This window comes from Oreochromis niloticus, linkage group LG12 (genome assembly GCF_001858045.2).
Source record: "Oreochromis niloticus isolate F11D_XX linkage group LG12, O_niloticus_UMD_NMBU, whole genome shotgun sequence".
In the NCBI taxonomy this organism is placed as follows: Eukaryota; Metazoa; Chordata; class Actinopteri; order Cichliformes; family Cichlidae; genus Oreochromis; species Oreochromis niloticus.
In genome coordinates, this window is record NC_031977.2 from 508,514 (window position 1) to 580,602 (window position 72,089).

Below are 72,089 nucleotides of genomic sequence, written 5' to 3' on the forward strand. Positions count from 1 at the left end.
AGTATGTAATAGCCACTGTCACTGTATGTAATAGACTCCAGTTTGTGCATGTAAATGGAGAGTCCTCTTCACACACTAAGGTCAATTATGGTGTTCCACAGGGTTCAGTGCTAGGACCAATTATATTTACATTATACATGCTTCCCTTAGGCAGCATCATTAGAAGACATAGCATAAATTTTCACTGCTATGCAGATGGCACCCAGCTCTATCTGTCCATGAAGCCAGGTAACACACACCAATTAGTTAAACTGCAGGAATGTCTTAAAGACATAAAGACCTGGATGGCTGCTAACTTTCTGCTTCTTAATTCAGATCAAACTGAGGTTATTGTACTCGGCCCTGAAAATCTTAGAAATATGGTATCTAACCAGATTCTTACTCTGGATGGCATTACCTTGGCCTCCAGTAACGCTGTGATGAACCTTGGAGTCATTTTTGACCAGGACATGTCCTTCAACGCACATATTAAACAAATATGTAAGACTGCTTTCTTCCATTTGCGCAACATCTCTAAAGTTAGAAATATCCTGTCTCAGAGTGATGCTGAAAAACTAGTTCATGCATTTATTACTTCCAGGCTGGACTACTGTAATTCATTATTATCAGGATGTCCTAAAAACTTGCTGAAAAGTCTTCAGCTGATCCAAAATGCTGCAGCAAGAGTCCTGACAGGGACTAGAAAGAGAGAGCAGATTTCTCCTGTATTGGCTTCAGTTCATTGGCTTCCTGTTAAATCCAGAACCAAATTTAAAATTCTTCCCATCACATACAAAGTGAATGATCAGGCCCAGTCGTACTTGAACAAAGTTATAGTACTGTTTCACCCCATTAGAACACTTCATTCTCAAATTGCGGATCTGCTTGTGGTTCCTATTCCTAGTATTTAAAAGTAGAATGGGAGGCAGAGCCTTCAGCTTTTCCTCTTCTATGGAACCAGCTTCCAGTTGGTATTAGGGAGACAGACACTATCTCTACTTTTAAGATTAGGCTTCAAACTTTCCTTTTTGGTAGCAATATAGATAAGGCTGTATTAGGTGACTTCCCTGAATCCTACCTTAGCTACGCAATATGTCTAGGCTGCCGGGGGATTCCCATGATGATGATGATGAGTGTTTCTTCTTCAGTCATCTTTTTTACTCACTGTTTATATACCACTCGGGATTTAGTTGTTATTAATCTCTGGCTCTTTTCCACAGCGTGTCTTTCTCCTGACGACCTCCCCTAACCCTAACTGGTCATGGTGACAGATGGGCCTCCCTGAGTCTGGTTATCCTGGAAGTTTCTTTCTGTTAAAAATGAGTTTTTCCTTCCCACTGTTGCCAAAGGGCTTGCTCATAGGGGGTCATATGATTGTTGGGTTTTTCCCATTTTTTCCCATCTCCACCTTTGGCCAGCTTATTACCCCAGTAGGGCATCTGATGACAGCAAGGATTAGGTGTTGACTGCCTGGATCTTGTTCGTCCCATTCAGTTGACTCCTGGGGACTTGCCTTACTCTCAGCAGGCATTTAGTAGTATTTTGGTTTTTTTTGGCTTTCATAGCATCCTCTTCATGATTTCTTTCTTTTTTCCCCCTGTCCTGTCTGGCACTGTAGCAATCAGAATTATTGTCTGTTTATACAATATTCATGATTTCACTATATCTGTGGGATTCCCCAGTGCTTGTAGCTGTCCTTAGTGTCTGAATTCTGCCTTCTGGTAGTTGCCTCAGTTCTGGCTACCTTCCCTCTCTTTGTTACCAGACTACACTCCTCCAATCCCAAACAAAACTACGGTAGTACTGTCTCTCCCCAAAAACAATTGTAGGAGGGTTACATATTTTTGTATTTTTTAAAATTATGTGCTTCAGTTTGGGTATGTTATGTATATAATTATTATATAATTTATTTCTATAACTGTTTATTATTTTAAATGGCCTGTATTTATATAGCGCTTTTATGGTCCCTAAGGACCCCAAAGCGCTTTACATATCCAGTCATCCACCCATTCACGCACACATTCACACACTGGTGATGGCAAGTGTTACGGGTTCGAAATTGAGGACGAGAGTAAAACAATCATGGTCCAGAAGAGGTCGATCGAACAATTGATTTTTAATGAATACACGCAGCGTGGGGAGACGTACACTGGAACCCATCAGTTGTAAATCCCCCACCAAAAATACACTTCAGATTGCTTTTATAACATCAGGGTATTATAACGCCCCCTCTTGCGTTTACAAGCACATAATTTGCATCTTAAGAACATTATTTGCCTCTTCTACAGACACTGATCTATTCTAAGAGATAAATGCAGACACAGAAGTTCCCCTTTCTGGCATCCATCCAAATATGGTGATGATCTCAGGCCTTTGAGGTCCCCATGGACTTGTCCTCCTCTTTGCGTCACCTGTTGCTAGGCAAACTCAAATGCAACAAGAAGCTGAATACATTCAGGCCTTCACTCAGCTACTATTTTACTGTAGCAACATACTCAGCATATAAGCTTTGAAGATTATAGATTTAACTCAACGATTTAAAGTGGTTATAACTGCACCTGTAATAAACATGTTAATATTTGATTATGATAACCTCTGTAATACAAATTATAACATAATGCCAGCAACTTCAATAAATGCTTGGATGAAATGATAATTAATGCAATGATAAAGATGATGGTTATGTAAAATAATCCCTGTAATTCCACAATTCCCTCTCTTGACGTCTTCCAGAGACGTCACTACACTATTCCCAGGTCCACTACCTTCGCTCTGACCCTCTCTAGCCGCCCCCTGACTCAGCAAATCAGACAACAACCTCATGTCCTCTAGGTGGTCCAGCAATAAAACACCAGCTCCCACTTGAAAACACTTCATGCTTATTGTAGTATCCAATTGGCACATTTCGGAAATAATTCAACAGGTAGTGCCTTACCTTTGAATAAGCCGGCTTATGTCCACTCACTTCGACCACTGACTCGTGTCTGCTCGTTCGAGCGCCTCGGACCCTCTCAATCTCAACCTCCAACTCTCTCTACTCAACCCTCGGCCAATGCACCAAATGTTACGGGTTCGTAATGATAATTAATGCAATGATAAAGATGATGGTTATGTAAAATAATCCCTGTAATTCCACACAAGCTACATTGTAGCCACAGCCACCCTGGGGCGCACTGACAGAGGCGAGGCTGCCGGACACTGGCGCCACCGGGCCCTCTGACCACCACCAGTAGGCAACGGGTGAAGTGTGTTGCCCAAGGACACAACGACCGAGACTGTCCAAGCCGGGGCTCGAACCGGCAACCTTCCGATTACAAGGCGAACTCCCAACTCTTGAGCCACGAAGGCCATTTATTATTTTATGATATTTTGTTATGTTATTAATTGGTATATGTATACAGAATGCACATAGTTTGTTAAAAATACTTACAGCATACCACCATGTGGTTTAAGACATTTTGACCAGTTTTAAATATCGAGGTTTAAATGAAACATTTTGGCAGTTTCCAAAAACCAGCTGACATCATGTTGACAAAGTCTTGTAATGTTTTGTAATATTTTATATTCAGTCTATAGAGTCAGGCCCTGTTCTTGAAACACATCTAACTTCAAGGCAGTCATTTCCATATTCATCTCAAGTCTCCCCCGGTCTCTGTGATTAAACTGTAATCATTAATAATACTTACATTTTTGTATGTTTGCCCCCCCCCAATGCTCCTGCACTGTGGCACTGTTCTACATTTATTTAGAGCAGGATTAATGACACTGAAACAAAACTGCAAGATTTAACGTTTGTGTTTGTCATAAACGACACATCTGTGTGAGAGAGAGAGATCAAATGTTCTGATATATAATGCAAATTACCACGTGAATAGATAATATAGCTGGTAGCTTTAAGTGCTTTATCCCTTTTAAGACCCTGCAGACCATAATCTATGAACAATGACTGTTTAAAAAGAAGAGTGGGAGAGTGTTTTTTTTAATTTACATCTCTTAATCCAGCGAGGCAGAGTGACTCGTATTCTAAGGCGTCTCTGTCACCAACTTTTTTGTAACAAGTTCCTTTTTCTTCCTCCAGATATGTGAGATAAATTCAGTCCACAGCACTCACAGCACAATCGACATGTTTGTGTCAGATCTGCTGGAGTACAGCTGAAGTTACATTTCTTCATCCTCTCAGATGCTCATTTACACCACACTGCTTCCTAGACGGTGCTCTCTGTTATTGTAAGTGATGCATTAGGGAAATTCTGAAATAATGATCATATAAATATTTGTAATATTTTTTTGAGTGAAGTGGAACTTGAAATAAACATTATTCTTGTTTTAAACCCTTTTAGTAGACGACTCGTGATGAGATCTCACTGCTTTGTATAGGAATGTAAACTGGACTGGAGCCAGAGCTTGTTTCAGTCTTGACCTGTGTGCTGAACTGCAGGACTCTTACCTGCTTTTTCACTGTGGAAAATAATGGCCCATAACCTGAAGCGTTCCATGACCAGAAACCAGAAAGAATCCATGGAGCCAAGTTAATCAGTGCCGCGTTGGATTTCAGCTGTAGTTTGTTTGTAAGTCAGTGAAAAGGCCATGTGCTTCACACATACATGATTAAAAATGTGTCAGTCAGACGTAGTGTTGATTATACTTGTGCTTCTGGTTAAAATGTCCTCATCAGTGTATAATCAGAAGTGAAGTATGGTTACTGCTATGATGCAGTGTTGTTGTTCACACTGGTTTGAAGAATTGCCACCTGAACAATCTTGAATGAAGCTCAGCAAGCAAACATTGAACTTTGCATTGTTTTACTATTCATTGCTGCTTTCATTGACTGAATGCTGCTGCAAATCATTCATCTGGTCATTTGGTGCACAGAGCAATAAATAAATAAAGGTTTTAATTCTAGTTCATTATTGTATCACAGAGTGCTGTCAGTGCTGCTGGTTTGCTAAGGCGACAGCTTCACATCAGAGCTCTGAAACCTGAAACTGGACACATTTAAACATTCACTGCTACTCTCCCAGAGAGCAGATGTGGACATCAACTCAGTTTGACTCAGATTAAAGTGAACAGGTACCCTTGGTGTGTATCCTGTGTTCTAGTAGCCGAGGGTACAGCTGTGCTAAAGAGACTTAGCAGGTTAGAATCAAATAATGTTTTATAGTTTTTTAAAATCGCCAAATTAATAGGATAACGAATAATGAATTACAGTATTAACTGAAGGCTTTTCAGGGAGTTTTTAGGACATCCTGATAATAGTGAATTACAGTAGTCCAGCCTGGAAGTAATAAATACATGAACTAGTTTTTCAGCATCACTCTGAGACAGGATATTTCTAATTTTAGAGATGTTGCACAAATGGAAGAAAGCAGTCTTACATATTTGTTTAATATGTGCGTTGAAGGACATGTCCTGGTCAAAAATGACTCCAAGGTTCCTCACAGTGTTACTGGAGGCCAAGGTAATGCCATCCAGAGTAAGAATCTGCTTAGATACCATATTTCTAAGATTTTCAGGGCCGAGTACAATAACCTCAGTTTGATCTGAATTAAGAAACAGAAAGTTAGCGGCCATCCAGGTCTTTGTGTCTTTGCTAAACTGAAACTAGGAACATAACTTGATCCCAACAATTTTTATTTTTATTTCCTGAGCTGCAGACTCCATGCTCTCTAAGGGTTTGAGAGTAAAGATTAAATATCAAAAGCAGAATTCAAACATAGTCTACAGACAAACTTGAAATGAGCTCAGCCTGTACAGTTAGGGTCCTGTTTTAGGATCATGTAGTAATGCTCACAGTAAGATAAAAAATAAAGACCACAGTCCAGACCAGCCCAGTCCTTGGTGTGGCACAGGCAGCAGCATACAACAACAAAAAGGAAAAACTACCCTATTCACACGAGGGTCATTCTTTCAGAAATCAGCCAACTTGCATCAACATCTATAGTACAAAGTTTAAACTTATGAGGGCTGTAAATTTTTTCTTTGTATAATACTTTAAAACATTTTTTTGAAAATATAGTCAGCTGACCTGCTTTCAAACCAGTTTTTGCACATTAAAATCTGCAGCAATGTTTGAACATGAATCAAAACTGTTGAAGAAAAAAGCCCTAGGTACTTAAAACATGAACCCAAAGTCCATCACTCCTGCAAAGTTTTATATTTGAGTACACACTGATAAAAACACTGTCAGTGACAATTTCTGAATAAGCAAATATGAAAAATATCAGTTGATAGTCTGATCAACACAGATAAAAGATTAGAGTTGTTTTGAGTTGATACTCTAAGTATAATGTTGAAAATAACTCTTAAATATTTTTTATTTTTTAATATCTGCTCTCTTTCTCTCAAATCATGACATATTTACATTTTGTGACCAGACATGTCCGACCTGCCTCTGACTTTATGACTCAAAGTTTGTACACATATAAAGATTTCTGTGAAATTGTAGCTTCACATTTCAAACACTTTTTTAGACATTTAAAACACACAAAGCCTGACTTTCACTTGTTTGTCACACCGAAATCAAAGGCAGTGTTCAAACATGAATATGTTAAAAGTATTACACACAAACCCCACCCCCACACACCCCCCTACACCCCCACACTCCAGCTTTAATCTGATAAACCTGCTCTCGCTCCAGTTTCTATCATGATGCCACTCATCAAAACTAAGCAGCTCTTTAAACAAGAAAACGACCAAAACACCATCAAACTATTGGAGATTATGTATCGGAATTTCAGCAGCAGGACCACGCCTCCAAACACGCTCCTTCCTGCTGTCATTTATATAGGTTCCCTCAGTTCTGCAAGCTGTTCATTCTCGTTTACGTGCCCCTCCCTCCCTCCTTGTTCTCCATTCTTTAACTTCTTCTCTTCTATTTAGTACACGGGGATCTGCCAGGCCCGGGAGCCGTCGCCAGTCCCCTTCGAGGCCTTCCCCAAACCGCATCTCAGTTCATGTCCAAGCATTCACCTTTACCTACTAAAACGCTGTCAAACCTAAAATGAGGACGTGGGCCCAGCGAGTGAAATTAAAATATTCAACAGAGTAAATGTAACCACACACTTTCACATTCACACTGACAGAGGAGTCCAGAGTGACCAGTACAATAGTGCTAACCATTACACCAGTGCAAAAATACCAGCCTTAAACTGGCTAATTTACTTTACACTAATTATGAACAGATTGATAGTTAATGAAACTATTAGTTCTATCGAACGCCAGCAAACTTTCTGTGTGGAGCCTTCCTGTTCCCTGTGCCTATGTGGTTTCTCTCTCTGTACTGACTCACGTGTTAGGTTAACTGGTGAGTCTGTGTTTGCCATTGATAATGAGTGTGAGAGGCTGTCTGTGTGTTCGCCCTGTGATGGGCGTCTTATCTGTCTATGCTATGAACGTTATGTTAGACCCCCGGTGACCCTGAATTAAATAAGTGATTAAGAAAAGAGATGGATGATTATTTTAAAGATATTTTTGTCAAACTTAATCACAACAGAAAGACTCAAACATAGACTTGGAAAACTAATACAAGTATACAAATGAATGAGTAAAAATAAACAGATTAATCGGTTAAACAGGTGTGTTGAATGAAAACCTAGCACCAGGTGACTGAGAGCCAGGCTTGCAGGCAGACTTGCTTGGAGCAAACACAGTATTTGTTCTGGTATTCTCACAGGAACACCAGAAGATGGAGGGAAGAGAGAGGAGGGTGAGAAAGAGGAAAGAAAGGCAGAGTGGCACCAAAGACGGAGCATGGAATATCTTTGATCAAAACATGAAATATTTAAATTAAAAGGTATTTATATGGCAATTGAAAACAAGCCCTGGTACATTACAATCAAAGAGTGGTACCTGATGCTTTTATGTGTCGGGGCCCACCTGTACCTAACTTAAGTCACTGAACATATTTCAGAATGGCTCAAAATGTCTATACACGGTCTCAGAGTGGATTGCAGGGCATTATATCTTGAGGAACTCAAAGTGCTCACGAGCATGGTTGCTTTCATTATTAAGACGCCCAGATGTCCTCTGATCACCCAGTAACTAAGTATCCCAGTATGCCGTGGTCAGGGTGGCTGTAGCTCAAGAGGTGGAGCAAGTCATCTACTAATCAGAAGACTATTGGTCAGTGTGGAGGGAGGGGCGACATTTTCTAAAAATACCTTTCATTGCTGTTAAATGTCATCTTTCTCCTCTCGTTTAATTCAAACAGCAACATTTGTTTCACTGTTGTTGTTTTACATTGTAGCATAAATATCCTACAATAGTCAAGAGAGTCACAACAACCAGAGAATCCACGACTCTCTTACAACAGGGAGAGACCCCTGACAGGACCTCACACAGGGAAGGTCAGCTATCATGATTGGTTAAAGGATGCGGGGACAGAAGACAGAGAAGAAAAGCAGGGAAAGGCAGTGAACGGGAAAAATCACAGCATACAGGACACTGACAACAAGGTAGCATTAAATGTAGTAGTGCCACAGAAACACTGGTGTGTGACAGAGACGCTATAGCAGAGTGACTGAGGGAGGATCACCTGTTTAAACCCTAACTATAGGTTTTATGAAAAAAGAAAGTGTAAAGTCTGAAAGTAAAAAGACCATCTCTCTTCTAAATCCAAACTGGAAGCTTGTTCCACAGGAAGGCTCTCCCAGTTTATTTATGGAATCTCCTGGAAACACAAGCATGCACTTTGAGAGCCCAGTTATTTATTGGCACAGTATCATTTTATGGGGTCTTTCAGTAGAAGACTTTGTCAGTACTGCAGTAGTGCATACATGCATGCAAGAATTATAAAGAAATGTCTATATACAGATACAGTAGTAGTAAAAAGAGCATCTTAGAAATGAACACACTGCTCAAAAAAAGTAACAGTTTTTAATCAGAGTATGATTCAATTACATTCAATTTTATTTATATAGTGCCAAAATCACGACAATAGTTGCCTGAAGGTGCTTTATATTGTAAAGACTCTACAATATTAAAACATGTTGATCTGGTTAGTTAAGTAGCAGAGGGGCTGTTACTCAGTTTCAGCTGCTTCAGTGTTAATAAAGCTAACAGGACAGTTAGGATGGGAACACTGAGACAACTTGTCATGCAGGTTGGGAATCCTGGATACAGAAGTTATAGGCTGTTTATTACAGGCAGAAAATCTTTTTCCTAGACAGGAGCTCCGGTGTGTTGTTGATGGAAGATCTGTCTGTTTTCAGTGATTTGGCTCCTTTGGCTCAGAGTTTGATTTACGGCTCTGAAATGGTTCTTCATTTGGCAATAATGAATTCTTTATGTGTTGGAAACTAGTTTTTATTCAGTGTTTTTGCACGATATTTATTTTCATGCGTCTAATAGGGAGAAAATACATGGCTTTGAGGCCTGGACAAAAACAGTCTTTTGTCCTCCACCATGGAAAATTACTGAAAATAAGGCAGTTCTTCATTGTACAAATTCTGCACTCAGCTTTGCTGTCACCAGGATCACTGAAATGCAGCGTGTTGCTGCTACTTTCCATTTTCTCTTATTTCTTCACTTTTTTCTTGCATTTAAATCTGGCTCCCTGTCTCTCTGTAGAGAGAGCCAGTGGCTTGTACCACTACACTTACTAGCTGTGTCCCAAAACGATGGCTGCATCCTCCGGAGGCCGCATTTGAAGGCCAATGAAGGCTGTCTCAATTCGTCGACTCCTTCAAATGCGGCCGACAAATGCGTCCTTCATTTCCCCGAATTTGAAGGATGGGTCGGGTGTGTCCTTCGTGGCCCACCATATCCCAGAATTCATAGCGCGGCCCAGCCAAATTTCAGTTTCCCACAATGGCGGCCGCTACTAAGTTTAAATATTACTCTTATTACTCTTTCTGGGTCACAAAATAAACTTTTAACATATTTTCAGGTGAGAATGTGGGTGTGTAAATTTCAAATATCTGCTTGGTTTATCAAGACATCACATATTTGCAAAAGTGCGCCGACATTTTCGGAGACGTCTGTTACCCACCCGCTCGATAGCAAGCCGGGGGGTTCAATGGTCGCTTGAGCCAGCGAGAGCAGCGGACTCCCGGCTTCATCTTTTTCAGACCCCCGCTCTTTCGCTACTCAGGTTAAACATGATATATAAGTCACTCCGATAACTTAAAAATGATATTGTTTGGCTTTTTTCGGTGTTTTATTTGTTCCTGAGTAAATCGGGTTGGCTGAGATCAAAGTTATTAGATCTTTTACTTTAAATAAAATTTTATTAATCCATCGAGTGGGTTCCTCCGGGATTTTCACACAGCTGAATAAACATCAAACAAAAAACTGATTAAACAGAAGTGTGAGACGGTCGAGAATTTACTCCAGTGTCCTGTTATATTTTAGATAGCAAGGAGCAGACGGCCGAGTTTATTAAACTTCACCGACACAGCGGTGACGCTAATCTGAAGGCTAGACCGTCCCATTTCACAGCCTTGCACTTGCGGCCTTCGAAGGACCCGGCCCACGTAGACCGCGAAGGCCGGGTCCTCCGAAGGATGCAGCCGACGTTTTGGGACACAGCTACTGTCTTCTGAATCTCTCGGTTTTCTCAAATAATAATATGATCCTAGTCTGTCTTTGGACGTGACTACCACACCTGACTACATGGAGTCTTTGCATGTGGCTCTCCCAATGGGGGTCAGCTTTTATTCACCGCAAAGAGCCAGCTCATTCGTGAACAACACATCAGTGCTATTGGGGCCGACAGGTAATCCACTCCACAAATCTGACTGCTGTGAATCCAGCTGTATTTCCTCATCAGTTTGTCTCCGTGTAGCCTCTGAACACAGCAGACGTAGGTAAGTAAACAATCTTTCTCAGGGGACTCACAAACACAGAGTGAGTATCTGCCAGCTTGTGACCAGAACTAGCTGGTGGATACTGGAGTCTAGAAAGACCGCTGTGACTCGGGGGAAACTGGCAGGTACCAGAAGGCTTGAGTGTGGTTATGGCAGGAGCTAAAGAAAGAACTCAGGTAGGGGAGGATTTCAGTGAAATTATGAAATAAGACTTTGTCATGTACACTGAACGGGACTCAAATGCAGGACTCGAGAATCACAGTCAGTGTGAATGGGGCTCCAAGGATCCAGGGACAGAGAAACAAACATCTGATATCCAACACTCTTTCTTCAAAAGCACTCACTCACAGTCAGGCAGGCTCACCAGAGTCGAGGAGGGAAATCCAGGGAAGATCTGTACATGGGAAGGAGAAACAATGTTAGAGTTCGGAGATGAGAAAGCGAGCTACAGACAAAAGCAAACAATGACAGATAGTAAGAGGGAGAGAGAGAAAACAAACCTTGGTGGAAGCCGGGGAGGACAGGAGGACCATGACAGAGTTTTTGCTAGGCCTTGATGAGATTCTGCCAAAATGTCAGGTGAATTAGGAGGAAGAAGCATTGCTCACATTGTGCAGAGTGGGGAGTGCTGCTGACTTCAAATGAGGATGTAGTCGGGCAATGGAAGGAATACTTAAGGGTTTAATTAATTTCACAGTTGCATTATCTTTAGAAGAAGACGAGTATGGGGATGAGGGGGATGGCTCACTCATTCATGAGGGTGAGATGGAAAGAAAAGCGTCTGGACCTCTTTGACTTTTGTGAAGATGTTTCATCTGAGAAGCTTCTTCAGTTGTAAGATCAATTAGTGGAGAATCTCAGATTTGTAGGCCCTACTGGGAGTGTCCCTAAGAGGGTCATGGACCTAGTATTGATCCTCTGCCTAATCACACGAGCCAAGGCGTAAGTCACAATCAGCCAAGGTTTCAGGTGGACCCACTGTAAGACCTAACCCCACCCTATGATGTGACTTACTGAGATCAGATGGCCCAGGATGTGAGTGGGCGTTAAGGCGTCTGGGAAGGATCTCAGAACTGGATTATCGATGGCAGACAGTTGGTGTCATAAGCCCCGCCCACTGCTCAAAGATGGTCGTTCACAGTGGACATAAATGGCATCTTTCACTCCTCTTTCAAACCATCTGTCTTCTCTGTCCAACATGTCAACATTGACATGCTCAAAGAGTGACCTTTGACCTTTAGATGCAGATGGACAGCCGAGTTATGTCCCATGGAGGTGGCTCTTCTATGTTCCTAATCCTTTATTTATTCAGGTAAAAATCTCATTGAGATTTAAAATCTCATTTCCAAGAGAGACCTGGCAGACCTGTTGTGCCATGTGTTTGTGAAGTGGCTGTTTGGTTTCTCCTATGTAGAGGTCTGAGCACTCCTTGAAGCACTGCACAGCTACACTACATTGTTAAGTTTGTGTTTGGGATGAACCAGTTTGTGTCTGAGTGTGTTGCTGGGTCTGAAGTAAACTAGGATGTCATACTTGGAGAAAACTCTCAAAGTTTCTCTGATAAACCTGCTACATAAGAGATGACAGTGTTGTTCTGTTTGTCCTTCTGATCCTCCCTCTTGGTGTCTGACCTTCTTTTCTCTGCATCACATGTGTGTGTTCCCTCTTTTTCCCTTCAGGCTTAGAGGGAACATGTTCTGCCCGGTGGTGTAGGGTCTGATTATTCCCAGTTTGTGTTCCAGAGGGTGATGGTAGTCAAAGAGGAGGTACTGGTCCGTGTGTGTAGGCTTCCGGTAAACTTCAATGTTGAGATTTCCATTCTCCTCAATATTCAGAGCACAGTCCAGGAAAGGCCAACAGTTATCTTTGTGTCTTTTCTGGTGAACTTTATGTTTCTGTCCACTGACTTAATGTGCGCAGTGAAGGATTCCACTTCTTGTGTTTTGATTTTGTCCCAGGTGTCGTCAACATATCTGTACCAGTGGCTGGGTACTCTCCCTTTGAAAGAGCCAAGAGCCTTTCTTTCCACTTCCTCCATGTAAAGGTTGGCTACAATAGGTGACACTGGGAGCCCATGGCACAGCCATGAGTACATCTGTAGAAACCCTGTGGTGGTAAAGCAGAGGTCTAACACTGTGCACAGCTGATCAGGGGTGAAGCTGCTTCTGTTTTCTAAGACATACTGCCTTGCACTACCAACCAGTGGTGGAAATTGCCTGCAACCCTGGAAGTGGATGTTTTCAAAAGAAAGGGAAATACATGTACATGGACCCCATAATATTCCCATTATATTCTCAGAAATATTATAGGGTTGTTACCTCAGTGCAAATGAACTAGCTTTGTAAAGTCTGCAACTTCACCCCCTTAAAGAGATTGGACTAATTGAAACATAAGCGATTATGGCATGGTTATGGTTAAAGTTAGTCCTGTCCTGTCTCCATCGTGATTGCTCTTGCTGATGTTGATGTATGCCCAGCCAAAATGTAAAAAAGCCAAATGTAAAGTATCTCCCTTCACATGCTCATGGGGAAAAAAAGGACAAGAAGGAAGTGAACACACAAAGAAAACTGCAGACAAACTGTTCAAAATGTTCTCAAGTTAAGGAATGGACTTGGAGACCTACAGCCTATTGGTCAGGGTTCTTCAAGAAAGATGGTCTGCACTATTCAGGGATGCTCAGGTAAGGTTTTTTCCTTACTATCAAGAACTCTGTCCACTGACATATATCTTGGAAAGTTCCTCCAGTTGTCCTTTTCCTTATTTACTAGACTAAAGAAGAGTTCAGTCATATCACAACAGTTTCCTTGGAGGAGACACCTAGATACGCCCCAAGGATTCATTCTTACTACATAAAAATATGCATGATGGAAATCAGCTATCACTGTCAGAGCCAGCTTGTTAAAATTATGCAGCAAGAAGGGACCAGCAGGCTGTGTTCAAGAAACAACAAAACAAAACTGTAAAATCTAGTATCATGGCCGATCGATATAGTGAGGCTCAGTATCTGGCTTTTCTGTGTCAATCAGCCACTGTCCTAGAGCTGGTGCTGATTTTTTAAAACTGAAGCTTCCTTAATTTGGTAGGAGCTCAGTAGCTGCTGCTAGCTTAAAGCTGTGTAAGGTTCACACTGGTGAGAACCCAGATGGTCCAGGTTGTCATCACACAGGCACTGAGAAGTAATAGTCAGCTGTATTTCCACCATTTTATTCAAGGGAAACAGAGTGAGGCAAAGCTCCCTGTGGGATGAAACAAAGCTAATGGTTAGTCAGGAGCTGGCTTGTGCTGACTGCTCATGTCTTTCTTTGTCTTTATTGATCATAAGGTGTATACCAGTACCAGTGTGACAAGTAAGTGCTACAATTCTTTTGTGCGTCTCATTCTAATACCCTTTTCCCTTTCAGATTTTGCCAGAGAAGTCGGGGTCATCTCTGTCTGTTTTAATACACAGCCACTGCAAATAAAGTCTGCATTCACTTCAAACTTGTGTTTGTGAGTCTGTGCCTCAAGTCCACCCTTTGGCTCGACCTGACTGAACAATCTGGCTAAATTATGGAGCCTGCAGACTCCCCCTTCACTCGTTAGGGAGCACGATGAACACGGGCAGGTGCTTTAGACTAACATGCTTCAGATTCCACGCAATGGGCAGGCCTCATAAATGCCACACTGCAGTTGGTCAAAGAAACTCTTGCTGATCTTTCCACTGCTCCTATTAGGCCCCGTGGCCACATTCCAGCTTTGGTTCCCAGTACCAGTTCAGTCCCAGCAATCTCGTGCGCACCCCCCTGCTCCCACTCTTGACTCATATTGGGGGGAACTGGGACAATGTGGTGATTTTCTTTTACGATTCTCTCTTCTACTTAGCTATGCACCCCAGGCTTGTTGCTTGTTGAGAGACTGAAGCACCCAAGCCGGCCATGCTAAAGTAACACCTGATGGGTGCAAGCTGCAAGAATATAAGATAAGATGCCCTCTCCTGATAGTATTCCTCGGGGTTGGAGTAAACCCGGGGCCAACCCTCCCTCCAGCCTGCTTCATAGGAGCCATCACGTGGGAGACAGAGAATGAGATCAACCAGGCAGTGCAAGATGAGCCAGACCCCTGAATTGGGCTGCCCAACTCACTGTTTGTTCCCTCATCTGTTTGCTCCCAGGTCCTGCAGTAGACCAATGCCTCATGTTTCGCCTGCCATCCCGTGGTAAGCTGCACCATCTCATTACTCAAGCGCACCTTTTGGTGGCCCTCTCTAGAAAAAGACACCGGAGAATATGTACTACCCTGTGACACCTGTGCGCACAACAAGAGCCATCATCAGCCACCTTCAGGACTGATTACCAATCCCTATTCAGCCGGGGTCACACATCACAGTGGACCTCATCACTGGCTTGGCATGGTTTACCCTTTTATATTGTTTTGTATCATTGCCTGCAGCTCGTGGCCTGCAGTACAAAAAGCTTTTTAAGGCTTTCCATGGTTATCTGATTATCATCCTCAATGTAATGGCCAAACTGAGCAGACAAATCAAGAGCTGGAGGCAGCGCCATCTCTTCTAACCCTGCTTCTTAGAGTAAATAGAATATGCACATAACAGTCTCACCTCCTCAAAAGGATTGCCCCCTTTCAAGGCCTCTTCAGGGTACCAGCCCCCACTTTCAATTCAATTCAATTCAATTCAGTTTTATTTATACAGCGCCAAATCACAACAACAGTCGCCTCAAGGCGCTTTATATTGTACAGTAGATCGTACAATAATAGATTCAGAGAAAAACCCAACAATCATATGACCCCCTATGAGCAAGCACTTTGGTAACAGTGGGAAGGAAAAACTCCTTTTTAACAGGAAGAAACCTCCGGCAGAACCAGGCTCAAGGAGGGGCGGGGCCATCTGCTGCGACCGGTTGGGGTCACAGGAGACAGGGAGCTAGTCTCCCTGCAGCAGACAGAGGTAGCTGTGCTGTTGGTGCAACATCACCTGCCAAAGAATCTGGAGACAAAGGCTGCCTTCCTGCGTACAGTGGAATAAACCACTGGGTTGCTGACCAGAGGAGGTCTCCAGCTCCACAGTATGCGTCACGTGAGAAGGTTTGGTTATCCTCTGCGGACATTCCTCTCTAGTGCATGTCAAAGAAACTGGCCCCGTGTTACTTGGGACCATTTCCCATTGAGGAAATCAGCGCTGGGTTGGTTGTTGTTGTTCTGTGTTTTCCTCTGTGAGCAGGTGTGTCCCTGGTAGAGCTGAGGCCCTCTCCCAGGATTGCCTTCATCAGGTTGGTGTTTCTAAAGCTGCAGCCATGGCCATTCTCTGCCAGATTGTACTCCTACCTCTGTGGTAACACCTGGTTTCCTCAATTAGTTACTGTCTTCATTCTGAGCCTCTTTTTAACCTGTCTGTGTGTGATCTCCAGCGCCTGTTCTTCACCGCTCACCACCTCAGCCATTCGGGTGATGTGCTTCACCAAAACTCTGCAGCCCCTCGGATCAACCCCTCGGATGTGTCCTGCAGCTGCCAGCCCCCGTCTCCTTGTATCAGTGTGACAGGTAAGTGCTACAGTTCTTTTGTACATCTCACTCATGCTAATACCCTTCTCCCTTCATTTTCAGATTTGTTTAGATGCACTTTTACTGTAAACAAAGTCACTTCAAACTCATGTTTCTGAGTTCACTCCTTGAATCCACCCTTCGGCTCGACCTGTACGTATGCTGTGTCTTGTATTTTGGTCTTCTTTTGTCATCCAGTTCCAGAGAAAGATATTCATTATTGTAGAGGTGCAACAATCTACCAAATAACTGATTCTCCATTGTCAACAATTCTTATATTCAATTCATCGGCATAAATATAAAAAAGTCTAAAAACTCTGTTTGTGGGTTTTAAAATAATTGGGGTTTTTTTCTCCTTCAGGAACTAAACTAAATATCTTGTATTTGTGGGGAAAATAATTTTTGTCATTAGTCTAGGAGAGTAATCATTGCACTTCTACTTCGCTGTTCAAAAAATTTGCACATCTGGACTTACTGTTGTTTTTTCATCTCTCAATGCAGCATTTGTTCTTCCTAACCCTAAAGGAGTTGAAACAGTTAAATGAATCATTATAAAACAGGTTCATCTCTACACAGAGAGAGAGTTCTCATCTCTCTCCTATCTCTCCTTCTATCTCCTCTCCTCTCCTTTCCTCCGTTCCCTTCATCTCCTTCTTGCCTTCTGTCCTTTCTGTTTTGTGATCCAGTTCTTCAAAGTAGCACACTGAATTCAATTTTATTTATATAGCACCAAATAACAACAAAAGTTCTCTGAAGGCGGTTTAACTGTAAGGTAGACCCTACAATAATACAAGAAAACAGAGAAAACCCCAACCATCATATGAGCCCTGTGAGTGAGCGCTTTGGCAACAGTTGGAAAAAAAATCTTTTAATGGGAAAAAATATCCAAGAGAACCGGGCTCAGGGAGGGGCGGCCATCTGCTGTGAGTGGCTGGGTGAGGGGAGGAAGTCATTAATGGTATTAAGACTGTTTGAGGGGGAAAGAAAGTCTTCAAATCCACCATGGAAGTGTTGCATACACCTTCACCCTTTACAGAGGAAATAAAATCATTTTATGTTTTTTGATCATTTTAAGGATTAAAAACATTGACATAGTCATCGTCTGCTGTGTAAAGCTACATTTCCTTGAATGTGAGGTCAATTAGCTGAACAGATCAGTAATAAATAATTTGTTAATTAGATTAACTATTGTCTACTTGCAAGGAAGAGTCAGAATTATCAGTTTCAATGAGTAATTATTATGTAATGTACTGAGAAGCTTTGGGTGGACCTTATTTCTTTTAGTATTTTAAACCCTGTATTTCCTATTACTATTTACTAGAAATATGTAGTAAAATGTATCCAAATTGTCTAAATGAGTGCAATTTTTTAAACAAATGGCATAACGATGTCTCTGGCCACCGTGCTGTCATGTCACAGCTGACTCACCTTGACAAAGAACAAAAAACTGGAAACAGGAACTTAAACTTGACCTGCCATTTGAACAAGAATCAGCCACATTCTTAGCCGAGTTTAAATGAAATGTATTTGTCTGTTTGGTGGTGATAGCTGATGAACTGAGATCGTACAAATTGTTCTCAGCAAAGCTTAACTCCAAAGTTGTCTGACCAACAGTAGTTCCTGTTTTTCTGTAAATACTAACTGCAACAGTGGAAACAGACACTATTCCTGGATGCAGCGCGGCAGCGTGGAGCTGCTCTGTCGTTTAGGCTCTGCTCCTTATATGTGATGAAATTTGCCTGCAGTCATGGCCCGCGGCTATGGCTGCCCTAGAGACAAAAGAAGACGGGCTGCCACCATCATGTTTAACCACCCCTGACACATCATCACCCTTATTGTGCCTCTCAATCTGAACACACACACAGCAGCAGCAGCAGTAGTCCAGGGCAGCAGTGCTGGAGCACCATCTGTCAGCCTGGTGTCAAGTGGCCCTTGTCTCCAGTGATTATAAGAGCTCCTGCTGCCTCAGGTGGTCCATGGACCAGCACACCCTTCTAGAGGGCCAGGCCAAGCCATATGGTCTGTGGGGCACAAGCGGGCACCCAGGGGAGGTAGATCTCCTCCTCTTGCCACTGGACAGTACAGACAGCATCCACAGCCCACACTTGTGACTGTCTGCTGAAATGTTCTCGTCAGGGTTGAGATGAGGGTGAAGGACTTGACAGATATGATTCAGAGTTTCTGAAAGAAGCTGAAGAAAACTGTCAGATAGGAGGACAAATCACTCAGGCCAAAGCCAGCCTCTTATTGCCTTAATATTATCATCAAAGACAAACTTGTGGATGTTTCATATAAGGGTTCATCCAGATAAAGGGACAAAAACCAAGTTTTTATTTAGAAAGTTTGGTGAAGCTGGATTTTTCACACACAGATTTTAATTTAATTCAATTTTATTTGCAAATCACAACAACCATCACCTCAGTGTAAGGTGTACAGTAATACAGAGGAAACCCTAACACCCAGACAACCCCTGTGAGTAAGCACTTTGGCGACAGTGGGAAGGAAAAACTCCCTTTTAACAGAATTAGGCTCAGAGAGGGGCGCCATCTGCCCCGACCAGCTGGGCGAGGAGGGACAACAGGACAAAGAGAGGGAGAGATCATACGTCAGTCTATTTTCTTATTCACATAAGAACAACACAGCTTTAGTCTGCTTTTCCTTACATCATCACTAATATATCACATGGAAAATTTGATTTTACAACTAATGTTACAATTATATTACACAGTCTACTCTATCGACTGTGGGACTAAAATCAGCAACTATTCTTTGCATGTGTGCACACCCATAGATACACATTTCAGCCTAAAAAATATCCCGACGGTCGAAGGTGAAGTGAAATTTTAAAAGAGACTTTTTCTGTTTAAAGTTAAAGAGAAGGACTATTTACACGTCCAAAAGTGTGTTTATATCATTAAGCATCAGCAGATTTGTATAATCTAGTTTTGATAAGTTTGACATAGATAAATCACTCGTAATATAATTGTATCAGCAAATCCAGTTGAACAAATAAATGTTTTGTATCAATGCTTTCTGTTTTTAGTGGACAATGAGAAGACAATGATCACATGTGTATTAAAAATAACACAAACAAGCACTGCAACAGGAAACGATAAAATCTCAGTTACTTTCAGTTACTTACACTAAAAGGTTACAAATAAGGATCATCGTGTACACAGACAGGAAATAAATGGAAAAACCACATAGTGCCTCAGGAAGGTGCACTGGGCCTTAAAATGCCACCACCACATACTAACAGAAGTTTTTACATCTCGGCCTTTGAGATGGAATAAGATTCTTCCAGAAGATATTCCCTCATTCTGGGCTTAATGATGGTGATGGAGAACAATGAAGGGAAATCTGAAAACACTCATTTCATATAATAAAACTAATTGTTTGTGTTAATTTGTTCTTGTATTTGCATTTAGACATTTTGCTAAACTGTAGATTGTCTCAATCATCAGTCTGTCTTTTGATGTCTCCGCAGAGCTAAGAGAAGAATTCATCTCATTTCAATTTTGGGACTTTGGGAAATGAGAGCACCTTGGAATTTAGGGAATTTTTTCTTTTTTTGTTTTGATAATAATAATAATAATAATAATAATAATAATAATAATAATAATCAAATGGTTATTGTTGGCCCGCCACTACATTAGTCTAACCGTATCATGACACGGGTGGAGTGGACCTTTTTTCTCAAAACACAATTCTAACTCATTTCCACGACAGATTCTAGCGTGTTTGTGGAGAGTGTTGCAGGTGTGATGTGTCCACTCCCGCTGTGTTTGCGGCGTTAGTAGTTACTTACTAACACAAGAGGGCGTGTTGGTGTGTGTCTGGGCGGCTTCGAGGGTCCCGGCCTGTCAGATTTCGGGCTTTCTGCTGAAAACCGAAGCTGGACGCGTCTGCTCGTATCTTTCGTTAGTTTTCGTTACGTTCCTTTTGTCTGTGTAAAGAACTCTCACGTGCAAGTTCGAATTGCTTTCTGTGTTACTAAAAGCTGGCCGCATACCTGTTTTCTGAATTTAACATTTCGAGGAATTTAAAAGAAAAGAAAGTTTACGCCCACGCGCAGATGTGTTAACAGCATAGACAGCGCACGGACAGTTAGACAGACATATTCTAAATACATATCTCACCCGAGGTGCAATATAATTGTGGGATCTAACTGTACACTGATAATCGCTTTAAATCTATCGGCTGTATGAGGGTATTCAACAGTGCGCGCCTGGCGATTTTTCGCTGTGGCCTGCTATATGTTCCATCACAGAGAAGGTAACACTGATGTGAGGCTTTCCTTTACTTAATTAATATACCGTCACGATTAGCTATGTGAACAATAAGCAGCTTTGCTGTAAACTAGAATAAAATGAGAGAAAATGAACAGATCAGAAGAGGGCAAAGCAAAGCTGAGAAACAATTGATATGCAGCAATAAGTGTGCCAGTGTGTGTGTGTGTGTGTGTGTGTGCTGGTCAGGGTCTGCAGAGCCAATCAGCTGCTCATGCAGATGACGTGCTGATGTCCTACGTCAGCCCCGTCGCTTGTCAGAGTTGCACACACACTGGAAACACACACGTACACACACTCTCTATCCGAGCCGGACAGTGCAGCTCCTGGTCCGGCAGCCCGGCAGCGGAGGACTTACCCAGGCTTCCAGGCTCCGCAGCCCGCTGTGACAGTGGACCTAACGTCGCCTTACTTTGTGGACATGGGAGACATGGGGGATCCGCCGAAAAGTAAGACATGTGTTCGATGTTGGATCCATGCTGGAACTTAATTCTTCAGAACTAAGAGTTGACTTAGTTACGTGGTGATCTCCGCAAACACAATATATGACTTTCCCCTATTAAACTCGGCACACACACACGCATATGTGTGTATATATATATATATATATATATATATATATATATATATATATATATATATATATAAGCTGTGTTACCTCCTATATATTAGTCTTGATGATAATAATAATAATAACAAGAATGATGATGATAAGAATAATAATTGGTGTGCTGAAGAGTGTTTCATGTTTTCTTATGTTGCTGCCCTTCCAGAGAAGCGGCTGGTGTCTCTGTGCGTGGGCTGCGGAAACCAGATCCACGACCAGTATATCTTGCGGGTCTCTCCGGACCTGGAATGGCACGCCGCCTGTCTCAAGTGTGCCGAGTGCAGCCAGTACCTGGACGAGTCCTGCACGTGCTTCGTCAGGGATGGAAAGACTTACTGTAAACGGGACTACATCAGGTAGGACGGCCGGGCCGGGCCGGGACGAAGAACTGGAGCAGCTCGAAAATTGGAATTATGTTGTTTTGATATTTACAAGATCAAGTTGAGATGATGCGGACTCGTTTACTCTCCCTGGAGTCCCTTTGTCACCGGGCACATTTCATTTGACTTGTCAGAATCACAGTTACTTGATACAGCAGCTTATGTAGAAAGTAGCGCCAGCATTTCGTAATGCGGCGATAAGACGTGGTTTTGGAACAATATAATTCATCCAGACCACAACTCAAGGTCGCAGGATACTCCGGAGCAAAGTGTGAAAAATCACACAGAGCGAGAACCCGCAGGACGTTTCTGTGCAGACAGCAGACAGCTCACTCTGTCACAAACTTCACCAAGCTCATTTACAAGCTGATGGTTTTATTTAATTATATTTGTAATAATAATAATCACAACAGCAGAAGCAGCAATAATAATAATAATAGTAATAATAATAATAATAATAATAGTAATAATAATAATAATAATAATAATAATAATAATAATAATAATAATGTGGACATCTCGGGCGTTTTGTAATTATTACAAATAAGTAAATATTAAACCATTATTATTAATAATAATAATAATAATAATAATAACAATAATAATAATAATAATAATAATAATGATGATAATAATAATAAACTTATTAATTTTTATTAATATTATCGTTGTTATTATTATCATCAATGTGCAGTGGCCGCGCTGTGTGCCGTGTGAATGACCCAGCCCTGATTGTGTGTGCCTCGCAGGTTATACGGGATTAAATGCGCTAAATGCAACATCGGCTTCAGCAAGAACGACTTCGTTATGAGGGCCCGTTCCAAGGTCTACCACATTGAGTGTTTCCGCTGCGTGGCCTGCAGTCGGCAGCTCATCCCGGGGGACGAATTTGCTTTGCGGGAAGACGGGCTCTTCTGTCGAGCAGACCACGATGTGGTGGAAAGGGCCAGTCTGGGCCCCGGGGACCCGCTGAGCCCCCTGCACCCCGCCAGACCGCTGCAGATGGCAGGTAGGACTGCTGCTGCTGCAGACCGGCACTTTAGCTCACACGGTGTGTTCAACGCTGACTTGGTGTTCCCTGTATTTTTTTTTTTGCCAGTCCTTAAAAATGAAAAACATTTCGTTTCTTGTGCTTCAAATTTGTTAAACGCATGCTGCGATATCAGAGGGATTTACTGCCCATGTTTGATCTGAGTTTAATGCGTTTCCATCGAGGGGAACGTGTTCCTCCTGCCACAGAGAGTGGAACTGTTCTGCTGTCATATTTGGTTTGTTGGCCTTATTTTAGTGGACCTGCTGTCTGCTCATGCTTTTGGCTGGTGTAACTTGTTTCCTGCAGACTGTTGGAGGATTAGAGAAAGGCCCGAGGTGCGCTTCTGTCTGAAAAAGTCCAATTATTCCTGTTGGAGGGGACCAGTAAACACGGCTGCTGGTCCTTCTCATAGTTTTGGTCATTCCTATCCATGTTCATTGGCTTTGGGCAGCCTGCTCCCCTCCTGCTGTTACAAATAATGGCTTTGGTTCCGATATGTCAGAGTGTTCTTCCACATATTAATCGAATATTGAATGAGACCGGAAGCTAATTAAATAACGAAAAAGCGTCTTTTCCAAAGGCCACTTTTCTCTGGATGTGTGAGCGCAGTTCTGAGGTTCTCTGATGTTCAGGAACCACAGCCGCGTGTTTTTTTTTTGGGGGGGGGGTGTGTTACCAAGTCAAAACAATTTCTACAACATGCAGAGAGAGATTCAGAATTCACAAAATTGTGGAACAAGCATATGTGTGTGGAGAGGAATTAAAGGGCGTCCTGTCCGCGCGCGTGTCCGTGTTTGGAGTCTGCGTGTGTGATTTGATCGCATGTTTTTCACTTTTTTCCACAGCAGAACCAATCTCTGCCCGTCAGCCGGCTCTCCGGCCTCACGTACACAAACAGCCCGAGAAGACCACCCGGGTCCGGACGGTGCTGAACGAGAAGCAGCTGCACACGCTGCGGACCTGCTACAACGCCAACCCGAGGCCCGACGCCCTAATGAAGGAGCAGCTGGTGGAGATGACCGGCCTCAGCCCGCGAGTGATCCGGGTCTGGTTCCAGAATAAGCGGTGCAAAGACAAGAAGAGAAGCCAGCTCATGAAGCAGCTACAACAGCAGCAGTCCAGCGACAAGACGGTAGGTGCTTAACGCGATCACGAGCCCACACACGACCACACACGATCCACAGACAGCCCGTGTATCAAAGAGCCCCGTGATGTGGCACGGTGGTCGGCAGGCCCCTTCCGTCATTAATCAAGGTGTCAGTCCCAGAAAGGCCTCCGAGCAGATTTATTCATCAAGTTCAAATCAGAAGTTCCGTGACAGGCAAGAAGGACTGTGCACGAGCTTACCCGGGCTCTGAGGTCAAGCATGCGCAAAGTTTTTACACACACACACACACACACACACACACACACACACACACGCACACACACACACACACACACGTGTCTATATTTCTGTGAAATACAGACATAATCTGTGTGATTGATTGTTCTGCTGATTGAGCGATCGTGCACGTGAGTTTACACGGCAGCACCTCCTCGAGTGTAATTCTCCCAGTAACTGTGCGGGGTGCTGAGCAGGATGCTGCCGTTTCTTGCAGAACATCCAGGGTATGACGGGAACCCCGATGGTGGCAGCCAGCCCGGAGCGGCACGACGGAGGCATCCAAGCCAACCCGGTGGAGGTGCAGAGCTACCAGCCGCCCTGGAAGGTGCTCAGCGACTTCGCGCTGCAGAGCGACATCGACCAGCCGGCTTTCCAACAACTGGTTCGTGATTTCCTGGTTCGCGCTCAGACATTAACACACTGCTGATATCACAAGTGCTGTGATTTTACGATTTGGGGACATTCAGCAGCTGCTCTGAACAAATTTTTGTTTTTTTGAATAGTTTGTGTTATTTGCGAGCACTGCTATTTGCAAACTCAAGTTACATACATATACACACACACACACACACACACATATATATATATATATATATATATATATATATATATATATATATATATATATATATATATATGTACATAATTCTTAATCTGTTGAAGAATATTGAAGTAGCTCCGAAACCGTGGATGTGGACATGAACAGAAAACCACGCTCGGCATTCCACGTTTATTTCAAATATGTCAAATTTTGGGGGACTATGGTCAGATGCGCTTCAGAACACAGACACGAGGCTGTGGGTGACCCGAAAGACCAGCAGTGTTTTTTCTCCACACCGGCTACACACGGCAAAGACACGTGCAGCGCACCCGGCTGATGTAAACCAGCTTTCTAAAAAAATTAAAGCATTTTGTGTTTTTGTGTTTTTCTGCCCGTTCCCGTTTGGTTCCCGTTTATTCACAAATTAACAGAATTTCAAATACCCGTGAAAGCGAACACCAGGCCATCCTCGTTCCGCTTCTCTTATTTCGCTATTGTAAAGCAGTAGACTACTAATCTATTATTATTATTATTATTATCATTATCATTATTATTATTATTATTATTATTATTATTATTATTATTATTATTATTATGACGTCGATGTTTGCAGTTCCTTTGGGAACTTTGCTGACACGACTGCTCTGCGGCACCGTCCCTGAGCAGCAGCACTGACCTGCCCATGAGTAGATGTAATCCAAGGCCTTTTAGTGTGCACGTGTAAAAGTTTCAGCTGTGCTTTTAAAGGTTCGCTTAATGTGCTCTGCAGGTGAGTTTCTCGGAGGGAGGACCGGGTTCGAACTCGACGGGCAGCGAAGTAGCGTCTATGTCGTCTCAGCTTCCAGATACGCCGAACAGCATGGTCTCCAGCCCTATCGAGGCCTGAGCCGACGCTGCGTGGACAGACACACAGCCCCTTTCATATCACCCTTCTCGACTGCACCAAGCAACCCCCTGGTTGTATTTTGACACTGTGAAGACAATCATGGGATTTACCACAGTCACACATTCTAACGTCCAGAGGAGATAACGCGACGAGTCCGCGACGGTCGGTGCTGCCCGTTTGCCAAACAGAGAAGGCATTAAGCTGGCTCCACCGATGAACGGGACCCGGAGGCGAGGAGAGAGCTCGAAATTCTCTGTACTCGCGAAATTCCGCACGCGACTTTCAATAGAAACTGTTTTTGTTTTTTTTAATTCGACACACGCACCTCGTCATATAGTCATATAATAAATGACTGTGTGGGGTGTGGGCGGGGGTTCTCCATTAACTACATGATTTTCTTAAAGACCCAAGTACTAAAGCATTTGCAACAAGGTATACCTCTATTTTGCCACAAGCTTCGTGGGACATTTGTGCGAGTTAGTGTCCGTCCAACATTTTTTTCTTCCCCAAAGATGTGTAAATTAATAATAACTTAAAAAAAATACTGTTAGCTCCGGAAGGAAATGTTTTGTTTGTTCCCGTGCAGCAAGATTATTTATTATTTATTGTCAACAAACTTGCCACCTTTTGTGTAACTTTCTTAACTGAAGTAAAAAAAGAAAAAAAAACCCCAAGGCGTTTGGTCTGTCGCTTGTCTGTCGGAATCAACAAACAAAATGACAATAAGGAGTTTACCTGCACGTCTGACGCGTGTTTCTCTGTGAGCGGACACACATCAGCTCTGGTTAAATGCCTGGATGGATAGACTGTGGTTAATTGGGTGTCATGTTAGTGCAGATGCTGTGTCAGGTTACGTATACTCTGCTACCTGCTGCAGCGCAAAGTGCACCGCTAAACATCTCCAGCCTAACAAAACGCCCGACCTTTAAAATCTTCTTCCGTCTTAAATGTGCCGCGTGTATCTTCATTTTTACACAAAGCTGGATTACGTTTTAAGAGACACGGCCACACTCGACACTGCACACGGTGCCACAATAGAAAAAATTCTACTTGTTTTAAGAAAAGTCCAAATTAAAAACATTAAAGCTATTCTTACTATTCCCTTTGCCATTAAATAACTGAGTCACAAAAAAAGGTGACATAACCCACAAACGCACTGAGGACACTCCGTGCCGTGAATTTAAGCTTTAAGTATTTGGAAAAATATCCAAAACAGTCTCAGGGCTTTGTGAACATCGCTGTTTTATAATGTTTCAGTGTGGACCAAACTGCAGGCTGTAAACAGTGTTTGAGTTTATTATTTGGTGTATGGGAATGTGTGACTGCATGGCTGCGGTGCGGGGTGCTCATAGTAAACAATATCGACTTGTCTGGATTATACAGATACTCACTGTTTTCCGTTTGACATTAAAATGTACGGATTTGTTTTTGAACAAAACCCCCAAAATAAACAAACAAACAAACAAAAACACTGTAAGAAATGTAACATCTCAAAAAACAACCGGAATCAGCATTTTGTCCTAACGGCTAATGTTGTGATTTAGAAATGTATTTAATATTTGAATAATTTCACTAATTTCTAATAATAATATTCATATCTGTCTAAATTTGTGAATGAGAGAAAGCTAAATGCAGGTTGCTCTGAAATGTAAAGTGGTGCTCCACAGCGTCAGCAGGACTGTCTGAAAGCTTTTTACAATAAAATCTCACTCAGACTAAGTCAGGAGGTTTAATGAAAAACAGAAGAAGACAAACTTTACAACACAACATTGTTCACTATTGTCTAACAGACAAAAGATGTCCGTGCCCTGAATCACCAGTGGCAAAGTATCCAGCTTTTACAATACAAATACTGTACTTCAAAAGCATTAACCTCCAATGCAGGTTGTAATTTGTGCATATTAAAATGCAGTTCTGTCCTTCATAGCTGGGACGCACAGTATATGATTAAAAGTCTAAGCTGCTATGTCTATTACAGGGATGGCAGTGAACAGAAAAGCCAAGTTACAGGATGGTTTTCTTGATCATTTTGCGTTTTACTCTGCATTACTGATCGAGCATTTTTAACTCAAATGTAGCAATAATTTCCAAAATCAAATTAAGAATAATGTTGGTAGCAGCTGCCAACCATAGCAGCTTTCATGCTCCATGTCATCTGAGTACAGTGACTGTTTATATGGTTATTGCTTTGGCTTGATGGTGATTTGGAAACATCACCTTGCTGAGTTTGGGAGTCTTCAGCAGCACGTGTAAAAGACGTGGTTAAACATCCATAGGTTGCTATGATGTCTTTCTCACCTCCCATCTTTGGTTGTGCCAGACTGTAATTCACATGAACACCAGGCATGTTCTCGTCAAACTCTGACAGTCCAAGAGCATAATAGAAACGCTCAGTCTATACCTTACATGCACAATAATTATTCAGCACATTTTCTGAGTCATTAGCTTTGTTCAGACTAAAGAAAGGCTTTGCCTCAAAGACCAGAGTCATATTTCAATTTGACCACAAATGGCAGATGGTAAGAGTTTTACATATAATAAAGTGTTGTTGTTTTTTTTAGAGCTGTTATGTTTGCAGTGGGTAGAGATAGAGCAGATAGAAGGGAAGCTAAGCACCAGCACAAAGACTTGTGATAATGTACTCTACAGGTTTGTCTGGCTCAGGGACCGTATTCAGAGCTGACGAGGAACAAAAGCAGCAGTGTACCTTGGGCAGGCCGAGGGAAATAATTGCTGGCCTCTGGATGAGACCACATTGAATTGGCATGGGAAATGAGCAAGGGAACTAACCCTCCCAGAAATGTGGCGCCTGACCCCTCAGAGGCACCGAGGTTAGAAGAAATAGGAAGTCTGACAGAGCGACTGGTCAAAGGCTTTAAGCAGCTGAATGCCACGTTTTCTTTAATGACAGAAACCTACATGTGTATATTTAATATGTGTTTTCAATGCTGTCACTTATTAAACAAATAGCATAAAATTCTGGCATTAACACAACTCAGAAAATAATTTTGTTAAATATGTGCATATTTGTCATTTTGGAGAACCGAGTCCTTCCATCTAAAATCATCAAAATTTTATAACATTTATTCAGCTGAACTCTTGTCAGTTTGCCCAAATGTTTTATGGTCCACGGTCTGAATAAATTGCTGTGAAATGTTAGCGTCATATCTCAAATACTTTTCAAGATATATACTTTTTTTTGGAAAATGGTCTGCAGTTGCAGATCTGAACATCAAAGTCTCAAAAACTATTAAAGATAAAATACAGAATTCTTCACGGGCCTTTTGTTCCAGGACCGATAGTTTGGGAAAAATGCATTAACAATGTCTAAACACTGACTAGTTATGAAAAAGCAAAATCAAGCTGTCCAATATTGGAGTGCACACTAAATACAAAACTTCACATCGCAAAAGACACAAAGTGACAGTGTGTGAATGGTGCAAAAGAAAATATATATTTCATTTTAACATTGAATTCTTAGTTAAAAAAGTTACAAACGTGGTATTTTCATTCAAATTTCATGCTGGGTTGTGTAAATACCACAAGTTCTACTACAAATTAAAAAAACCCAGTAGATAGTCTAATCTGGAGTATGCAGAGGGTACTCTGATCATAACTAAGAAAATAATTTGGTCAATATTTATTTAATTCTTTGTCAAATCAACACTTTGACTAGATGGTCTCTGATTTCCACAAACATTTTATGGTACAAAGTTAGAACAGATATATCGAATTCTGTGAAACATATATTAAATACTTAATATCTAAAATATTCTATCAACCCAGGTACCGACCACCTTTTTCACACACTGAAATCTGCTGGAATCCACAGCTCAAACGTAGAATGAATGTGACATTTTCTTCATTTTTTTAGTATTTTGAGTGTACAAAAATATTCACTTCACAGGATTTCATATTTTAACAAACCAATACTAAGACTAACAATGTAAAGTATCTGTCCTAAATTACTCATCCTGATTCAACGTGATAGTAAGAAGAGAAGTGAAATGTTCAGTTTTTAATTTTTAATATTTTTTAGATATTCATATTCAGATATTGCCTCTAACTCCAATGTGCAAAACTAAAAACAAACACATGCAAGTCAGTTGAAGAGGCCTTTTTACAGAAATAGAATACTATTTGATATTTGAATCGAAAATATCTAAAAATATTGAATCTAAAATCTTAGGTTGGGCTCACTGGAAAGTTCATGTTCTGTGTATCACACAGAAGTACGCTGCTTTACATTGTAAAATCAAGACTCTAAAACATTAGGAAGAAATCCTAACAGTCACACGACCGCCTGTGAACGAGGACTGTGGGAAAGAAAAGATACCTTTTAACAGGAAGGAACCTCTGGCAGAACCAGCATAACTAAGGGAGGATTCAGGGTCACCTGGTCCAGCCCTAACTATATGCTTTAACAAAAAGGAAAGTTTGAAGCCTAATCTTGAAAGTAGAGATAGTGTCTGTCTCCTGAATCCAAACTGGAAGCTGGTTCCACAGAAGAGGGGCCTGAAAACTGAAGGCTCTGCCTCCCATTCTACTTTTAGCAACAACTACTGCTTTGACCCTTTAAACACATTCCTTCCTGGTAAAAGGGAGCTTTTTGCTTGTTTGTGGCGATGATCTGATCTGTGGGTTTTCTCTTTAATACTGTAAGGTTTTTGACATGCAATAGAAAGTGCCTTAACATAATGGTTGCTGAAATTTGCATTATAGAAATAACTTGCCTTCTTTTTAATGTTTTTATTAATCATCAACGAGGTCTGCATGCTAATAAAATAAGAGTTAGGGCATCTTCATCAGCAGTTCACTGTTTATGTGGATCTGCAGGGTTTTAGAGAGAGTCTAGTCATCACACAGATAGGATCTCAGAAACCAAGGGAACACAAAGCCAGTGATCAGGGCGGACACCAGTGCCACAAGAAGCCTTCTGACTGGGATTTACGTGTTTTTAGATTTGTTTTGTGTCAGAGAGCAAGACATAAAAATGGCGTGTCACACTATGAAAAGGCGAGTAGAAACAAGGCAGACAATTACTGTAACATTAACATTTAGTTTGCACTTATTTGAAAATATTTCAGAACATTTTGCTGTACACTTCCATGTTTCACTTAAAGTATACAGAAAGTAAGCTGGTCCCATGGTCAGTATATCAGTGGAAATCACTGGACCTGCTACAAGACAAAAAGTATGAGAAGTAAAGTCGAAATTATAAGCTGGCAACAGGTGGAGCAAACAGAACAATAAAAATACAGAGCAGGAGCAAAATACGTGTCAAACAGACAGACGGAGGCAACAACGAACAGAGGGAGACAGTATTAGGACAGAAGCTGCACAGCACAAACAAGACGAGGGACAGTCCAAAATAAAACAGGAAGTAACACGCACACTGAGACCTGAGAGACGTGAACTTCACTCAGGGACTGGAGATAAACGGACACGTAGACGTGACTGACGGGGGAGACAAAGGATGAAACACAGAGGGACCAAACTGACAACGGGACACAACTACAAAGACAGAAAGGGTTTACAAAAGAAGACAAGCTGGAATATAAAAAGGCTACAAACAGAGGATAAGATACATGACAAAGAATATTAGCACGTTACTGATATTACAAAAGAAGCAGACCCTGAAAAACACAAGAGACCAGAAATTCAAATTACTTGATCAATGACCCAGGACCATGACAGAGCGACCTGTAGCAAACATGTGTCATAAGCTGGGACACACAAGAGTGTCATTTCCAGTGCATCACATTATGTTTGTAACTTTTAATTTCACCAGGAATTTCAATCCCTGGAATTCAGCCAGCAGCAGGTGAAACACTCACTGCTGACAACGCCTCGCTACGGGACTCGGTCAAGTCTCTGACTGAGAATGTGACCCAGCTCTGGGACCCGTCATTGATCTCCAGGCCTGCAGCATGAGAGATAACCGTGTTTTTACTGGTATCCCAGGATAGTATTAATCAGTCAACCAACGATATGTCACACTGGTCTGAGCCTTCTCTCCTGAATGATAATAATATGCCCATTTTACTACAAAAATAATTAGTTCATAAACTTGAATGTTGTGGGGTAAACATCTCTATCAGACACAAACAGGTGGGGGGGCTTGATTCCCCCACTAAAACTTAGCAAAATGCTAGCAGGTCAAACACTCAGAGTGCCTGAATGTATTCAATGCACAATAAACAATACTGATGATATTTTGTGCCAGTGTCAACAACATGTTGCAAGTGAAAGCAATACAATGTTGTTACAATATTTTTCCCTAACGCTGCTCACACAAAGAAACAGAGACAATGTTTGAAGAATGTTGCCAATAAATGAAATGAAACAGTAACAGTATCAGATTGTAACGGTATTATCAGATACTACATTTTGTGGTATCAATATAGATGTTGGACATGAAAAAATCTTGTCTGTAATACATTTCAAAAATAAAAAACCCTAACTCCTAACCCAGATTATTGACTGAAAATGTGTGGAAATATCATATTCTACTTGACTCCAGCTGGCTGATGTCCAGAACAGATAGGTCATATTAAAATTTAAACAGGTGCACCTTAATCCTTACTTTAATGAGCCAGTGAGCCGGGACTGCAATGCATTAATGATTTCTGACTCAGAGAAATGTTTTTTTATTCCACGTATCTACACAGTCAAACTATTTGTTCTTTGTGTTAACTTTGTATACTGTCCACTGAGACACCTGACGTGAAGCCTTCCATAGGTGATTAAACTCTGAAGCTGCATCATCAGACAGTTATCAGTTTATCAGTGATTTTCCTTTACAGTAGCTGTCTTCTAACCTTACCTCCTATTCACCTCAGAGAAAATGAATTTGCATATTTGATCCGTCATTTCTTACAGGAAAGACTATAAATATAGAGTCAGGTCAAGTTAATATTATTTTCATTAAACAGTCTCTGCAGCTGAATGGAATACTGCTCTGTATAGATCAAGGTGCATAAACAAATACACATATTTAACAAACACAGTCACATGTATTAGGGCCCCTGGGGAAAAGCTATTACACAACCTACCAGTGTTGGTCTGATGGCAGAGGGTCAAACACGCTGTGTGTGGAGTGGGCGGAGTCCTTCAAAACAGCAGTGGCTTGTGATGCATTGGCAGGGGTGGGGGGACCCCCATAATCCTCTCAGCTGATCTCACCTAGACTGCACTGTGCAACTCCCAAAGTACACAGTGATGTAGACGGTGCAGAGTCTGGCTCTCTTTGTTTTCCACAAGAAGAGCTGCACACCTGCATCTTCTTACGACAGAGCTGGTGTTGGCAGACCATCAGAGAGGAGCACACTAAAGAACTTGGTGCCTTTGACTCTTCAGAGCCCCTGATGAGCAGGTGAGGGTGGCCAGTCTGTTACAGTTACAGTTTCCTTGGTGTGGTCTGCATTAAGAGACAGACTGTTACTGTATCACCTCCCTCTGTAAAGGGCTTCACTGGGTTTCTGATGAGGCCCACTACAGTTCTGTCATCAGCCCTCTGTACCAGGAGGTTGGATTCAGATTTGTTTTCATGGATGAGCAGCACGAACAGCAGAGGGCTGTCAGGGCTCCTGTGTTTATCATCGTCATGTCTGAGGTTCTGCTGCCAGTGAGCACTGACTGCGGCCTCTGTGAGGATGTCTAGAATCAGATGACTCATTGGGATGTTGAGGTCTCACATCAAGACTCCTCACTTGCTGTTGGGGGGATGATTGTATTAAATGCTGAACTGGAAGTGATTCAAAGGAATCTGATGCATGTGTCCTTATTTGACAAGTTTGATAAGGTGGAGTGCAAGTGTAGGAGAAGGTGTCATTAGTAGTAGTACATCCCATGACCAGGACTTCATCAAAATGGAAGTCAGGGGGGATAGTCATTAGGGAAATTCAGCATTGACTTTTACGTAACTGGGAAAGTGGGAGAGTGAGATCTCACAGACCCTTTGTGTCCTTACTGGAGGACAGCACACCTTGCTCTGTGGAGGGACCTCAGATAGACTACAGTTATGTCTCTGATGGACTTCCTTATTCTTCCCTGTCACATTCCTGCAGGCAGCTGTGCCGGTGGTAGGTGGCTGCTTCCCTGAACATGTTCCACAGTGTACTCTTACACGTCTTGCCCAGTACTGCCGTGCTCCTGTATGGGCTACTGGCCAGGTCTCTTTCAAGTGCAATGAGACTTTTTATCTGAATCTGAATACACATGAATGGTGTTAGCCCTGTAGCTGGATGTCTGTGTCATGGATGCCGTACAGCCATGTTTGATTGAAGATAAACACACACCAGGAGCTTATTTCAGTCCGTGCGGTCTGATGAGGTCTGAGGTAGTCCAGTTGATTTTCCAAAGAGTGTACGCTGGTCAGGAGTAAAGACAATGGATCTAGAGGATTAAAGTAGTTTAGTGAGACTTTGCTTGACAACCTTCCAGTTTCTGTCACACTGCTTTCAGCATGTTCACTCTACATGCAGATGTAGGCCTTGGTTTGATTAGTATACCTAAGCTGTGTAACTTCCCTGTTAACAGTGTGGTCATAGGTACAACTTGCTTGTGCCCAGGAAGATGAGGATTCAAAGCTATATTGGGCTTCAGTACAGTCCTTGCACATAGTGTGTATTAACTGAACACCTAGCACCTATTGTTGGTGGGTCAAGAGTTGGGAGTTCGCCTTGTAATCGGAAGTTTGCCGGTTCGAGCCCCGGCTTAGACAGTCTCGGTCGTTGTGTCCTTGGGCAAGACACTTCACCGGTTGCCTACTGGTGGTGGTCAGAGGGCCTGGTGGCGCCAGTGTCCGGCAGCCTCGGTGCGCCCCAGGGTAGCTGTGGCTACAATGTAGCTTGCTATCACCAGTGTGTGTGTGAATGGGTGGATGACTGGTTGTGTAAAGCGCTTTGGGTTTCTTAGGGACTAGTGAAGCGCTATACAAATACAGGCCATTTACCATTGTTGCCAAAGAGGCCACTGCATCTGAGCGCACTGTCAGATTGTGACCCAAGCATGTGTACTCAGACGTGTGAGTGGAAGGCCTAACCCTAAGTGTAACATTTTTTACCAGGCACAGTAGTCTAATACAGGGATCAGTCCAAATCTTTAAAAACACCATGTAGCAGGTCTCCAACAGGGAGGTGCGGTTCCTTGACTGAACTTACCTTTTCCAAGTCCACGCACATTTATCTAGAAGATAAAGCTCTGTTCCAAAGTGTTTCAACCAGGACAGAATCTGAGGTTTGACTGCTAGATGGACTGTCCTCTCCAGTACACTGGCACAGACCTTCCAGAGAGGCTGAGCTGTGCGATCCTGCTGTGAGTGGAGCACACCCTTTTTTTAATTCAGAGGCACAACTCCAGATCTGCAGCCAATGTTGCAGAGGTGAGTCAGCAAAGACAGCACCACAATATCCAGAGACTTAAGGTAATCAGAGGGAATCTTAACCACACCAGGGGCCCTGCCACCAAGGACTTCTTTAATTACATCAGTGACCTCAAAAGTGGCTGTAGCTAAGGAGGCAGAGCGGTCTACTAATCAGAAGGTTCAATCCCTGGCTGCTCCAGTCTGTGAGTTATCTCTCTTATCCCCAAGCTGTGCTTCCTCTGTGGAAGCTGGGATGGTGGAGATCCTCTAGGTATCCCTTCCGTTGCCTGACTCTTGAAGTCAACAACACCCACTCCCATTATTCACAGTATAGGTAAAGTCCCACCTTCCCTTCCTGCGTTACCTGATGATTTGCTGGCTTACTGGCTCCCCTCACCTCTAGTGTCCACTGTCTAATTTGGGGATTGCCATAACTTCAGGCACCAACCACCTTGTGGCTTCAGCTCCCTTCAGCCACTTTAACATTTGAGGTGAGGAACATGGTCCGTTCAGTCCCAGGCCCCCTTGATATCTTTGAAGCTCTGCCAGAGGTGGGAGTTAAAGATCCCACAGACCAAGTTCTCTTCTGAATGCTCCCAGCCCAGCCTAACCAAATGTTGAGGCACGTCAGGCCTTTGCAGCATCCTCCCTCACCCCAAATCAAACCTAGCACCAGGTGGTGAGTTGGATCAGGTGGTAGTTATAAATTCGGCTTCTTTCTTCATGAAACTTACGCAGCTGCAGATCTAATAAAAAGACAAGGAATTGACAACAACGGTAACAGGGTCCTCAGGGGCTATAATGAACTGATTTGATCTCAAATACCATTCAGCACATAAGCAAAAAGGACAGTCAGGACATAATAGCTGACCCAAAGCTGCAGGGAAATAACCCTCATGTCCAGCAGGAACAACCCCTATGTACAGGCAGCAACCCAGAGCCACATGAATATCCCTGCCCACCGCCTCTCAGCAAGGACCATTCCGGGTTGGAACAGAGTCCAGCTCCTCTCCAGGAAACTGGCTCCAGAGCCGGAGCTATGCATTGCGATGAGCAGAATATATGTAGACTTTGATTGCACCTGTTCCTGGAAAATGTGCCAGTTTAGTTGATTTACAGGTGTTATTTCAGTCGCCATGTTGGTATTGGTGATGTCATGTCGCTTAATTGGCTTACTTGCTTTAATACAGATTTTTACTTGTTGTATAATCTTGTTTGTTTGTTTTTATTTGTAACTTCGTTTTATTAATTTTAATCTATTTTAATCTTTTTTTAATTGATATCTTTTTCTCTTCGTAAGGTGACCTTGGGTTTTGGAAAGGTGCCCTCAAATAAAAAGTATTATTATTATTATTATTATTATTAACTATCTGACAGAAGTTAGAAAAACTGTCAGAGATATCCTTTATTGTAACTTTGCAAAGCCCTCTGAAGTTGTCTGTTAAAACTGAGTTCTTCTTTCTTTCACCGAGCTCACAGAGGGTCTGATGATTGGAACTCTGTCTCTAATTTAGTAGGATTAGACATCAATTACACATATTCACTCAGTCCACAAATAAAGTAAAAAAACAAAAACCAGAAAAACTGACATACATACGTACGTTCCTTATACAGTGTAGCTAACAGTTTATAGTGATGACAGAAAAGCTCATTTGAGGGGAAACCTGAAAGGGACGTTTCTTAAACTTGAGCAATGTTCTGACTGTTCTCCTCATTATACGATTGACATTAAAAGTACTAAGCAAAAGGACTTAGATCCCACAGAAGGTTCAGATGCCTCCCAGAAGATTTAAAATGAACTGATGCAGAAAATAAATAAATAATAAATACACATTTCTTAATTTAATATCAGCCAATCACACAGCAGCAACTCAGTGCATTTACAAACATACACATGGTGAAGAGAAGCTGCTGAAACTCAAACCAAGCATCAGGATGAGGACGGAAGAAATTTAAATGACTTTGATGGTTGTTGGCGCTGGACAGGATGATGTGAGAGGGGTCCTACAGACAGAGGTTTACAGGGAATGATCCAGTGAGTGTTTTATGCTGCCAGCATCACACACACACTCACTCACACACACACACACACACACACACTGCAGCTTTCCTCTCTGTATGTGGCAGCAACAGGCTGTCTGCTGTCTGACTTGCATTGGAGATGCTGGAGTAAAGTTTGCTGTTAAATGTAAGTTTGTGCTTTGATGGAAACTAAATCTGACTTCCAACTGCTTCAGCTAAAGGAGCGTTAGCATGCTGCACAAACAAGGCAGAGTGGCAGTGCTACAAAACAAATCAGGTATGGCGTTAAAGCACTCGAAGTGATGTGCTGTCTGCTAACCCTTTATCCTCTGTTACTATCACAGCCTCTCTCTGGGTGAAAATGAAAATACACTTGGCTTTGCAGCACTCAGACGAGCACAACACCTGAGAGTTTTGACCTTCCTTGTTTTGATAGGCTGGATTTTTGTGCTCAGGGTCACCACTGAAATTGGCACAACAACACTGAAAACCAAAACAAGCTTGACTGGAAAATCATTCAAAATGCTCTTGCCTGGTATGCATATCACACCAGAAATTGATTCTGCCCCATCAGCACCAACTGACAGGGACAGTCAGGAGGGATTTTTCCCACAGCTAAGCTATTGTTCACATGGTAAGCATGAAATTATGCTTCATGCTCTATATATGCACAACACATATAGATACACACAGTACTTTGCTTAGAATCAATAAAATCAAACATGTAAGCTAAACCCACATAAAAGAAATAAAAAAAAACTCCCTGCAATAACACAGATGGAAAATGTAGTGTGTTATTTTCTATTTTGAAAAAATCTTAATTTTCAAAAATAAGAGTAATTTTGTCATGTTACCTCAACACGCGAGAAAGCAAAAGTATGTTTATGGACTGCAGCGGAAGTCTACGGCACAGATAAATGAGATGTGACTCATTTTCAATACTTATTGTTAAATATTGAATAGTTTATTATTGATTCAGTTCTCCACATGTAATCCTGCTTTAATAATCATCCCAAAGATACCAAGTCCCACCAGGATTATAATTTCAAACATATCCACACCAGTGGTTTGATATATGGAACAGAAGCTGAACTAGTATCCATTCAAAGCTCCTTTATGTAAAAATGTATGATATTTATTTATGATAGTGGACCAAAAATACTCAAAAATGATGTTATTGAGGGTCACTACGACCTCGCCATGGCTGCCTATCCTGCATGTGATATCAGTCATTTACTACAGAGACTAGAATACAATGCTGGATATATCCAATTTAAAACAAATGAGGAGTTTTCCTTCAACAACATACATTAGAAACACTTGTTACATTTGATACTTCCATCCATGCATCCATCTTGCATCTGAACTGCGCAAACACAGAGGTCATCTCACATATGGTTCACCCGTTAAAGGGGGAAAAAGGCCTCAGGGGTAAGAAGAAATGAACCCTGCAACACTGGATTGCAGGGTGTAAGTGATCTCTTTAAAAAAAAAAGAGAGAGAGAGATCAAAAGGGGGAATGTGGGATTATAATATTACCTTATGCCATGTTTTACCCCTAATTAAAGATGGTGAAATATTATGTAGTTTTAGTTTGCATTATTCTCCTGAATTAGAAGAAGGTGATAACTATTACATTTGTTAAACTGATTTGCATTACATTAGACTGCTGATTTATTGTGAATGAATGATATTGTTTTATGATGCATTATACGGCTGAGTTATAAGAAATACTGTTTTCAGAGAGTCATGATCTTATTTGTCTGATTAGAAGAGAGCAGAATGTACCGCAGAGGTTTTCTGCCCCATCTCAGCAGGAGCAGATAAACAGGGAGCCAAGGTCATAGCTTAGGCGCTGTGTGAGAGAAAGAATGTGAATGTTTAGGCTTTTATGACTAGGTGGGGGCCACTAGAGGCTATAAGAGTTTGAGCAATGCTCCACCATTTTGAGATCTGATGCTGTCTGCGTGCAGTGTTCATCTCCCACGCGTGTGTTCATTAAAATAATCGTTTGACTCAACCCGGCCGGACCAGTGTTGTTATTGTGGTTTTCCTCTTGTATCCATCTCCAATACTTTGAACTCGTAACAATCTCTTCCACTTACCCAATTCAGGGTCACAGTGGGGTGGAGCCTGTCCCACCACCACAGGGCCAGAGGCGGTGCCTGTGAACCCAGATGAATACAAGTGGTTGATCTACAAACATGTCTTAAAGACCCAAAGGCCGGGGCTATCTGACTTGACTAACTATATATTAAATAACAAAATACTGAACCTGGATGGCATCATCCAGGATCCAGTGGTCTTCAATGAACCTCGGAGTTATGAATAATTAAGCTCATACATAAAACTAATCTCTACCTTTTTAAAGCTGCAGAATTTTACCAAATAAGACCCTGTCTTAGAGTGATGCTATAAACTCCTCTGTGCAGTGTTATTTCTAGGGTGGACTGTTGTAAAAACCTCTTCAGCTGATCTGTTACAGGGACTTATTCTTCCAAACAGTGCTCTTTGCTACCAGCTTACTTGTGGTGCCTCGAGATCAACTATGAAGCTCCTCTCCATTTGTTATCAGGAAATAGACATCATCTCTAAGGGACGAGGAAGTGGAGTGTTTTAAAAAAAAATAAAACTTATAACTTTTACTTTACAATATTATTTTCCAATAGAAAGATGGATTTGAATTTATAGACAGAAAGCAACTGCCAAGACGAACGTCGTCTGAAGAACAGTAGTAAGGCATCAATGACAGAATTATAACAAGCAAAGACTTTTGACAGGGCTTTTTCACAAGGAGTACTTTACATTATATTCCACACTATGAGGAATCATCCTCAATGGAAGACCTCATTGGATGATTGTAGGGACGAGGCCAAGGCTCTTTGAGAGGCACTTCCCTGCAGCTCTTGAGTTTGGTACAAGCTTCTGCTCTTGAATGATGAATAGCCTCCTCAACTAGCGGATGTGTAATGAGCCATTCGCAGCCATGACAACTGGAGGCTGCAAAGGTCAGAAGTCTTAAAGAGAAAGAAAAAGCATGCTTTCGTATACACACACACACTCCTGCACACACACACACACACACACACACTCCTGCACACACACACACACACACACTCCTGCACACACACACACACACACACACACACTCCTGCACACACACACACACACATAAAAAGAATCTACTTGAACTTTAAGTAATGTACAAGTTCTTTTTATGAGCGAGAGAGCGATCCATAGAGTCATAGATATAAACCTGCCTGTCTACATATAGACATACGCTCTGTTTGAACACACATTTTAAAAAAATGCATTATTTTGTTCTAGATGTATCTTTTCAAAACGAGAGATACATGATTATCACTATGCTTACTTTTTGAAACATGGCAGTACTTTATTTTCCAGAATATATTCTGTGGTATTTTTCCCTTTGCTTTAAAGGAGAGAAGACAACAAACAAGGCCTGTATTTTTCCTTCAGTTGTGGGCCTGCCCCTTGTGACTGCAGAGCAGTGGGTGGTGGTTGCCTGTTTGTCAAAGGCCCACTAGCCTTGTCCATTTTGACATTCACATGGGAGCAGTAATGATCCTAAAAGCTGCAATTAAGCTGACTGTCGCGTTCCGGGGAAGTGTCTGGTGCTGGCACTGTGCAGCACCTATTATTCCCAGTGGGAATACTCTCTAAAGAATAGCATTTCTTCTCCTCTCCTCTTCTCTGCCCCTACCCCCATCAAATAACTTTTATCTGTCTTCAAAATGTTTAAACCCTAACACATACAGATTTTTCTAAGGTACTCGTGAATAATTATTTTTATTTCATCAGAATGTCTGTTTTCTGTCGACTACATCCAAAGCAGATCACTTCCCTCCATCTCCTCCTATCCAGCAGTCTGTCCTGCCTCGTGGCTGAGCCGAACCAGTTCACCCTGAGCCGTCCCTCTAACGTACTCACCTGTCCTCCTGTTCATGCTGGTCACTACTAAAATCAACATTAACAGCTTCAACTCTGCCACCCACAGCTCCACCTTTTATCTCTTGTGCCACCATCGCTCTGTGGCTGTAGCTCAGTAAGTCCAGCTGGTCATCTACTAATATACCACCCTCGAATGCACCAATGGATAAACAACTGAATCTATTAAACATGAGATATCGCTAAGTCCAACTCTTAGCCTTCATTTCTCAAACTATTTGTTATTTAGTATTACTCAGTTCTGATAAAATATTGTAGCGGGCCAGGGCTGTTCGGGGTTTTGTTATTGACATTTATGTTCTGTTGCCATGGTTACAGGTGACGCTCTCTCTGCAACTGTGTGTTTCCGGGTGAGAGAGCGCCATTTTGTGTTGTTGTTGTGGTTGCCGCGCGGGGCAGTTTGCTAGCGGCAGTGCTCCTGCGCAGATTTAAATAAATGGCTGTGCTCCCTGGCTAGCTCGCGGGAAGCAAGACCAAACAATACCTCTGTCTCCTCCTTGTCTGAGCTCGCCACATTGGTGTCAGAAGTGGGATAGCTCACCCTCGCCAGAATGGAGAGAGACACTCAGAGGCTGGAGCAAGCGAGCGGCCATGTAAGTCCCCCGACGGGTCCCGACGGGTCCCGACGGCGCGAGCACACCGCGGCAGCGGCCCGTGGCGACCGACGCTAGGACAATGCATCATGGGCTGCCTCTGTCGACCGACACGCCGGGCCCCCGACAGCGAGCAGTGATGCCTGCAACGGCAGCTAAGGTACCGAAATACAATGGGCTAACCCCGCTAGAGCCCTATCTCTCACAAGTACGGCTAGCCGCGAGGCATAATGGCTGGAGCGACGAAGAGGCTGCTACACACCTAGCGCTAGCATTGGAAGGAGATGCACTGCAGGTACTCCTTGACCTAGCCCCGTCAGAGCAGCATGAGCTCCAGGCCCTCACCATAGCACTCGAGAGGCGATTTGGACAGCGGCACTCCACTGATCAGAGCAGGGAGCAGCTGACCAACCGGAGCCGTAGGCCGGGGGAGAGCCTGGGCACCTTTGCAGCGGATGTGTTGCTGTATGCTCGTCGTGGCTACCCAGAGTTCCCAGCAGCAGCCCGTGAGGAGCTTAGCCTGCATGCTTTCCTGCGAGGACTTTTCCCAGAGTGACTACGCCAACACGTCCGCCTGGCCATGCCTCAGACTCTCCGTGAGGCGCTCCTTGAGGCTGAAAGGGCCGAGCTTGTGCTCACATCGCGACCTGACCAGCAGTTGCGCCCCCCAAACTACTCTCAAATCAGAGCTGCAGACTGCGACAGTGAGAGGGAGGTCGCGGGGATATGCCAGCCACAGCCCTCGGTGCCCTGGAGGCGTCCCCGTCGACCGACCGACCGCTGCTACCGGTGCGATGAGCCTGGCCACGTGGCGCGCGACTGCTTGGCGCCCGCCCCAAAGGCCAGAACTATGTGGCCTCAGGGGGATGAGAGGGGGAGCGGTACAGCGAGAGGACCACCGCTCCAGCTTCCTGCCCCCCTCCAAGAACGATGCACGGTGGCGGGCCTAGTCGGGCACCTCAAGGGACTCTACCTGAGCTGCTGTGTTGAGGACCAGCCCTGCCAGGCCCTGGTGGACACGGGGTCCACCATTTCCCTAATACAACCTGGTGTGTTTCCTGGAACATCCGGGCCGCTTGTGATGGGTTGGTCGCCCACCAACACCCAGCTGATGACAGTGACGGGGGAGAGAACTGACATGCGGGGTAAGAAACCGTTGCGGATCCGAGTGAAGGATCTGGAGCTGGTGCACGACTTCTGGCTTGCTGACATCCAAGACCAGTGCATCATCGGCCTTGATCTGCTGACCCGCTGGGGGGCCTGCGTTGACACCGCGAAGCTGGCTATCACTCTTGGTACAGAGACTCTGGCCCTCCAGTGCGGTCAAAAGCAGGGAAGCGGAGACTGCAGGCAGACGCGGCTGGTTCAGCACGCCATCGACACCGGCTCTGCTCAACCCATCTGTCTGCGCCCATGCCAGCTGCCCCTCTCGAAACGGCAGGGAGAGCGGGCCCAGGAGGCACGGGGCGTGGCTACTGCTCGGGCCACAGCGGACGGAGGGGGATGGCTCTCGTTGACCATGCAGCAGCTGAAGCAGGAGCAGGAGGCTGATGCGACGTTGGTTCAGGTGGGGGCCTGACTGGAGGCAGCACGACGCCCAGGCTGGACAGGGGTGTCAGGACAGGGGCCCGAAGTAAAGGCCTACTACTCCCAGTACAACAATCTGGAGACCCACGACGGCCTCCCGTACCGGAGATGGCGGGCCCCCGAACAGGGCAAGGATCTCCCGCAGCTGTTGGTGCCTCGGTCGCTGCGGTCGCAGGTGCTCAAGCTTGTCCACGGCTCGGTGGGGGCCGGCCACTATGGGAATGCTAAAACTCTCCGCCGTCTCAGGGGGCAGTTCTACTGGCCTGGTTGTCGACGGGATGTGGGACTTCATGTGCACTGCTGTGACACCTGTACGGCACGGAAGGGCCGCACTCAACGCCCCACTGCTCCCCTGCAGCAGCATCGGGTGGGGGCCCCGATGGAGAGAGTGGGAGGAGACGTCCTAGGGCCTTTCCCCGTCCCCGAGGCAGGGAACCGGCGCGTGTTGGTGGCCAGGGACTGCTACAAGAGGCTGAGGGAGCGGCCACGAGTGGTTCATGACTACACTCGCCAGGCCCGGGTCAGCGGCGGAGTACGACAGAAAAGAGCCTGCGACACCAGGTGCCGAGGGGGAGCTTTCGTGCCTGGCGACAAGGTTTGGGTGTACTGCCCGGTTCGCAAGAGAGGGGTGTCCCCCAGGCTGTGCGGTCACTGGCAAGGGCCGGCGGAAGTCGTGGGGCGGCTAACAGAAGTGGTGTACCGGATCCGCATGCCGGGCCCAGGGCGCGTGGCGGTGTTGCACCAGGAGAGGCTCTCACCGTACCGCCCGCCCGCTCCAGCAGCCGCTGGGGCAGGGGATGCTGGTGGCAACCCAGGTTCTCATCTAAGTGACTCTTCCCCTGCTGGTCGAGATCGGCCTGCGTGCCGAAGGAAGACACATGGACGTTTACAGGACTTTGTGTTGGGTAATGGGGTTGTCGGGGACGACTGACCCCTTAGGTGGGGGCTATGTAGCGGGCCAGGGCTGTTCGGGGTTTTGTTATTGACATTTATGTTCTGTTGCCATGGTTACAGGTGACGCTGTCTCTGCAACTGTGTGTTTCCGGGTGAGAGAGCGCCATTTTGTGTTGTTGTTGTGGTTGCCACGCGGGGCAGTTCGCTAGCGGCAGTGCTCTTGCGCAGATTTAAATAAATGGCTGTGCTCCCTGGCTAGCTCGCGGGAAGCAAGACCAAACAATACCTCTGTCTCCTCCTTGTCTGAGCTCGCCACAATATTCATTATTATTATTATGATTATAATATATGATTTAAGCATTCATGCAGATGTGAAAATAATGAAAACAACACCTCGGGTTTTAGAGGCAGCTGGCTAAACTCAGAATGTAAATGATCACATTCATCATTTTAATCACACTCTGGATCTTGTCCCAACATATAGCAAAGAAACTGAACATTAAACAGCAAGTCCTCTTTTGTCTGACCATTTTTTAAGACAGCATTACATTTGGAAAACACTGAATTTCATTACACTGTCTGTCCACTGTTATCTCCTTCAGTGCCATGTGTCAGCACAGTATAGAACTACCTAAAGTCTACTCCCACAGAGGTCGGTAATCTCATCAATAGTGTTTCATCCTCACTACCCTGAATACTGTGGCTCCTCTGAAAAAAAAAAGCCAACAGATTTTCAAACATGCACCTTAAATCAGGTAACCCACAGACTGGAGAGGAAATGGTGTTTTCACTAATCTAGAAACAGTTTGTTACGTTATAAAAAACACTCCTCCATAACACTAGGCCATCTTACTGACTGATAGCTCACTGATAAAAAACAAAACAAAAAACAGGAACAGCCATGCTGACAAAATCAGAGCTCTGTTGAGCCAAGTATTCCTTAAACCTTGAATTGTCAGACCAAGTGTGGGGGATGGACACAGAGGACCCAAACGCAGGACTCACAGGTTAGTTATGGAGACAGGATGAACTGAATGAATGAGCTAGACTGAAAACACACACCAGGAATCGACGATGGAGAGACAAAGAACCGAGGGCTTAAATACACTGGATAATGATGATGACAGTGAGAACAGGGCTCAACTAAATCTAACTAATGACCCAGAGGAAGTAGAACAGCCTAACGCATCTTTTCGCTTTTTTCTCTCTTTTCAGTTTCAACCCTGTGTCACTGGGAGGAGCTGAGAGGCGGGGCTTCATGGCTGAGTATGTCATCTGCATATAATTTGCATCCAAAGCTACTAGCTGCCCATTATACCTGATGAAAAAATAGCTGTTTTGAGTTCAGGTGAAACTCTTGAGTAAAGATTTTTCTTTGCTCTTTCTTGTTATCGCTCGGAGCTGGACTGTTTTAACTAGCCTACTATCTGCTACCCTTAATGTAATCAAGGTTTAGCCAGTCCAACATAAGGCATCATTTCACATGTAACCTGTGAATAACACAACATTTGTATAAGAGAGTTGTCCAAGAGAGTTCACAACATCAAGCAAAAAAAAAAATCCCCCCAAAAGAAAAAAGGTTTATAGATTTAATATCTGATTTTACAAATTTTAAATAAATTAGAACATGAGCTTAAAAGTTCATGGCTGAGCAGTCCTCACCTTGGAAAATAATATCTTGTCTTCCTTTATTCTTAAATTTTTCTCAGCAACAGTTTGTTTGTATGTTGAACTGTTTGAAATTAGTATTGAACATTGTTCCAAATCGTTTGAGCCCAGTTGAACCCCTGGGTTTCACATGTGTACAGTGTAATATTCTGTACATAGTTGTGTCATTAACAAAGTACTGCTTCTCAGACTGAAAGGTAGTTAATAAAGAGAGATCAGGCTTTGGAAAGTTTCGCAGCTCTAAAATGTTGCACTTTATTTTTCATGTTTCATTCTTTTAAGTTAAATTATAAAATGTTTTTAGAGGATTATAAAATAAATTTTACATTTACTTTGGTTGTAATAATCTTTTCTGAAACAGCACCATACACCAAAACAAATCATGAAGTAATAATTAACTTAATACAACTTTAATGGACTTCAGAATGGACTTCAGTTGTGCTCCTATTCTGTGAAATACACTTGTTCTGTCAGGTATCATAAGTAAAACAGAATCATTTACAGGATAGGTAAGATCAGGATATTATGAGTGACCAGTCTGCGGCTGAGTCATTCTCTGAACCACAATGCCTGGCTGAAGGAAGCCTTCAATTTTCTGAATCCCTCTCAGAACAATTACTGAGACCTGCAGCTAACAATGCAACGATACAACAGCTAAAATAATTAAAAGGATGTTTCAGATTATGTGTATTAGTTATGTGATGGTTACAGAACCTGCAGCGTCTGATAACTTGTTATGTGTGTAAAAAATTGTCATAATTCAGTTCTCTTAGTGTTACATGTTTATAACAACAAAGCTAATTTTTGATGTTGTCAGCAGTTTTGACTAAGAAGAGGTTTTGTACCTTTCTGGGGCTGATACAACAGACAGGCTCAAGCGTTTTTGTTGAATGAGAGTCCAGTGAGCATCTCGACCTCTTCATGAAACAGAGGTGCACACATTTCAACTTGACTTGTATTACAAAAGACAAATCAGAAGGCCTTCAAGCTGGCTGTAGTTAAACCTTTACTTAAAAAGCATCTCTAGACCCAGCTGTCTTAGCTAATTATAGGCCAATCTCCAACCTTCCTTTCATATCAAACATCCTTGAAAGAGTAGTTGTCAAACAGCTAACAGATCATCTGCAGAGGAATGGCTTATTTGAAGAGTTTCAGTCAGGTTTCAGAGCTCATCACAGCACAGAAACAGCTTTAGTGAAGGTTACAAATGATCTTCTTATGGCCTCTGACAGTGGACTCATCTCTGTGCTTGTCCTGCTAGACCTCAGTGCAGTGTTCAATACTGTAGAGTCTACAGTATTACACATATTAATGCACATGTTAAATCCAGAATCAAATTCAAAATCCTGCTCCTCACATACAAGGTCTTAAATAATCAGGCCCCATCTTATCTTAAAGACCTTGTGGTACCATATCACCCTATTAGAGCACTTCGCTCTCACACTGCAGGCTTACTTGTTGTTCCTAGAGTATTTAAAAGTAGAATGGGAGGCAGAGCCTTCAGTTTTCAGGCCCCTCTTCTGTGGAACCAGCTTCCAGTTTGGATTCGGGAGACAGACACTATCTCTACTTTCAAGATTAGGCTTAAAACTTTCCTTTTTGCTAAAGCATATAGTTAGGGCTGGACCAGGTGACCCTGAATCCTCCCTTAGTTATTTCCATGATGCAATGAGTGTTTCTTCCTCACTCACTATGTGTTAACAGACCTCTCTGCATCGAATCATATCTGTTATTAATCTCTGTCTCTCTTCCACAGCATGTCTTTATCCTGTCTTCCTTCTCTCACCCCAACCGGTCGCAGCAGATGGCCCCGCCCCTCCCTGAGCCTGGTTCTGCCGGAGGTTTCTTCCTGTTAAAAGGGAGTTTTTTCTTCCCACTGTCGCCAAAGTGCTTGCTCATAGGGGGTCACATAATTGTTGCGTTTTCTCTGTTGTATTATGTTAGGGTCAATGTTACAGTAACACGTTGTTATCACTGTCACCTCACAGCAACAAGGGCTCCAAGTCAAAGTATAGTGCTGCTGAGTTTGACTCCACCATCTGGCTGGGCCTTACTGTGTGGAGTTGGCATGTTCTCTCTGTGTTTGCATGGGTTAGGGTACTCTGTCTTCCTCCCACGGTCCAAAGACATGCAGTTAGTGGATAGGTTAATTGGTGAGTATATATTACCCATAGGTGTGAATGTTGGTGTGTCTCTACGTGTTAGCCCTGTGATAGACTGTCCAGGGTGTACCTCCCCTCTCGCCCAGTTACTCACCAAGGATGTATTCAGAATATATGACATCCGTTCTGACATTGTCTCCAATGTTCATTTCATGCATCTGGAAGGAAATATGTTCAGCACAGGTTAATCTATCATCTGGCTTCCATTCACAGACAAATGGTCAGAGCGAGCATGCCAATCAGCTCCTCGCTGAGTCACCTCATCCAACTAATCTACATGGAGTTCACAGCTGGTATGGCCAACCTTCGCCTCTGTCACTGTTTGTGGAGGTCCATCTGGTTAGTCCTCAAAGATACAAAACAAATGCCTGGCTGATCGACACCAAGCCCTCCTCCATCCTACCAGTCAGGTCGGAAGGTTTGGTTGGCTGCAAAAAATATCCTGCTTCACACAGAGTCTAAGAAATTTGCACCCAATTACACTGGACCATTTAAAACTACCACACAACATGAAGGTACACAATACAGTTAGTGATGTATCCACAGGGATTGGAAAGTTGGTGGTTTGATCCCCGTCTGCTCCAGTCTGCATGCCAAATATTATTGGACAAGATACTAACCCTAGAAAGTGCTTAAATGGGTGTGATTGGGTGAATGAACAAGTTGTATATAGCGCTTTGAGTGCTCAGATAGAGTCCTCAAAGCGCTATATAAGAACCAGTCCACAATGTGTCTTCCAGATAAAACCAGTCCAGTCTGGCTTTATGTGCCCTTCTTCCAGGGCACCTTCCCACCTGGGCCTTTGTTTATGAACCCCAGACAGCATGGGAGGGGCTTCCAAATTTGGTTATGCGGGAGGAATGGTCCTGTCTTTCACCTCAAACACCCTGATCAGGTCGGTTGGTCGCCAGGAGGCTATTGTTAAGAGGAGGGTAATATCACTGTTCCTCCGTCCTCGCCGGTCGACTTGCTGTTTTCAATCTTTCTGTCCTCTTGTTGCTCTCTTTCCTCCGTATGTGTGTGTGTGTGTGTGTGTGTGCCTCCACACAATGCTGCAGTACTTTCTACATCTTTGTCTTGCATGTACTCCTTGAGTTAATGGTTCCTCTTACCTGTCTTTTCCCTGTTCCAAGGTTTCCCTGGAGGATCCCCTGTGAACAGTCTTTGTTTGGATTTGAGAGAGAGTCTGGAAAATATGTTAAGCCATAGTGGAGTCTGGGGCCACCGCAACTGTTCTGATCATTTTGAAACTGTTAATATTCACTGTAAATAAATGCACTATGCTTTGATTTGGAGCCGTGTGGTGGTAGTTGTCCACCACAACCACTGGAGGGGAAAGAGAAGACAGCAGTGAGCAACACAGGACAAAAAGCAAACTATAAAGTAAGAGTCAGCTTAATAAGGATTAAAGACTGTAGTGGTATATAACCACACGAGAAAAGAAAAAATGCTGAGTGCATCATGGGAAGCCCCCAGTGTAATGCTGTAGGTCATTATACTAGGCTGCTACTGCAACTGTATCATTAGCATTTATAAAAAACGCATTGTCAAGCTCCACACACACAAAACAGAGGGTTATTGATTATCTATCGGTTTATCTCACAGTCCAGTACAACAGTAGTCCTGCACAGCAGCCTGGGAATAGTACAATTACTTTGTTAAAAAGGCCTGCACACAGGGTTTTACCTGCTTTTTTGCCCCAACATGGGGGAAAAGCAGGAAAACGAGATGTACAGTAAAACAGCAGGTGGTCAAATCTATCAAAGCCCTTTGGCAAACACAGACAAAAAGGGGGAAAAATCATTTTAATTAGCAGAGTGAATGCGATTTGCTGAATGTGAGGGGAGCCAGGCTCTCTGCTCTGCACATTAAATTGGTCTAATTTTCTGTGCAGAATAAGTCCCATCTGAGCAGCCCTGGCCACAGTCAATCATGTTAAAAGCCACGGGTGCTTAATTTGATTTACCAATATAAAATGCAAATTAGGTGATCAAGTGGAGTGGAAGCCAGGAGTAGGAGGCTCTTTTAAGCCATCAAGTTAAATGGGTCCAGACAGTAGACTGGCAATGTAAAGAATGTTTTAGCATATTCGTTTGATTAGCCATACAAAAATTTAATTAGTATAGCTAATTGTTAAACAAATTGCTCCACATCAGAACAAAATGCGGAATATATTTTTAATACACTAAAACACCTCACAATGCCCATATTCTCTCAACCCATATGTGGAGTTTTCATCCAAAACTGGGCCTTTCCAATAAGTGAAAAGCCAAATTAAATAAATGGAAGATGACACAACAGTCCCTTACAATAGTCAATGAGATAATGCCTGTAATTAGGCTCGCACAAGCCTGGCCATATGCCTCTGTATAGCACTTAGGCTGCAACTGTAGGAGCAAATCGAATAACTGTGTGCAGGGAATGCTCCTGGGATTCAGCCATCTTATGTTAAGTAACCAAACCATCTACGCCGCATGTGAACGATGGAGATGTTTCCACCAAAAGGAACGAGATGTGCCGTGATAATGAAGTTAGTAACAGTACATGCTTAAACAATGTTAGTGTATGCTGTTTGGCATATTTGGCAGCAAAATCAGACTGAAGTGTCTATCTACAGACTAAAATAATAGTCTGTTGCCTGGAGACAGGTCTAAAAAAGACAACCCACGTACTGCACAGTCACACTGAGACTTATTACATCTGACATTTAGTGTTATCATCCAGTGTCACTGACTTCCTTCACATTCGCCTAGCTATCCAAAATTCCAGTCTGATCGCTGTATGTAGAACAAAAACATATTGATTAGAATACACTTAATGAAAATGTGAGTGCCAATAACCATTGGATTAGATTGTTTCATACTAAAGAAGAATGAATAATGAACATTTTATTATTGTGTTTGCACTCAGAAAAGATTATTCAAACTCTGCCGTCATATAAATGTGCCAGCTGAGTTCAGACTGACTTACACAAAGTTTAAGTGCATGCTGTTTAATGGAAGAATGTCACTCCCTCTCAGGGTGACTAAACATGAAGCCTCACATTCAGTTCTAGTCGCTCTGATAACAATATAGTCATCGGCTATAATAAAAGAAAAATCTAGAATATAGGCAGTAAGGTGGTGAGATGGGCTAGAGAGAATATAAATCAACATTAGCTGAGAGGCATCTGAAAGCTGCAGATCTGATCCCTAATGGCTTTTCAGATTTTGGCTTTTGTCGAGATTAAAAAGAGGATATAAGATAGTCGTCTGCAGAGGTGCCAGAAGGGGCAAACATTCAGAGATGTTGCTGTTTCTGACTTCCTGTTCTGTGACATTGTAGCCATATATTAATCACTTCTTTAATGTTAGTTAGTGTTAAAATGCTGCATTCCCCACTTTAAGATACAAACTAACAGTAGCATTATTTTATTTTTTCAGTTTTATTTATATAGCACCAAATCACAACAATCACCCCTGGAGGCTTGATACTGGGAGGTAAAGGAGTTAAAAAGGAGGTTTTCCTTTCTACTGTCACCAAGTGGTCGTGTGATTGTTGGGATTTTCCCTGTATTATTGTGGCGTCTTTAACAAACAATAGAGAGAGCCTTCAGGCGACTGCTGACCATATGACTACTAAAGAGTATCTAGTGTACTATTTTTAAACTTGTATTTGTAAATGAGCGTTTAATCTTTAAATGACAGCTGACAGCAGCTCTGCTGTTAATGGGATGTTGGATATGAGACCATACATAAACATACAAATACATTATTATTATTACAGCTGCTTTTGTGATCTGATATCATATCGACAAAACAACCGGTCGCAGCAGATGGCCCCGCCCCTCCCTGAGCCTGGTTCTGCCGGAGGTTTCTTCCTGTTAAAAGGGAGTTTTTCCTTCCCACTGTCGCCAAAGTGCTTGCTCATAGGGGGTCATATGATTGTTGGGTTTTTCTCTGTATTTATTATTGTACTATCTACTGTGCAATATAAAGCACGTTGAGGCGACTTGTTGTGATTTGGCGCTATATAAATAAAATTGAATTGAATTGAAAAAGCTGAACTGAAAACATATCTACAGTGCATTTCATATGTAATTATTTCATTCGATGGGTCAGGGTCACAAACTCTTGATATTGTCCTTTGTTATTGAGCAACTAGTCGACTAGCTGACTAATGGTCACTGTTGTTGAACCAGACTTACTAGTCGTTTAATCTATTTATTACAATTTTAATTGATGCCCAATGCTGGTAAATTATTGTGTCCATCTGCCACTGATGGCCCATCAGTGTTGCCTCAAATCTGTTAATCTACATCAGGAGTGTCAGAGTTACAGCCTGCGATACAGTTACATCGTGCCCACGACATAACTTCATATGTCAGTCATTAATGGCCCATCGCTATGTGGGAGTCAAATCTTCTGCTGTGCTGTGAATACATGCAGGCAGGCGTGGGACTTTGATGGGCACATCATGTGGCCAATCACAGGCAGCTACAGACTAGGATCATACCATTATGTGAAAGAAGGAAGGGGGGCGGATGTTCCGAAGTGTAGTGGTACAGGCCAGGGACCAGGGAGCCGAGTTTAAATGCAAGCGTGTTGGGAAAAACTGAAGAAACAAAGGAAAACATAAAGCAACATCTGGCTGCATTTCAATGATCCTGGAGACTGCAACGCTGAGTGCAGAATTTATCAGATTAGGAGCTGGCTAAAGTAATACCCATTTTTATTTTCATCCATTTTTCATTGCAGAGGACAAAAGGTTTCAAACTTATACAGGCCTTAGACCTCATGTGTGTCCTGCCTGGCAGTATAGCATAAAAATAAGGCTTTTAGGAAAACGCTGGATAAAATAATTGCTTCCCTGAAAAAGTTGAATGCTGTTGAATTTAAGATAAATAATCTATAACCAAAGAATCTCTGAATGACAGAGATGCAGAAATGTGTGCATGTAGCACAGAGCCATGGCTCAGTGTCTGAATGAGTCTCACAGGTCTGAATGTGCTTGAAGTCATTTATAATTCTTAACATGTTTGATCTGCTGCTCACCACAAACAAGCACAAGCAGAAAGTTTGGACTTTTAACAGTGTTTTCACCAGTTTTACAGTTTTACTGTGTTTGTTTGTTTTTTCTTACTTTTAGTCTAGTCGCTTACTCTAATTTCTTTTCCCTCAATTTAGTCAACTAAGACATTAGTTGACAGTTGGGAACATGCGTTGTATAAAGATACTGCAAGGTTTCATTATGTGATCATTTCAATTATAGTCATAAAATAATAATAAATAATAAAAAAGTTAAGAAACAGGGACATGCATGGTGTAGCAGAGATATTGTACAGTAAGCCATCTTAGTATCTAACGTATACCTGTCCAGTTCCAGCTGAAGGCTGAATCATTGTTGTAATAATACTAATACTATTACTACTAATAATAACAACAATACTTTGCAACCAATCATGATTTCTCCCGCCAGGGCCTGAGTTGTTGTTGGCTATAGGAGTACTGGAAAGATCTCACAGGTCCTGATAATTATAACCTGAGAGCTTTTCAATGAAGACTGCAGGGTTTTTATATCATTAGTTTCAAGTAGTTCACAAAAAGAAAAACATTTAACAATGCCATTATCACGTTCCCATTCAGTTCGTCAGCCTGTTCACGCACTTGTATTCATTGATCGTAAAAGTAAAGGTGAACTGTGATGCTGCCCTGTAAACAGCTGAGTCAATGGTGTTTGCCCTTTTTGGATTTTATATTGGAGTTGTGTAATAATGTAACTGTAGTTTCATTAGATTGTCATTACAGAGCTCATCAGATAAAAGATGCATTCACATAAGAGCAAATACACTTATTAATCTTTTCTAAATTTAGTCTGATGGTCTGTCACGACTGCACAGCACGACACAACAGACCGTCATCAAGTGCTTGTTTTGATGTAATCTGGTTTCCTACTATAAATTTGGAAGTTCTTTATCTTACAATGTGATTTCCCATACAGAAAGGACAGATGTTATAAAATGAACCTATATAAATTAAAATGATTTGGATGCAGTGGGTGGAGAGAGGGAAGTGATGGAAAAGGTAAATGACAGAGAATGAGACGTCAGATGCCGGAGACTTGGCGGAAAAAAACTGAATGGTAGCTCAGACATAAACAAATATTTTCTAAGCTTCAGTTATACCAAATAATTAACGAATAACCAACCATATCTGCTAGATCATCTCCAACACCCTGGAGGATATCAGGGAGGATTTAGACACTCTCCAAGATTACATCAACACAGTGCTTCGAACAGAACCAAAACAGAGTCCCCAAAAATCTCAAAACAAAACGTCCATAACTCACACACTGGAGCTCAAGAAACAGTTCAAAACACAAGTCAGGTGGCCAACCCGGGGACCGACACCACAGAAGTCCAGGGTGAAATAGTTTAGGGGACCGGCGGCGTGGAAGGCAGCGGCGGCGACACTGTTCAGGAGGGCGTGGACCCGACGGCAGGGTGGCGGCCGCAGAACAAGATGAGGCAGAGGCTGAAGGCGAAGCAGAGGCTGCAGGCGAGGATGATGCTGCAGGCGATAGCATGGAAAGTATAGGTTGTGGCGCTGCAGGCAACGGTGGTGGCTGGACGGGCTCCTCGGACGCTCCAGTGGAAGCTGCAGGCGACGGTGATCCCCAGCAAAGACAGAAGGCTGAAGCAGCCCGTCGGACGCCCCAGCGGAGGCAGGAGGCTAGAGCAGTTCAATTCTTTCTCTGACAAAGTTGTACTTTTGTATTTTCTTACTCAGTTGTATATAGTATTTGTATTCTATTTTATTCTATTGTATATATTATTCTATTTTTATTCTATTGTATATAGTATTTTATTTTATTTTATTTTATTTTATTGCATTCCGGTGTTTTCTAATTTCTGCTACATAACTTTGCACTTTTGCTGTAACAAAACAAATTTCCCACCTGTGGGACTAATAAAGGTCATCTTTATCTTTATCTTTTCCTTGGACCCCCCAGCGGAAACAGTCACAGAATCAGCAGGTGCACAGACCTCTGGTGAACACGAGAGAAAACCAACAGGTACAGAGTCCTCTGGCACACATGAGGCAAACTGGAGCTGTGCAGGCCGGAAACCAGTCGCTGTAGCCGGATCTCCAAGGCGCGACGAAACTCCTTCTGCTCATGCTCTAGCCACAGGCTAATCCAACTCGAAAAAGACTCAATTAATTCCTCCTGAAGCTCCTCGGAAGGTGCGAATGCCGCTGGGTCGATGTTTGGTCATGTTGTACTGTCACAGCTGGGGTAGCAGTCGTGTGGTGTTGAGAAGGAGACCCAAGATGCAGGCATAGACTGTGATGCGAGTGAGCTTTGTGCTCAAACTACCCTGCGTTTAATAAGGCTGTTGTGTTTTTAACATGTTTTAATGCTTTGTATCTTGTTCTATTTAGTCTGAACAAGCCCCTAAAAACAGTCAGTGATCACTGTCGACCTTTCTCAGTTTTTTTTACCACTAGTCATTTTAAAGCTCAGTTTTTAAAACCCTCCGCTGTAACTACAGCCCAGCCCATGCAGCAGTATATTAGTGACTAACCTGGTATTGTGGATGGATTATCTCAGTTGTTCTCCTGACTGAAGTTTGGTCCGTTTACAGCATCCTGCCATGCGATTGCATTTGTCCCTAACCATCGGGAACCTTCACGTTAACTTTTATCGAGTGGAAAAAAGTTAGCGTTCATCCTCCAGCTTCACTGTGTTTATGTTATGCTAACATGGCTGTATCGCTAGGGATCACGTAGCACATCATTATATACCAGCTAGGCCAACTTCAGTAACCCTACAAATGTCACTGCTGTTTAGTTTTCTATCTTCATTTATGTTGGAAGTGATAGCAGAGCTGTACATTTGAATGTGTCAGAAATCTGTCAGTCAGAACATGCTATATCATGTTTAGGTGGAAGCTAGCGAGCTAACCTCCTGCTAACTTCTAACTCCGTTAAATGTAATAAATTCTGTTTTCATGGATGTCTGGATGTTAAACTTCATAGTTACACCTGGTAAAGCAGCAATGCTGATCATTTTATTAAAGATGAAAGAATTTAGACAGTTTTTAACTGCCAGTGACGCCGCAGTGTTCGTTTGACTCTGAGACCTGCAGCGGAGTTTGGGCCCAGACACGGCTAATGATGTCAGACTTAAAGACCGGGTAGTTATGAAGAAGTCCCAGAGTGCATCTTCCCCAGCTGTCAGTCGTCCGGCAGACTCCACCAGTACGGGATCGTCGGCAAAGACTTTACTGACATCCTGGTGGAGATTTTACACCGGGAATTTAAATCCCTGAGGGAATCCCTGGAATTCAGCCAGCAGCAGGTGGAAACACTCGCTGCTGAAAACGTCTCACTACGGGACTTGGTCAAGTCTCTAACTGAGAGTGTGACCCAGCTCAATGTAGAAAATAAAATAATAAAAGAGGCTGTCATTGATCTCCAGGCCTGTAGCATGAGAGATAACCTGTGTTTTCTGGTATCCCAGAGTTTGCTGGAGAGGACGCCGAATCAACAGTTAAAACCTTCATTAAGACCCACCTGAAGCTTCCTGAGGACACCATAAAGAACATCTGCTTCGATTGAGTCCATCACATCAGAGCAAAGAGGCCTGTGTCGGGAGACCGCGTCCTATTGTGGCCAAATTTAGTCTTTTCAAGCAGAAGGAGCAGGTGAAGAGTCGCAGCAGGGAGCTGAAAGGAACGGACTTCAGCGTGAACGACCAGTTCCCTAAAGAGATCCTGGAATGACGCAAGGTCCTGTTCCCAGTCACGTCTCTGAACACCTAGATTACACACTTGTTCTTGGGGAAAGAAATGTAAAGGTTCAAAACAGCAGGACCTCAGCACTGTCAGCAGTCCACAAATATAATCAAACAGTATATGAGCGACTTTGGGCTTTGCGACGCATGGCACTCCCTTCACCCCAACAGTAAGGAATTTTCTTTCTTCTCACTTGTCCATCGCTGTGATGAGAGGGAAAATAATTTCTTTCTCACCACATAAAAAGAAAGAAGAAAACAAAAGTATTCAGGAACTAGAAAAAACCATCAAATCTTTAGAAGAAGCCTACGTGTCTGACCAAGATCAGGAAATAATGAACAAAATGCAAGAACATAGAACATAAGATCAGTCTTTATGCAGATGATGTGTTGTTTTTCCTCCAAAACTCACAAACCAGTCTCTCTGAGATAATTACATTAATAAACTCTTTTTCAAGAGTTTCAGATTATTCAATAAACTGGTTAAAATCTACAGTTCTTCCGATGAATTGCTCCTTCCATAATTCTTCTTCTACCCCACTGCAATCTGGAAATATTAAATACTTAGCTATTGATGTTAACTAAGCTTGCAGATTTAACTAAATTAAACCACATCCCACTTTTAAAGAAAGTAGAAGACAACCTGGCTAGATGGAAATCTCTACCCATATCAGTCATGGAAAGGGTCGCTACAATAAAAATGATGGTCTTGCCAAGAATCAATTATTTATTTTCAATGATCCCAAGTAAACCATCACCAGACTGGTTCAGATCTCTGGATTCGTATACTTCTACATTCCTTTGGAAAGATAAACCCCTGTGTATCAGATTTAAAACACTACAAAGGACCAACGACAAAGGAGGACTAGATCTGCATAACTTTCAACACTACTTCTTAGCCAACAGGCTTCAGTTCATCTCTGGATGGTTAAAACACACCCTCTTAGATGAGCCCTGGGTAGATGTAGAACAGGCACTATGCAGCAATATAGAGATTTTGGACGTACCATTTATCAGCTCAAACATCAAACGAAATGAATGCTTTAATCCCATGCAAACGTACACCTATCTGGAACAACCCTGACATACTACAGATCAATGATATGATAAACCTCCCAGATTGGAGTTGTAAAAGAATTAAATACTTGGAACATATATTCAAAGGAACAGACTTTAATCAGTTTGACAGATTAGTTATACAAAATGGGTTTAACAAGAAAAGATTTTTAGAATATCAACTAATTAAATCCATAGTAAAAAGGTAATTTAAGCCTAATCAAGCCAAATCAATATGTTTTGATATGGTTTTCTAGCTCAAAACTTAATGACGCAGGAACATCACCGTGAGGTTAACAGTGGCATTGCTACCTCTTGTAATTTGTCATGTTTTATATGGTCAAATAACGTTGAAGGCAATCTTTCAAGTTGATTGGGATCAACTGAACCCAAGCAGTTTACAGGTTACACTTGGAGAGTCTTTGCAAACAATCAAAAGTTGTATTCAGACTTGGTACCACGCTCACAGCTTGGTAATAAAGTGGTAATAATATGGTAACAGGACAGAAACAAGAATGTAATAAAGTACTAATTTCTAAATTATTAACAATAAATTATCAAAGTAATAACCACCTAATAGCCAAGTAATATAGTGGTAGTAACAGTGGTTACAGTTGGGTAACATTAGAGTGAAATGTATGTAAATGGATAATAAAGGCCCAGAATCTGGGGGTAACAAGCCCCTTTTCTATTAGTACTTAATAACTCGCCAGGGTTTCAAGGGTTTCCATTAAGCGACAGTACCTGGTACAAGGTACCAAAATAGTACGAGGGAAATAGCTACAAAAACAACGCAGTGATTTCCACGTGTGACAAAAGGCCACAGACAGCACAGCAGGTATAGTCTCGTCTCGACGTCCACGTTCATAGAGGGTCTTATGATTGCTGGGTTTCTCTGTATTATTACAGGGTCTTTACCTTACAGTACAAAGTACCTCGAGGCAGCTGTGTTGTGATAATATACACAAGTTTACATTACATTGAACTGAGTTTAAAAAATTTAAATTAATTAGAGTGCATGACACCAGTATGTTCCTTGAGTATTAATATATACAGGGAGTGCAGAATTATTAGGCAAATGAGTATTTTGTCCACATCATCCTCTTCATGCATGTTGTCTTACTCCAAGCTGTATAGGCTCGAAAGCCTACTACCAATTAAGCATATTAGGTGATGTGCATCTCTGTAATGAGAAGGGGTGTGGTCTAATGACATCAACACCCTATATCAGGTGTGCATAATTATTAGGCAACTTCCTTTCCTTTGGCAAAATGGGTCAAAAGAAGGACTTGACAGGCTCAGAAAAGTCAAAAATAGTGAGATATCTTGCAGAGGGATGCAGCAGTCTTAAAATTGCAAAGCTTCTGAAGCGTGATCATCGAACAATCAAGCGTTTCATTCAAAATAGTCAACAGGGTCGCAAGAAGCGTGTGGAAAAACCAAGGCGCAAAATAACTGCCCATGAACTGAGAAAAGTCAAGCGTGCAGCTGCCAAGATGCCACTTGCCACCAGTTTGGCCATATTTCAGAGCTGCAACATCACTGGAGTGCCCAAAAGCACAAGGTGTGCAATACTCAGAGACATGGCCAAGGTAAGAAAGGCTGAAAGACGACCACCACTGAACAAGACACACAAGCTGAAACGTCAAGACTGGGCCAAGAAATATCTCAAGACTGATTTTTCTAAGGTTTTATGGACTGATGAAATGAGAGTGAGTCTTGATGGGCCAGATGGATGGGCCCGTGGCTGGATTGGTAAAGGGCAGAGAGCTCCAGTCCGACTCAGACGCCAGCAAGGTGGAGGTGGAGTACTGGTTTGGGCTGGTATCATCAAAGATGAGCTTGTGGGGCCTTTTCGGGTTGAGGATGGAGTCAAGCTCAACTCCCAGTCCTACTGCCAGTTTCTGGAAGACACCTTCTTCAAGCAGTGGTACAGGAAGAAGTCTGCATCCTTCAAGAAAAACATGATTTTCATGCAGGACAATGCTCCATCACACGCGTCCAAGTACTCCACAGCGTGGCTGGCAAGAAAGGGTATAAAAGAAGGAAAAACTAATGACATGGCCTCCTTGTTCACCTGATCTGAACCCCATTGAGAACCTGTGGTCCATCATCAAATGTGAGATTTACAAGGAGGGAAAACAGTACACCTCTCTGAACAGTGTCTGGGAGGCTGTGGTTGCTGCTGCACGCAATGTTGATGGTGAACAGATCAAAACACTGACAGAATCCATGGATGGCAGGCTTTTGAGTGTCCTTGCAAAGAAAGGTGGCTATATTGGTCGCTGATTTGTTTTTGTTTTGTTTTTGAATGTCAGAAATGTATATTTGTGAATGTGGAGATGTTATATTGGTTTCACTGGTAAAGATAAATAATTGAAATGGGTATATATTTGTTTTTTGTTAAGTTTCCTAATAATTATGCACAGTAATAGTCACCTGCACACACAGATATCCCCCTAAAATAGCTAAAACTAAAAACAAACTAAAAACTACTTCCAAAAACATTCAGCTTTGATATTAATGAGTTTTTTGGGTTCATTGAGAACATGGTTGTTGTTCAATAATAAAATTATTCCTCAAAAATACAACTTGCCTAATAATTCTGCACTCCCTGTAGTAGCTTGGTTGTCTTAGAGGCATCACAGCATGAATCAGAGATGAGGTTCAACTTTAATGGAGTTTGTTTTGAGACATGTAGTTTTCACTAAATAACTATGCTAACACTAACTTTTCGATGTTTACTTTTCTTTTTACTGCTAGCTGGCCTGACTTTGAGCACGCCACGTGGCTGGGTATAATTCAGTGCCAGGTGTGGTGTATGAGAGGCCAGTATTTTGTGAAAATGTGTTCTTATCATGTGACAGTATGTAGCCCGATACTATATAGTCTTGTATAGAACTGTCTGCATGCAGGACTGTGTTTTGAGCTACAGCAAACAGCCTTTTGTTTTAAACTTGCTTAATTTTTCTTCATTTTTTAAAAATTATGCAAATTGTCTACGGTGCATTATTGGTGGTGGCTTGATCCTCACGGCAGTCAGGGTATATGTGTGTATACATATCAGGCTTTGTCACTGATGTGCATGTCCCAGCATGAGTCAGAGTGAACCACGAGTGTGCTCTCCAAAACAGATAGGGACCACTTAGTAGCTTCTAGGATCCCCTACTTCTATAAATGCCCTGCCACTGTAATTTGTGCTGTCCCTGTCCAGTAGTCTGTTTAAGGATTCAGATACAGTACACAGAGATTGTAGCATGCTCTCTTATCCTGTGCTTGTCAGCAGCTGAGTGACACAAGCTGCTAACTTTCTATTTTAAGGATCTGCCAAGGGTGTTCTTGTGAAAAGAAGCCCTGAACAACTGAAGTGATTTTGTAGCTTTCTTTATTCTGCAGGACTAAATTCTTTCTTTTTAACAGGTAGACTGAGCAGCAGTCACTGATGTCCTATCTGCTATTCCAGAGCTAAATAGCACTTAGATATCTGTGGAAGAGATGGGAGTGCTGCATTATTTGCAGATTGTGAACATTGCATTATTGTGCCCTGTAAAAGTTTACAGATTGCAGGTGTTTTGTTTTACAAGTCAAAGGTAAAAGTCACAGTCTGTGAAATCATACTCAGATAAAATTCATACAACATATGAACATAGTGTGGCAGACATTTGAGGCATTCTGATATCGTTACATTTTCTGGGGTTAAAGTCAACCAAACCTGATGAAAGTTTCCAGCTGAAGCCCTAAAAATCAGCTACATTTCTGAATTTACTACAGTGGTGTAAAATGTTCATCATTTACTCTCTTCTTCATGAAGGGAGTATTTCCCCTGTTTTAGTGATAGCCTACTGAAGTACACAGCGGTTGGTTGAACGTTTGTAATTGTTGGGGTTTCTCTGTATTATTGCACCGAATAATTACATTTCCACATCGGGCTGTCTTCGAGCCATGATTCCCTCTCTATCAAAATTAATCTACTTGTATGGTCATGTTTTCATAGTGACAAATATAATTTATGGCAGTGAGGAATAATGTTGGTGAACATCAGTATTGTATATAAATGGTGTCCATAATATTTTGGACATCTCTCAGTAATCCTCTGTGATCTGGGTCGTTCTGTAAAACACTTCCAGGTGAAGAAGCAACAGAGGTTGTTTTTATTTTTAAATATAGACACTTAGACATTTATATACTGCATCATAGTATAACATCATATATTCTTTATTGTTTTCCATTGATCGCATTTTTGTCCAAGCCTGCAGCAGCAATGGTTAATGCGCTGCGTGGGTCAGTTTCTTTGCTCTGCATGCTGGACACTCATGCTGAGAATCTGCATCACAGAAGAGCAATAAATACTTAGTGATATTTAATCCTTTGCCAACAAAGGCTTTGTCTACAGGATCTCAGGTTTGTTCATGTATTGAGCTGATTAACAATGTGTTGTTATAACACAATAGGATCTGATAAAAGTGCCAAAACCTGTCATATTTGCAGCTCGCACAAGGACTTAAGACAGAGCAGCTGCTTCAAACTAATAATGACATTGTCGTTCTCTTTGTAGGAAATTCTATTTTCACGTCTCAACACTTTTCCCACTTACATTTATTTCCCTGATTTATGCAGACAGATTTCATCGACAAATCAAAATGACCTTTGTTCACCGTGGAAATTGTCAGCTGTACATATTCACTATTTTGTACGTTCCCAGGTTAATAACCGTCATGTCTGTTGTAGTCCACATTTAATAAAGCCTATTGCCAGCAATTTGACTTTTGAGATGGGAATATCTGCATGCATTTTGCACCACAACTGTTTCAGGTTAAAAGACTGACAAGTAAATTCAGAGAAGTCACAGAAAAAAATTACTCATTGCATTCATTTTCCACTACTTGAAATATATTTGTGGACCTGTTCACATAACAAATCTCAAGTATTTCTTCTATATGTATGTAGATCAGCTAATCCGCACTACGCAGCTCAATAGCTATGATTTGAATAAAGTTTGTGCAGCAAATGCCACGGCTGTATTTTTGTGATAATAATGATTAAACAGCAGGTCTGAACTTAAAGCTACACACGTGGACTCATTTCATCATTTTTAACACCGTATTTAAGAGATTTTACTGAAGCTGCAGCAACAAATCCTCACATATGAAAAAGAGTTCAAATTAGTATAAAAATGTTAATAACGTTAATACTGGATGAAGAAAAACATAATACACACAAAAAATACTACACAGCAAACATGAAAAACACTATTTGAATTTTGAAACAAAAAATTATAATTTTTGTTGCTACTGGTTATTAATCAGGTCCAAAGCAGCTGAATTCTGCAACTGATATATGTGAGATATATATATATATATACATATAAACGAAGAAACAGAATTTAAAAAAGTGAATTACAAAAAACAGAATAACAAGTATAAAATAATGCAAATACAAATTCCAGGTCAAACTCTTAAAGGTTCATCATTTATTTCCATCCTTACACTGGTTTGATCTGTATTTGAAATAATCCAGTTTAACTATCACTGAGCGACCTCCTGGAGTCCAGCCCGGAAACTGACATGCATGAAGCACAGCTCCTTCAGTGGTAACACACGTCTAATCCACTGTGTCATTCACTGCTTATTGATTTCAGATGATTTATCAGGAGCATTTGCACTCAATGTCAGTGAGTGTTTCACATCGCTGTAGGAGAGTTTGGGCCCACTCTTCTTTGCATGTCAGAGGGTTTGGAAGAGTGAACAGATCCCAGAGCATTTGATGGAAGTCTGGAGGCCACTCAGGACCTTCATCAGAGAGACGAACTTGTGTTTTGTAATCCAAGTGTGCTTAAGCTTCAGAGCATTAAACTGATAGCTGAATATTCTTCTTCTGGATAGTTTGGTAGAGAGTAAAATTCACAGTTCCATCAGTTACCACAAGTCATTCGGGTCCTGAAGCAACAAACAGCCATGAACCATCACTTTGCTGTTGCTGTGGTGTTCTTGTTTATGAAATGCTCTGTTAGTTTTATAGCAGATGTAACAGGATGCAAGCTTTCCAAAGACTAGAATTCTTTCTTGTCAGTCTACACAGTATATTTCTGAAGGTTTGAGGATCATCACCATGTTTTCTGTGAGATGAGCCTCTGTATTATTTCTCTGTGTCCTAAATCCTGACAATAGACTTTGTGTCACTTTTTACCATTAAGGATTTATATTATATAATACCTTCACCATTTATGCCAAAGCTAATTTATAATGATATATCAATAATTTGTTAAGAATATGATAATCTGCTAGCAGCTGCTAAAGAAACATATCTATATCATTTTTATAAATAACTTCAAATAATGAGGTAATACTGGCAGATGCTCTAACATATTCAGACATTTCTTACTAATGTTGAAGTCTCTTTGTTTCTAGGTAACAATGCAAATATTATGTTTAATGCAGAGAAACACCTGCTGGTCATTTAACAACCAGGCCTGCAGGTAAAACTGCCTTTTTACTTTGATAATGAAGTGATAATAATCTGCTTTATTGTCACTGAATAACAGAAAGTGTAACCAATATATGTGTAAATAATTAAGGAAATGAAATAAATAAAAATATCAGACAAAATACTGTTTGAGATGTATCCCTTTATGAATACAGAGTATGCAGAGAGCAGAGTCTGTAGCTTTGTTACATGTTTTGCACATTTCTATAACCTTCCATCCATTTCATGGTAACATAACTCTCTTAATTTGCAGTCTCTATTTCACAATGATACTCAATGCATGGAGATTTTAAAGCTGCCTCTGACACGGTCAGCCTCTCTTGCAAGATAGTTGCAAGAGAACAGAAATCAGACAGTGCATCCTGTATTTTGATACAGTGCAAAAACCGAACGTGCCTCACAAAAGTATAAAAATGAAATCCGCTCCCAGCTGCTCCGGAGCGTCTCCGCTTCCTGTTTAAAACTAGTGAGGCATTATTATTGCCCGTGTGCTGATGTCCTGACTGCTGGAGTCTGGGCAATGTCTGCTGCAGCTGATCATCTGTCACTCAATAGTACTATCAGTGTGATAGTGTGCCTGACTGTATTTGGAGACTGGGTTGTTGCTCTGCAGGAGATTATTGGCAGGTGACGGCAACATGTTGCATTTGAACCAAAATCTTTCCACAGTCCAAAAATGTATAATTGTGTTCTCACTGATCACATAATACATGATGTCATCTGATCTCTCGGTATTTATCTGTAACATGTCATTCATACAGAGCAGTGTGGAGGAAACTCATGAAGGTCCAACAAAACAAACAGCACAACGTTTGTTTCTAATGAAACACACAGAGCTCGACAATCATCTCAGATGGTTTTACTAACGTGAAAATCTTTACGTTGAAGAAGGAAAATCATCGCGGCTCACCGTGAACAAAGACATGTGGGCTTTGTTAGTGGATTGGTTGGAAGCACACAATGTGCTCGCCGGGAAGGTGCCAAATCGGAAACTTGGGAGAAAAGCAACAAAAAACCTCATTGGGAATCAGCAGACGTACCCCACCCCACCCCACCAACCCACCCACACACACACACACACACACACACGACTTTTATCAAAGAATCTTTCATAAACACATTAGGGATGAATTGCCCACCTGCATTATGTTTTCCCTTCCTACTTTGCCTTCCATTTTTCCTGCCAACTGCCCAGGACAAAGCAGAAGGTGCACCTCTAAGGTGTCCTCTCAGTGGAGAGGGTTTTTTTTATTTATTTCCAACAGCCAAACCCTTCTCTCCCCTCACACCAAATGCTATACAGTGGGCCCCAGCTTTATTTCGCTCCGTGGGGAAAAACCTGAGTAGGGGACAACAGAAAGTGGCTTTAGAATACAGGTCTGAAAGAGGGCAGCTGTAGTCTGAATAAGACTCTATGTCCTTTTGTGTTTTAAATGAGCATTGTCTGTCACTCAGTCCAGGGCATACACTCTGTGGCAGCCACGGTGGGGACATCTTAAAGTGTTACACTGTGAGATGACAGAATACAGCAGGTTTAAACAGCATAATACAACGTCAGTCGGTTATTTTACTGATGTGCTGCTGCCTTTACAAAAACAGACTGTGTGTGCATGTGTGTGTGTGTGTGTGTGTGTGTGTGTGTGTGTGTGTGTGTGTGTGTGTGTGTGTGTGTGTGTGTGTGTGTGTGTGTGTGTGTGTGTGTGTGTGTGTGTGTGTGTGTGTGTGTGTGTGTGTGTGTGTGTGCGCGCACCATTGACGAAGGCCCTCTCCAGGTGAAGGAAAGTGAGGAAGGTGCGTCTCTTTGTCACCCTGTCTTCACTACCTTGTCCTGCTTTGTGTCCCTGAAACTATAATGAGAATTTCAAGTGTACAGCCACCTGGTAGATCCACTTTCTTTTCTGTGGCCCGTCCCAGTTCCATACTGGCTTTGGCTACTAAAGTATCACTGGAAGACTGGTCTGTCTGTCGCTACAGCCGACGATGTACTTGTTGAGCTCTCAGGGAGAAATTTGGCTTGTTTCATAAAGTGGAACAAAAGAGAGACTTTGAATTTTGAATGTCATTTAAAATTGTTCATTATTTGTACAATATATTTTTATGATGCTGTTTTTATTAAATGGGACTTCCTTATTAAAAATAAGATGAAGTTTCACTAAATAAAGCAAAGTGAGAAGAATATTTGTATTTATCTACCAGCTTAAATTTTCATCATGTTAAAATGTGGACATGAACAAAGAGGACCTGGTGGAGTCCACAGGGGTTATTCATAGACAAACAAATATCACCTCTTCATGTCCATGGATCTTTGTTGCCAGAGTGATATTAAACCATATTTTCTTATTATAAAAATTAGAGACTGCTGAGTTCACCACAGTTCGGTGAAGCTTGTTCATACTAGTGTAACACGTTTCTGTTTTACAGCCATGTCCTGGTTCAAATATGAGAAACACTGGAGGAGGAATTAGGACAGTTATCAGGGACCCCCAGTGTCAATCCCTGTGCTCCTCTCAATCATCAGCTCTCCTCACCGGGCCTGAAAGATGCCTCAGACTTTGTCACCAGCAGGTTATTGTATTTCTAATTAAGCCAGGTTAATCTCTGAAGCCGCTTTGTGTTGTTTGCAAAGTGATATGGGGCCATCACTATGGCAGAAGTACCAGGACAGTGCAATGGAACAGAGAATGGCTGTTTTCACAGAGCAGTAACTGAACATCTCCCAGGAAAATGACACATGTTATATGCAGGAGAAGCCTGGCAGTGCTGGGGCGAGCCTCAGCTTTGTCCTGCTGAGACGATGGAGGACATGAACAGAGCGACGCTCACAGAAACACTGCTGAGTGGTTTTACTTGCACCAATAAGGAAAACATGAGATGAACTGTAAATTATAAACTAAAATCCTGTTTCTGTTTTTTATTGGACCAAATTAATGTTAGTGCCATTCATTCACTATTACAGCCTGAATACAACACTTGGATCACAGGGAGGGCCAAGATGTCAGCCCCAGTGTATCTGATCAGAGGACATGTTGTTTAAAGTCACAGTGGTCGTGTGTGCTGTGCAGGCTGGATATGTCATGCAGCCTGAACGGTGAAGCCATCCTGCCGTCTCTGTGTTACTCAGACACTTACAGAAAGCCTTCTCTCTTCCCTCCGATCAAATTTCAGGCCAAAATAAAGAGTTTCAACACTTTTGTCAGAGAAGTGAAAGACTCATCTCTCTGTGGGTCAGCGTGGACAGACGCCAGCAATACTGTGCTGCTGACCTACTTATGTGAACCGGCAACAGACTTCCACAGTCCAAACTACACAAAGGAGCTACCTATAAAACAAACATGGCAGCAGGCTTTGTGCGTGTCATGTGATTGTGGATGGGGGCGGGGCTTAGGGTTACTGATCAAACTCAGTTAATCTGAAATTTCAAATAAATATAAACAAAGTTATAATAAATTATAGAGCTTTACTTGACTATATGTATATATGTTATTGCAGCTATTACCATCCACACTGCTACTTTAGTCCTATAATCTGCAAACGTTTCCATAAAACAACTTTTAGTTTGTGCACATCACCTGAGCCTGACCGTCGGACTCCACAGAGGAGTGACATCATCTGTAACACCTGATTCTGGATCAGCTGGAGAGACATGCATGTTAGCACTAACATGCTGCTTTCAGTGCCTTCAACAGAACAGGAAATCATAATGTTGATTTTGGGAGCTCACAGTATTTTTTGTTTGGCTGCTACATGACATGTAGACACATGAGCCAAGAATGAGCGATAAATGTTTAAAAAAGACATTCAGAGCAAAAAAAAAAACGTGTGTGTGTGTGTGTGTGTGTGTGTGTGTGTGTGTGTGTGTGTGACAGGTAGATGGATATAGACTGAGAACAAGGAGAGCTTTACATTATTTTATTTGTGCTTTATATCCTGTATTTCCATGTATGTTTTGATATGTTTTGATAAACTCTTATACACATTTTTCACTTTCTTAGTAACGTATGCGGGGAAGCTCAAGGCTTTTGCACATGATCTAAAATAACATCAAATCTCCTGCAGCCAACAGCATCTTTTCCTGCTGAAAGCATGTCCAGTACTGGAACACATGGCAGAAAGTTAATCGAATGTGGTGCACGGCCTTCTCCTTCCTTGGTGTCATTCATATATCTGGATGACTGCATTTATTTTTGCCATGGTGGGATCCAGTTTCACTGGGAGAAAAAAAGTTTACCAGCATGATTCGTATGATTCATCACAGTTCCTCCCAAAAGCTGTGTGCAAAAAAATTAACATGCAATTACCGTGTCAGACAGTAGGAAGAAATAGCTTCAGCTTACTGAGAGCTCTGTGACAGGTACATTGTGGGAGAAGTGATTCTTGCACAGGGGGTAAGTGAATTGTCATTACCTGTCTGTTTCTTATGACACTTGGCTGGGTGCCATCTGATTTGTTACTGGAGTTTTGAATTGGCCTGCTGCCCTCGCTGCGGCAGGCAGCCGAACCAACCAGATTAGCAGGGGGCAGACATTAGCCTCTCCTTACAGGTCAAGAGCTCAGCCACTCAGAGGTTACACATCAGTCAAGCAGGGTGTGAGATCTGTGAAGTTGGGGAGCAGAGATGTGCCTCTTTGTGCTTATTCAAACATCACAAAATGATGGGGGAGGGACGGGGGAGGGGGGTATAAGAAATGCTGGATGGCTGCTCTGCTTGGAGTCTCTGATTCATGGTGAAAACCACAGTGAGAAGGATCAATACAGTATATGCTGTCTCCATTAGCTTGATTAAAAAGAGGCTGGATGAGAGCTACAAGCTAAACATCTTTATTCCACAAATTATAGAGGGATAAACATCTGGTGTGTAAACAGATGCAGAAAAGAGGAGAACGTCATGCTCTGGGTCAGCTGATGGCTTTGTACTTTACTGACGAGGGAAGATTTCACTCATTAATATTCCACAGAGTGTAAGTCCACTGTCAGTAACTGAAGCGATACTGGATGGGACGTCGCCCGGATAAAAAACCGTCCACATGTTGAGGAAGCAGGACACACTGATTCAGTTTTATTTATGTAGCACCATGTCACAAAAACAGCTGCCTGAAGCCGTTTTCTATTGTAAGGTAAGGACTCTACAATAATAAGTTCAACCTTTCCTTAAAAAACCATCTCCAGACCCAGCAGTGATGATCCACTTGGTAAAGTAAATCTGTGGGGTATCTTTGTTGGCCTTCAGACAACAACTCTGACAGCTAAAGAACCAAACAGCACAGGCAAAAAACCCAAAAACACAGATGCCAGTGTGTCAGTAAATAAATCACACACAGTACACATGAATTTAATGTAAAGCAGTTATCCCTATTCTAATTATTGTATTATTGTAGGGTCTACCTTACAATATAAAGCGCTTTGAGGAGACTGTTGCTGTGATTTGGAGCTGTATAAATAAAACTGAATTGAATTAAAAGATACAAAACCTGCAGTGTCCAAGTCAGTAATCTGCGTCTCACTTTTCCTGTTCTGCCTTGCATGCATCATGCAGCATACGATCTTATGCACTTTGGCTGAGTTAGAAATGATTCATTGAAGTCACTTCCTCCAAGTTCCTTTCCTCAAAGACTGATAATGATTCTTTGCCTCTCTTATCATTTAAAAGAGATCAAAGAGCAAAATTAGTCCCATTTTTCCCTTACAGTGACATAAGTGTTGACCTGGGAATATCCATGCCAGGCACACCAGAAATCATCAGGGAAGTAATGTTCAATTATACACACCATTTATTGTATTCCACTGGGCAAAATTAGAGTGGGAGGTTAAAGCAAGACAGAGGGTATCCCCATCATTTTGGTATCACTGCCCTAAAAGCCACTGACCTTTTATATTAGCACAAAGAAACACATTTGATGTCATAACTCATGTCCTTATGAGATATTTCAGGCTCTATTAGCATTTTTGGCCTCTAACAGCTCTGTCCAAAGATTGTCACTTTTCCATAATATGAATACACATGTCTCTAAAAGTGAAGCAAAAGCTTTTCTGAATTAACATTATCGATTGTGGTGGAATTAAGTGCCTGTGTAATGGTTAATGGAAGGTTAATGTTAAAGTCTTAAGATAAGGTGTGGGGCTTAAAACACATGTATTGATTCTACAGCTCAGTGGGTGATTTCAGACATGCTTAGATATATATGCTTCTCTGCACACTTTCACTATCTTCTCTTTGTCCTACTAAAAGCATTTTTGTCTATTTGCCAGCAGTTTGTAGTTTAACCTTATGGTAAATGGTAGAAATTATGCTAAATTATTGTTTATTCAAACAGGTTAGGTCATTTTAATTATGGTCCTTAAAGCTAGTTTGAGCAGATGTGATTGGACCCCCAGGCCTTCAGCACTGACCACTTACTATGGCTCCTCTTGTTGTTGGTGGGCCTGACAGATCCATGTGATTCCAGTGCGAGTGGCTCCAGCAGATCCCAGGAGCAACATCGGAGATCTGTGTCCAGAAGAGCGCAGTCCAAGGAACAGCTAAGACACTGTGCAGGACCCTCAGGACCCTCCCAAGCCTCTGGTAGAGGACCCAAGGACCCGCAGGGGCGAGAGGGGAATTTTTATTTTCTTTTATATACAGACATCAAATATTCCAATGTGATCCAACGTGTTGTTTTGGGCAGGAAATGAAAAAGATGAATGAATTATTTCACTTTATACACAAATTATAAGGACAAATTTTATATACATTTTTAAATAGAGTCTGTATCTGTGAAACTGCTTCAACATTGTTTTTCTTTCAAAACTTTGAATTTTCCAGGATGCAAGCAGGCAGCTTGGTGCTACTTGCTGCAGGAGAGGCTGGATCTATGGCTGGTCAGGGTCAGTCAGTGATCAGTGTGGCACATTACCGTGGCATTCCTGCTTATTACACAGACACTGTCACAGGTGTTTCCTGGTAATATTTTGTGTGTTTTAATAGGTTATAAACATGGTTATTCATCTCCAAAAGTTGATTCTGTTCATCTGGACGTAGCGTTTTGTGGGAGAAACGTTTCGTCACTCATCCAAGTGACTTCTTCAGTCTCAGCTGACTGCAGGTTTCCCCAAACCTTATAAACAGTACATTTGCATAATGACTGAAACCAGCCCACTGAAGGAACAATGGGCTGTGACGTCAGTTCCTTAATCATAATTATGCAAATTCTCATGACCATTGATCAACAACCACTGATCAAAGAACACTGATCAATGGCCATGAGTCCCATTCACAGAGTGTTGGGGAATGGCTGCAATCACAGCATTGTAAGTCACCTGGATGAGTGACGAAACGTTTCTCCCACCAAACGCTACATCCAGATGAACAGAATCAACTTTTGGAGATTTACTTTCCTGGATGATTGAGAATGCATCAAGATGGTTATTCATATGTTAATAAATAGAAACAGGCAATTTTGCAGCTCTGTTTCCTGCTTATTATCTAGAAACTACCACAGGGAATTAAGTGGTAATAACTACGAAATTACCATTAATTCATTCTTGTTTCTGCCTTGTTATTATTACCACTTTATTACTGAGCTGTATTTCCACATTATTACACCCAGTTGTTGGGTCCTTATAATCCAGTTACATAGATTTCAGTGTAATATTTCTCCACTGTAACCACTGTTGCTATCACTATATTACTTAGGTGGTTATTACTCTGCTAAGTAAGTGGCAATAAGAAAGAAATGACCAGATTATTACGCTTGTGTTTCTGCCTTGTTACCCTTTGTTAGTACTTTATTACCGAGCTGTAATACAAATGCTACCAAAATTTAAATATTTCATAGGTCTTAGTTTCCATCAAAATTAGAAAAGATAAGACAAACTTTAGTATAAGTTAACAGATGGATTTGGGTTACTGTATTTGAAACCTTAGTTACAACTCAATATGGTAATAGTTGGAAACAAGAAGGTAATAACACAAAAATAGGAAGTTATTACCCAAGAAATAACTCAGTAATACCTTTGATGAACATCTTTTAGCTCCTAATACTGAAAGTTATATAATAAGGCATTAAGAGGCCAGATACTGTGGGTAATCATGTGG

The 72,089-nt window shown here is 42.2% G+C and overlaps 1 protein-coding gene and 1 long non-coding RNA gene across 4 annotated transcripts; both read left to right on the forward strand.

Annotated features, from left to right (window-relative positions):
• Positions 1-20,882: 20,882 nt before the first annotated feature.
• On the forward strand, positions 20,883-45,434 carry isl1a (ISL LIM homeobox 1a). 3 transcript variants are annotated; one of them, XM_025897154.1, is made up of 6 exons: positions 20,883-21,057; positions 21,382-21,571; positions 22,345-22,604; positions 23,474-23,760; positions 24,230-24,397; positions 45,090-45,434. In XM_025897154.1, the coding sequence occupies exons 1-6, from the start codon at positions 21,030-21,032 to the stop codon at positions 45,117-45,119; spliced, it is 963 nt and encodes a 320-aa protein (XP_025752939.1). In that variant the 5' UTR covers positions 20,883-21,029; the 3' UTR covers positions 45,120-45,434. The 3 variants fall into 3 exon arrangements, with proteins under 3 accessions (XP_025752939.1, XP_003457079.1, XP_005461885.1); XM_003457031.5 differs by lacking the exon at positions 45,090-45,434 and adding an exon at positions 25,326-26,116; XM_005461828.4 differs by lacking the exon at positions 45,090-45,434 and adding an exon at positions 25,326-26,116 and having other exon boundaries at positions 23,477-23,760.
• A 1,955-nt stretch (positions 45,435-47,389) lies between these two features.
• On the forward strand, positions 47,390-54,519 carry LOC112841894 (uncharacterized). Its single transcript, XR_003213331.1, has 3 exons — positions 47,390-48,599; positions 48,838-49,087; positions 53,903-54,519. It is a non-coding gene; the product is annotated as an uncharacterized LOC112841894 (long non-coding RNA).
• The last annotated feature ends 17,570 nt before the right edge of the window (positions 54,520-72,089 follow it).

What these genes read in the sequence shown, in the direction of transcription:
- isl1a (XM_003457031.5), top strand. Translation starts at nt 21,030, where the DNA reads ATGGGAGACATGGGGGATCCGCCGAAAA. An exon ending in TGTAAACGGGACTACATCAG is followed by an intron (nt 21,572 to 22,344) that starts GTAGGACGGCCG and finishes TGTGCCTCGCAG; the next exon opens with GTTATACGGGATTAAATGCG. An exon ending in CAGACCGCTGCAGATGGCAG is followed by an intron (nt 22,605 to 23,473) that starts GTAGGACTGCTG and finishes TTTTTTCCACAG; the next exon opens with CAGAACCAATCTCTGCCCGT.